Below are 66,976 nucleotides of genomic sequence, written 5' to 3' on the forward strand. Positions count from 1 at the left end.
CAGCTTTTGCTAGGTCTGGATTTTTCTATACTCTTACTTTGATTTCCCTCAGATCTTGTATGATGGAAGCTCTCCGCCCCCCCCCCCCCCAACCACCACCCGAGACTCCTGGAGGTGAAGAAACACACAGGAATGAGCTCCCTGTTTGCAATGGCAAAGAAGCGGATGCTGCTTGCAGCTGCAGCTCTGAGGACGATTCTGAATCTATGGGACACGGCTATGCTGCTGCATGCAGCAGTGACTATGACCAGTGGCTAGACATTTTAACCAGCACTTATTCTCAGTGGCAAGATGGGAGGGGTGTGTGTTGTGTAGGTGGGAGGAGGGAGAGGCACAGAATTGCACAGAAGTTCCTACACTCAATCGCCCTTAGCTGGTCTTTCTGCAGAGCTGACGACCACGCCCGGCCTCTGGCTCTGCCTCTTTCCCCATTTTTCAGTCTGATGGATATTCCTCCAAGTCAGACAGCAGGGAGAGAGGGTGCCAGCTTTGGGAGAATGCCCTCTGGGCACGGGGATGGCTACTTTCCAGACAATGGGGGTGCCATCCTTTCTCATTGCATAAATGGGGTGGGGAGACCTCTTTGGAGGTCAAATAGTGAAGGATCTGTGTTTTGAGTAAATCCTTCCAAATGGAGAGCTATATGTTGAAGTCCAGCTGTGTTCAAAACCCAGAATGGAGACTTGGCAGGGGATCAGCAGGCAGGCCCAGCAGAAGCAAGGGAAGGATGCGTTGCTGGCCCTGCTGGGTACCAGACAGGAAGCAATCATTGCTCAGCCAGCACCTCACAAGGCCTCTTCTGAGTGCAGCCAGCCACAGACAAGATGAAGGCCTTCGGAGGGGGCAGGGGAGGAGGTGGGAGGAGAGGAAATCAGGCTCCAGTGGACACAGAACACAGTTCCCCCACAGCCCCGAGGCCAACCAGCCAACACCAGTATGGACAGGAGGGTCCATTAGAAGTGATTACAAGCATGGTGGCCATATGATGACCTCCAGCACAGAGGCGCAGGGGCGCTCCCCACAATGACTGTGTGGCACAGGCAAGGAAAATGCAAGCCCTGAGGTCTTCAGGCACCACCTACTCTCCCCCACCTGCCACTCTGCTCTTGAGCAGTTTTACTGGGGCCAGCCCTCTGTTCCGTCACAGCCTCAATCTCCTCCCTTTCTCAGAACTACCCATGCATTTGTTCACTCCCTCACTTTCTGCACGCCTGCTAAGCACCTTGTAGCAGGTCAGAGCTGGGCCCCCACCACAGTAGCCAGCCCCCCAGAGGGGGACAGGAAGACTGTTCACACCCTCTGGGATAAGGGTCTTCTCTTCAGGCTGAGCTTCCTTCAGCCATTGGGTCTCCCAGACCTGCAGAAAGTCAAAGTGGAAACGGTGAAATGCAAACATGGTGCCCAGTCCCCACACACGTCATTCACCCTGTGGCCAGTCCTCAGCACCATGTCTGGCACGTTCTACTTGCTCTGCAGTGTTCCAAACAGATGCCTTTTCCCACACCTGTGCTGTCCTCATGGACTTTCAGAACCAGCTTGACCTGAATCCGCAGCTCTGCTCCCAACAGCATCCCCGCGTTGCAGGCTCTGTGTTTCTTACAGTAAGAAAATTGAGGCTGAGGGACATTCAGCGGCTTGTTCAGGGTCAATAGCCAGCAAGTGGCTGGAAAAGGATTCAACTCTGTAATTCCAGAAGTCTCACTCACAATCACCACACCACTCTGCATCCAAAGAACCCCTAAGTAAGTCTGGAAGAATGTACTGGGAGATGATCACAGTGGTGGCATTTGGGGTGATTTTTATCTTCCCTTTGCTTATCTGCATTCCCAAGGTTGCTCAAAAAGACTTGCTCATGGGCTTAAATTACCTGCGTGATTTCTTAGGCAAGGATGATACTTGCATGGTACGTAACCAGGAGCAGGTAGGTGCCTAAGAAATGGCATAATAGTGACAATTTGCTGAACTGGGGGGAAATTAAGTAAGTACATTGTGATCTGGCACAGTGCTGGCTTGTTGTGGATGCTTTCTGATTCCTTTTCATTCCATTTCCATGAAAGGAGGAGTCGACCATGTCCTCACTCAGGATTTTCTCAGCAGCAGAAAACGGAACTCCTTGGGGAAAACTTTTACAGACCCCCCCCCCCCAATCCCCATGGCCTTGGAACATAGAGGAAGACCCATTGGCTGGATCCCTTGCCACCACCCACAGGGCAGCAGACCCATCAGCAGGATCCAGAGGATGGAAGGAAGTTAGGGCCAAGCTGGGGGTCCCTGAGACCGGGCCCTGCAGGGACTGACTTCTAGGCAGGGTTTCCCTCCAAAGCTGGTCTGCAGAGCAGCAACCCCATCCACCCTACTTGTGTGCCCAGTGTGGGCCAGCTGTGATTGCACAGAGTAGGAGATGGTCTCCGTGGCCGGTGAGCCAAGGCAGGGCATCCTCCCTCAGCTAAGAGAGCATCAGAACCCTGAACTGTTGCATGAGGACCTTTGGCTTCTCAAAAACTCATTGTGTGAGGCAGAAATGTGCCGCCTCTTCCTTCCCCTTTGCCCTCTCTCAGGCTCCTACCCCAGACTGCTCGGAGATCTCTGAGGGCTGCCCACCAGGAATGGTTGCAGGGAGCTCATCTCAGTTGATTTCCACGGCAACTCTGACTTTTGCATTCTTTCCCCTGTGCAACTTGAGGCCCAGGGAGGTTGAATAATTTATGCGATGCCACACAGCTGAAGGGGCAGAGGTAGAGTTTGAACCTGGCTTTAGAGCCGGCCCTTGTAAGCTCGGCTAATAGCAGGCATTTTTCTTATGAACATCCAGTTAATGGTTGCCTAGCAATGTTGACATTGAATTTAATCCTCACATACCAGAGGCGGAGGTGAAATCATTAAGTGTTCGGATGGGGAAAATCATTTCCAGGAGATGGGGAGACTTGCCCATGATCACAGCCTCCGTGTGGGCAGAACTGGGATCCGAGCCAGGACCCCAGATTCACGATGTAGGGCTCCTTCTAGACCCGCGATGGTGCACAATTCGAATGTTGTTTTCTTTTTTGACGGTGGCGGAGTGGGGAGCATTGCAGGGGGAAGAAAGGTTTTTTGAGGTTTTGTTTGATGAAAACCTTCCTCCAGACTCCAAAATCTAGAACAGTAAAGGGGCCAGAGGCATAGCCAGGCCCTGGAGTCTCTGAGGGGTTTCCGGGGGGACATTCTGGTCCCTCCACACGTGGTCTCAGACTTGAAGAGGCAGCAAGCAGCCCCTGTCAGCTTCCAGTTGACACTCAGCGGCGCCGTGCCTGCTGCCCTGGGCCACAGGTGTTAGGCGTATGACAGTATTTAAACCTCATTAGCAATCTTGCCAGGCACGTGTTTTAGCCCATCTTCTATAAGCTTAGTTTTTCCCTTCAGGGCAAAGGGCCTCACTGAGCTAAGCAGGATGTGGACAAAAGCGAGGGGCAAGATGGGGGTGCCCCCTCTGCTGTGGCATGAACAGCTCTGAATGGAGGGCAAGCGCCACATCTCTACACAGCGGGTGCTCTGTAATTACGTGGTGATGGTGCTGCTGGGTTCTGTGCTCTGGGGTCACCTCTGGAATCTATGGAAGTGCTTGGTACCTTGATCCTGACTGTGAAGGTGGGATCTCTTGACTTCCGGACCTCTGCCCAGTGACCTCGGACCTTTTTGCTATGTGAGCCATATCAATTCACCTCTTTCAGGCTGGAAGGAGTGCATGTGTCCATAGTTATAGTATAATTTGGAGGTGACCAGAGGTCATAGAGAGGTTTTAGAAGCAGCTTGATGGAAAAGGGACACTATTGCCAGTCAGGAAGTCCCCCCGACACTGAATCTGTTGACTGCCATCCATGCTGGGCCCACAGGGAAGGGCTATGCTCATCCCTCTGTCCCTATAACATCTTTCTACAAGCAAACAGAGGTGTAGCAAGATGAGTGGGGGTGACAAGTCCAAGAGGAGAGACTGGTCCCTGGGTTTTCCTGGCATCAGGGAGGGGACATGAGCAGGGCATCCTCACAGACTTCTGCAGCGTCTGAGCCAACAAGGGCTCCTGGCGGACTCCGCCTCTGCCCTGGTGAGCAAGTATGCACACCACGCGGCCACTGAGGACCAGGCACCGGAGCCAGACAGGCCCCTCCACTTGTGGTCAGGAGGGAGCTTTAGAGTTGGGTGGTCGTAGGCTCATGGCTCACCTGTTACCTCTTCTTTGTCAGGTGACTTACCTAGAGTACTGAACGGAGTCCCTTCCTGCATAGTGTCCTTGTGAAAGTTAACATCTGCAAGCCCCGGGCTTGGTGCCCTGCAGAGACCACAGCTTCATTAATTCAGCCCCGGTTTTCATGGAGCGTGAGCTAAGCTGCTGGTACTGGAAATAGGTTCAAATGGGGCAACGAGATTCTTTTTTTTTTTTTTTTAGAAGATTTATTTATTTATTTATGATAGACATAGAGAGAGAGGCAGAGACACAGGAGGAGGGAGAAGCAGGCTTCATGCCGGGAGCCCAACGCGGGACTCGATCCCGGGATTCCAGGATTGCGCCCTGGGCCAAAGGCAGGCGCCAAACCACTGAGCCACCCAGGGATCCCCCCAACGAGATTCTAAGTGTTGGGCCCAGTGGCCTGGACCAGCAGTTCCAATACGCATGGGCTGCAGTGCGCGGTCTTCCCTGACCTGGGAGACTAACCCTCGGCTGGAAGGTGGCACATCCACAGCAGGCCTTGACTAGACAAAGCCATTCCAGTCATGTCTAGAGACTGAGGAGAAATCGAGGCAGGAGCTTCTTTCTGCCAGGGTGACCCCCACCTCAGTGCTCTTCCCAGGTACGGGAGAGAGGCTGAACCATCTCCTTGGGCAGCTGCTGGGCCTTGTGCTGGGCAGGTGTGCTGCATTCCTGCCTGACTGGCCCTCACTGAGGCCAAGTGGACTGTGCCTCAGTTTGCAAGTCTGCATTCCCTGTGCACCAGTGCAGAAGCAAAACAGGGGCCACCTGCCCTCCTGGGGCTCATTCCAGCTGGAGAGGACAGACTGAGCTGGGAACTGCCACCAGCCTGCATCTCTGCTTCTGGAACATTTTGCTATTGCTGGGGCCCAAGCAGACCATGCAGTGTCTGCCAGGGAAGCCCCGAGGGGAGGTCACATGCGAGCTGAGAGCTAAGGATGACGATGAATCAGCAGAAGGTCCAAGCCAGGACCCTCAGAGGCTTCTGCTGGTCTTGGATCAGAATGAGTGCATGGAAGCAGGGGTCCCGCTGGGTGTGAGCCACATGGGGTCTTGTCGTCCAGGCACCCAACTTGGGTTCACCCTAAGTATACAGGGAAGCAGAGGGCGGGCTTTAAACAGGCAGCCTTGCTCATCCCATTTGTTCTTGTAGTTCAGCAGCTGGAGTGCTCCTTGGGGAGTGGTTCGCTGGGCGTGCAAGGGGGTGGACAGCAGCCAGGCAGGAGGCGATCCCAGCTGTGGGTGAGCAACGTGGTCGAGATGGTGCAGTCGTGATCATTAGCGGTAATAGAGGGGTATTATAAGCTCCAGCTCCCAACACCCTGTGATTCCACAGGTCTCAGGGCTTCCTCCTCCCCAAGGACCAGGCGCCAGTAGGTGTCACCAGAGACTGAGCAAAGTTTTCACGGGGGGGGGGGGAGGGGGGGGCGATGGAGAGGGTCTTGCAGAATTCCTAGTCTAGCCCAGGCGTTTCTAGATGCTGTTAGCTCCAACACACGTGCCGAGAAAATAAAGTAGCTCTGCTATCCCAGTGACAACGAGGCTCAGAGAGGTTTTGTGAGTCACCCAGTCTCACCAGGCTCACAACCAGTGGATCCAGAACCCAAGCTGGCCTTTGGCTCATGGCCAAATACCCACCTTTCTGTACACGGAGCCCTTGTGAGAGGAGGGCTGAGTGCAATGCTCTACACCAAAGGGGGTGCAAGGAGCTGCCCCTTCTGAGAGATTAGAGTCAGACGGTCTCGGGGGGGGGGGGCAATGTAGGGTCTCTTGGCTAAGCAGGTAAGTGTGTGCAATCACAGGCCAGTAATCAGGATTTGGGGGTAACACCCTGCTGGGACTGCTAGACATCTCACGTTCATGCCTGTTCATGTTGGGGAGTGATGATCGTGAGGCTTGGCGGGAACGTCTTCCATTGCCTTCTGCCCATTCTTCACTAAGGCTGAGAACATACTCTACCTTGTTCAGGCCTCACCGGATCCCTTGGTTCACAAAACATGCATTGAGCATCCGCCATAATCGGCCATTCTCCCAGCTGCTGGGAAGAGAGCAGAGAACACAGCCACCCACTCCCTCCCCGAGGTTCACTTTCCACCTACTGGAATTAGTTTAATTTTTCAGCATTTGCCCAGATGGGTATAATCATCCTCATTTTATAGATGGGCAAACTGAGAGGTTAAGGAGCCCACCCAAGGTGCACAGCCAGGAGTGGCAGAGACACAGGGGACTCAGACACAGGTCTGGGGCTGGTGTCAACCCCCCAGTTACGATGTCCCCCACCCCAGGGGGCCAAGATGAGCCCTGGAAAGCCCAAGAGCGGGTCCACAGCAGGGCTCACGCACAGCTGGCCGTTATCCTGCTCTTCCACCTAACTGGTCTCTGGATCCACCCGGGTCAACCGTCCCTAGCTTCTCTGAGACGGTGGGGGTGGTGGAGGAGGTGGACCTCGCCCCAGTCATGTTTTAACCTGCTGAGTGCCTGTCCCTCTCCCCTTGGGACACTCCCAGCAATGGGGAGCTCCCCACGCCTGAGGGAGGCCGGCTGTCTTTCCATCGTGGTGGTGAAAAGTTTCTGCTGTTCTAAGTTTCCTGAACTGCCCCCAGTTCTGTCCATCAGGCCTGCATGGAGTTAGATCGGTCCGTGTCCCCGAGTAGGCCCTTCTGAGATGCCGTGTCCTGCACCCTCGCCCCCCAAAACTGGCAAGCAAAGCATCCTTGGTACGTACCCTTTCCCCATAGCCATGTTTTCTGATCCACTCCTGAGTTGTTCAGTACCCACCCCGACCCCCAAACCCCACCCCGCCAAGTGCTGCAGACCCCCCACTTTGGTGCTCTTGGGGTTGGGGGACGGCATTCCACGCTGGAACTAGGAAGGTGCAGACCTGAGGTAGAGACAAGGGAGGTGAGATGGGTCCAGAAGGAAGGAGCACGGCCTGGCCATTGACTGGCAAAGCTGTCCTGACCACCTGCTAGCTCAGTACTTTCGTGGTGAATCTTCTGTGAGGCATGACAGCACGTGATATGAAGGCTGTCTCACTCGTGGCCACTCCCACTGGGGGAGTGCTCCTTACCCTCCAGGGACAGTGCCGGCACTTGCCAGATCTCCAGACCATTCAAAACTCCCTTTACGTGGCACACCTTGAATCTAAAGTGTCACCAAAGCATCCTGAGTACGTGTCACTTCTCGGTACTCCACTATGATCACACAAAGTCACCGACATGGTGGACAGAACAGACTCTCCAGTGTCTTCCAAAGACTGACCACCAGGAGCAGTAAGGCAGGCTGTCTGCTTTCACGCATGGCTCTGAATCGGGGATTGAATGCCTGGTTTGTGGTCTGCTCTCTTCAGAAGCTCAGTGGCGCTTAGCTACTTAGTTCTTATCACTGCTCCACTCTGAGGGCCTCATGCCCTGGGGCTGGTGTGGACTCCAGCTCCCAAGCCTCAGCCTTCGAGGTTGCCTCCTAGCCCCCCTCTTGGTACCAATGGTCTCAGTTGGGTTTCCTTGCAGCAGAGCTGGACGCAGGGACTGTGGTGCAGGAATTCTTTCTGGGGAGAGCCCTTGAATGCCAATGAGGATACTCAGATTAAGGCATTTGCTATGGCAGTAGGATTGGGATTTCAGGGCAAAGCCCTATTGTTGGGTCCCCTGACCTCACCTCCCAGGGAAGGAAAGGCCAAAGGCACCGTGTCAAGTGTTCCTTCACTGGCACACGTGTGACTTCACCCTAGAAAGTGGGGGGCTCCAGCTCATGGGACTAGCTGCTGCCTGTGTGTCTTTGGAGCATTTAACCTGTGTGTGAAGTGGGTGCCATGAAAGCATTTGTCCAATTTCCTCTTCATGTGAATCGGCTCATGAATGACCATCCTACACAGGGAAGCTTGCTCTCCAAGCGTCGACTGAGATTTGTCATCCAGACCTACAGAGACACTGACGGCCCCACATTACTCTCGCCTTCACCCAGGCAGCGCTTCAGCCTGCCTACCTCTGTGGATGGTGTTGAAGCCTGAGATGAGGGAAGTATGGGCAGATGTGGGCTCCAAGTGATCTCATCAGCTCCTCTGATGCTCCTCCCACACCCACCTTTCCAATGGCTCATGTCAGAGGTCTAAGCAGCCTGTCTCCTAGGTGCAGTGCCCTGTCCATGCAGGCACAGTTGAGCCCTCCTTGAGGCCCAGCAGCAGGAGCTGCTTAAAGTCATCCTCACCCTCGCTGGAAGAGACAGGTGGGGATGCATACCAGCTGCAGTGGATTTTCCGACCAGAGGGCAAAGGAAAAGGAACACTCCAGATAAACGGAGCCAGAAGGCATGTGCTTGGGGTCAGTACACTGCCCCATTGGCTGGGTAACTGGGATCCACCACCTGCACGCTGGAGCTTCGGCTTCCCCACCCTTCCCGCGGCACAGAGAATTGCTGCTTGCAATTGCAAAAAATACCAAAGGGTTGCAAGCAGTTCGTGTGCCTATAAGGTACTTTAAATAATCTTGGTGTTGGCTATTCTTATAAAATTGCCTTTTTTCTTGCTACATGCAACACATGATCCATCACAGAAGAATCTGAATAAAACTGCAAGATAAAAAGTTCACCTACGTATCTGGAAATAATCAGTGTGAATATAAACCTGCATACACCTAGAAAGTTATCTGAAGCTATAGTTATTTATATAAAAAAAGTGAAGTCATCGCCTATATACCTATTCATAACCTGCTGCTTTCCCCACTTAAGAATCTATCATGACGATTTTTCTGGCTCAATAAACTCATTTTTACAATGCCATTATGGTGACTGCTGTGTTTCATTATAGGGGTGGTGAAGTTATTGAGCTAACTCCTAGCTGTTGAACATTTAAGTGGTTTCCAATTTTTCCGTTGGAGTGTGACATTATATAGCATTATATACTTCACTGCCGACACTCTCACAACAACCCTGGGGGGTGGACCTCCTCACGTTCATTTCACACGTTCTGTCCTATTGGAGAGTGTGTCATAAGTCATCAGAGTTGTGGCATCTATGGGCAGTTATGAAGAAGCCTCAGTCTTACCTTTTCCTGGGTCTTGAGCTTGATGAGCCCTATAACAGCAGCTGAAAAACCTCTGGAAACATCTCATAAAAGCTCTTACATACATGTGCACACAGGGCATACACTAGAGCAACATGGGTGACCTCTCCAGTAGTTGGCAAAGATCAAAAGTCTCATGATACTAGTGGTGCGTGAGGGTGTGAGGCCATGCAATCCAACTACTCCATCAGGAGGACGTGTGAGCGGACATGATCTTTGGGAGGGATTATAGACTTCTTCATGCAAGGAGTATATTCCCTTTGATTGAACGATTCCATGTCCTAGGATTTATCCTAAGAAGACAAAAAAGCAAATGAAAAAATGTGAGCATAAGTCTGTTCACTGCAATACTTCCAAGGACAAAAATTCAACCACAACGCAGCCTAGCTGGCCATCCTACGGGAATGAAAATACACATGGCACAGTGGAATTCCAGGCAGCTCTTAACACGGTGGCTACAAAAATTTATCTTAACATAAGCTGCTTCCAAAATATTGACTGGAAATCTTGTGGATAACTTATTAAGAAAAATGTATTTGTGTATCCGTGAGCATGTGTGTTTATGCTTGGAAGAACATGCAGGAGAAAGAATAGTGCTAATATTCTAGACAGGTAAGATTGTAAGGGATATTTCTACTTATGGTCTTTGGCATTTTCTCAAAACATTGTACAAATTTATTAACTTGCAAAAGCAGGGAAGCTCGTCCCATATAACGCACACCTGTGTATATGAATGCGCTTTCCAACGTGACTTGGAGCACTTTCCATTCTGCATTCTTCCCCATGCATACTCTTGTTTTCTTGGTTTTTTAACAGCTTTATTGTAATTTGCATCAGATAAGGTTCACTAATTGTGGCTGCACAGTATGATGGGATCTGACAAGTGCATATCATGTAGCCACTCCCATGCCATAATCTAGAACCTTTCCGTCACCATGAAAGTTTCCCTCTGATCCGCTGCTATGCGTTTACAACACTAATATGATTTGCTGAGCATCTACCATTTTACCATTTATTACCTACTTGTGCCATCTGTTTCTGCTCCTTTTTATTCTTCCTGCCTGGTTTGAGATCAATTTATGTATTTATTTCAACTAATATCTATTAGCTCTGACTTTTATAAGTGAGCACTCTGGGGTTTCAAATAAACTGCACATCACATATAATTTGAAAACCTTATGACCGCGTATTCCATTTTCCTTTCCCAGCTTCTTTATGCTACAGTTCTTTTTCTATTTTTAATTGAAGTACAATTGACATACAATATTAGTTTCAGGTGTACGACATAGCGATTCAGCAATTCTGTACATTACACAATGCTCGCCGGTGTAAATACAGTCACCATCTGTCACCACAAAAAAAAGCTGTTACGATATTATACATTTAGCATCTACATTTGGGTTAAATCCTATCCCTGAAACTGTTATTGCTTGAAAAATTCAATTATCTTTCACAGATATTAGAAATGAGAAAATCTATCTCTACCGACCTATTTACCATTTATAGTCCTTTCATAAAAACCATAAAAATCTTGATAAAATCTGGATCTTTGTATAGATATTGTTTCCTTTCAGTGTTTATGTTATTGCAATTTTGCTGATAAGTGTCTAAAGAAGTCTTTGTTTTACTTTCATTTTTGAAAGCTATTTTGCCAGTTACAGGATTCCAGGTTAACAAGATTTTCTGCTTTCTTTTTCTCCCCCTGCACTTTGAGATGCCATTCTGTTGTCTTTGGGTTTGCCTAGTTTTTGGGTTTTTTATATTTTGTTTATTTTAGTTTCTGGTTTTTTTTTTTTAAGCTAATATTATATACTAAATGCTGAGGGGCAAGGGTATCTTTTTTTCTTTGGGTGCTTTAAGGTTTTCACTTTATCGTTTTTTTTTTATGTTTTTTTTTTTCCAATGGGGTTTTGTTTTGTTTTTTAAAGATTTTATTTGACAGCAAGTGAGAACAAGCAGGGGGAGTGGCAGATGGAAGGAGAAGCAGGTTCACCACTGAGCAGGGAGCCTATGTGGGGCTTGATTCCAGGATCCTGAGATCATGACCTGAGCCCGAGGCAGATGCTTAACCAACTGAGCTACCCAGGCCCAGTTTGCTAAGCTAAGAGGTTGGAGTTTTATACTTAAAACTATGGAAAGCCATTGGAAGATTTGATGACAGGCGTATTAACATAATCAGTTGTGTGCTTTAGAAAAACTTTTCTGGCAGTGCTGATAGAAATATAATTTTGGAAGCTCTTTGACAACAAGGGCAGGAAATGACAAGGGCCTGAACTAAGGCAGGGCTGTGCATATGATGACAAGGAGACATAATGAAGAGGAGCTTTGGAGAAAACCTTTATATGACTTGATCACTAAGCAGACATGGGAAATGGTGGGAGGGAAGTACAGGATGACAATAGTTCCAAGTCTTGGGCAATTATGTCAGGGACAGGCCATTTTCTGAGATGAGGAAACCTAAGAATCCAAGGTTTAGGGGTAGGGATGATGAGCTCAGGTTTAGACCTGCTGAGTTTAAAATGTAGGATATGCAAGTGAGAAAGTAGGCATCTAGATATGAACTTGGAGCTCATACATCAAGTTCCTATTGGTCATCTCTGGACATTAGCAGAGACACACATTTTTGAGTTATGGGGTGTTAAAAAATATTTTACTCATTTATTTGAGAGAGAGGGAGAGAGGGTGAGTGAGAGAGAGCACAAGTAGGGGTAGAAGTAGAGAGAGGAAAACAGACTCCCTGCTGAGGAGGGAGCCTGACACAGGGCTCCATCCCAGGACCCTGGGATCATGACCTGACCCAAAGGCAGATACTTAACCAACTGAACCACCCAGGTGCCCCTTGAGTTATGGGTTTTTAAGTTATAGTTAACAATATGAATATGGTTAAGATTGCCCAAGAAGAAGATATAAAGAAAAAAGCAATATATAAATAAGAAGCAAAGAGGAACCAAGTCAATGTAGTGCAAGTCCCTCTTAAGGTCCCTAGAGGCAGAGTGAACAAATTAAAAGCGCCCTCCTATGGTACACCAAAGTTTAGGAAGCTTACTTAAATCCATATGTGGACTGTTTTATAGAGCAGGTTATATTGATTATGAAAGTCAAACTTTTCTGGCATTCCTCAAAACCACTAATGAGACCAAAAATAGACCCAAGTACCATATGCACAAAGGAGAGGAAAGAACTAAAGGAACTTCCAATATTTGGGGGCTAAATAACTTATGTGAATTGTATTGAATGAATTTTAACATCACAGTCATAAACAGGAATTTTCATAAGAGGTTAATATCGTGTATATGCAAGAGAGAGAGTAGGGAGGACAGACACACCTGTAATTTGCTTTGGGGTCCTGTACATATAAAAGAACATTAAAACCACCAAAATCAGATTAGAAGGCTAATTTCTATCCGTCCTCCACTGAAACAATACTGGATCAGCAATGGAGCGATTCTAGTGCTCAAACAGCCCCTACCGCAGCGTTCAATCTCTGGACTTGGAGCACACACTACAGGATATATATATATATATATAAAGAATATTGGCTTCTAAGTTAGGAATTTCTGGATTCAAAATCCAGCTCCTCTACTTATTAACTATGCAATTATGGACAAGTTAATGAATTTTTCCATGTTTCATCTTTCTAATATTCAATTAAATGTAACAATATAGCCCACTTGTAGTTTGTTGTGAATGGGGAGAAAGTGACATAAATTATAATAGCTAATATTTATTTAGCTCTTAGTATGAGCAAGGCAATGCGCTAAGCTCTTTACATGTACCATCTTTTTAATTCTCACAACAGCTCTCTGCGGAAATGTACTGAACCATTAATCAATGGGTCTCATGGGAAACAGGCATTTTCTTTTGAAGACATTTGAATTCTGAAGCAACTAAACTGCTTCCTAGATAACAGAATCTTATTTTTTTTAAGATTTTATTTTATTTATTTATCCATGATAGACACACACAGAGAGAGGCAGAGACATAGGCAGAGGGAGAAGCAGGCTCCCCACGGGGAGCCCGCTGCAGACCTCGATCTCAGGATCCTGGGATCACGTCCTGAGCTGAAGGCAGACACTCAACCACTAAGCCACCCAGATGTCCCTGAATCTTATTCTCATGTCTGCATAAGATACCGTAGCATATTCACATCTGCCCTTCTCCAAGTTTAAGTAGAAAGTGATTGAGATATAAATCCATATCTCAGAAACCATAAGAAGTATGCAACTTCTGGATCTGCTTCTTTACCTGGATGCTATAATACAACATAGACCACTTTACAAAGAAGGTTGTATGGATTTTGAAAGGAAAACTTTTTCTGGCATTCATCAAAACTTCTGAACTGCTAGAATCTCAATGTAGGCTTTATTGAGCATTAACTTAGGTACTATGGCAGGTACTCTGTTACGGATCCCTTATGCACTTAGTTTATCTTTACAATATCACTGTGCAGTTGAAGGTATAACATCACGATTTTACAAATAAATAGAGATGTTTGAGATTGCTTGACCAAAATCACAGGGCTAATACACAGAGTGGGAACATTTGTACCCTATTTAATATATCCTGGCTAATACTGATGTCATAATACTTTATCTTGGAAGTACTTTTTCAAATGTGTATTACAGCTTACTTTTTATTCTCCCATGCTTTACACTAACAGCCAAAATGAGAGCCACCATAGGGCACTAGCTTATATACTCTCGACTAGTGAGAATTTATGCACCATAGAGGAATTACTGTCAACAACCCAGCTATCTACTGGACTATTCTAGATGGGTTAATTATAGTAGGATAAACCACAAAGAAACAGAAGAATATCATGTTAGGTATTAAAACACAGATTCAAGAAAATGGTTCAGGATAGAGAGAGGATGATGAACAAGCCTTCTGACATTGTGTAGGCTGGGACAATTGATCAACAGTTCTATAATTCTTAACTGGAAAAATTTATCATCAAAGACAAGTTAGAGATTCGAGGGAAATGAACTCTTAACTGTATACTATGCCTCTACAAGAGAACTAACTATGTTATAATGATCATACACAACCCTACACAGTGCCCATTCAGTTGGCATTCCTATTTCCCAGGGTATTTGCCCCCATAACCCCCTCTAAGCTAAACTGTCTGTGCATATTTAGTGCTTCCATTGACATTCCACTGAATTTTACTCTAACTCCCATTGAGTCCATCCTCAAACCTTCATACAAATTCTAAGACCCCTTAGTAAAAGATTTCTTAACATCTAATCTAAGTTTTGCCCTTAGGTAAAACAGAAGTTTTAAAAACATTAGGAATATTAAAGTTTTGGAGAGCAAGTAGACAGCTTTCTAGAGTATTTCTATATACACAAAGGAGATTGTTTTCTCCAGGAAGATGTTATACACAATCTTTCTTTATTCCAAAAGTTCCTATAACCTGGATTCCTACATATGTGACAAAACTATGTTTTTCATAAATATCTACCAGCTAAATGAATGATTATTTTGCTATAAGTATTAGTTTCAGTTGTGCTTACTCGGCCCACTCTATGCTCAGGTAACTTCTATCACATTAATTTACCACAACTTAGGTGACCTGTGTACGTAAAGTGAGTTATCTTCAAAGCACAGAATGAAAGCCGAACGTTCCTTCTTAGAAAAGGAGTAGAGATAGGCTTCCAGGGTTGGATCCAAATACAAGCCCAGCAAGGCATTCACTGCTCTAAAGGAAGGACACGTGGGGACACAGAATCAGAAGAAAGCACCAACAGGAGAGATTAGTTCAAGGATGGAAAGCACACTCAGAAAACAAAGACCATTTTCCAGAACAGAGCACATGATCACAGACCAAAAGGGAGCAGAGTGACCAAGAAAGATTTTGGTACTAAGGATAGAGAACCCAATACTGAGAATTTAATGGACTAGGATTAAGATGTAAGGACTGGAGATGCTGCCACAGGGGACCGACATTAGGTGAGGACCAGCCAGTCCCGAGGTGAGAGGAAAGCTATCTTGGTGCTGAGGAAATGAGCATTCTTATGTGCTTCTTGCTCACAGCCCAAATCCACACCGAGGGGTTAGAAATGTCAGAGAGAATTACACATCTGAACTTATACCCTTAGACAGGATTGTAACCTTAATTATAGAAGTTGGATTTGAACTGTCGGTCTCATCAACCAGATTTCACATCGTGGGAGGTAGTGATAGTAAAACTACCTTTAGGAAAATATTTCTCAGGATAGCCATTACAAATCTATTTGTGGAGAATATATAGTTCTTAGTACAATTTTTAAACGTAATTTTTCCCCAAGAAGTAGAGATGTTAATTCAAACCATCTGTGAAATTGGAGAGAAATGGAACTCAAACCAGACTCTATCAAAAGGTCTCTGAATTTTCATGAGATAACTCAATGTTTTCATATCGCAGCTAGTAGAATACTTTTTATTTGCTTTTATTTATTTTATTTTATATTTGTGTGTGTGTATGTGTGTGTGTGTGTGTGTGTGTGTGTGTTCTGAGAGATTCTGAATGTGCTTCCAGAATCTGGCTGAATTCAGCAGTTGAAAATCCACCTTCATCATCCATTCCTTTTCTTTTTCTTTTTAAAGATTTTATTTATTTATTCATGAAAGACAGAGAGAGAGAGAGAGAGAGAGAGAGAGAGAGAGAGGCAGAGACACAGGCAGAGGAAGAAGCAGGCTCCATGCAGGAGCTGACATGGAACTCGATCCTGGGACTCCAGGATCATGCCCTGGGCTGAAGGCAGGCACTAAATCGCTGAGCCACCCAGGTATCCCTTTTCTTTTTAAAACTCTCGTTCCATATTAGCTCTCTCTCTCTCTCTCTCTCTTTTTTCCATATTAGCTCTTTTACTGTTCCTGACTATACTGGATGATTTGTGCTGGGTAGAGACTGGATCTTAAACTTTGGTGACTTAATAGAAGGGAAGCTGATATTGGTAGCTGAAATGGAGACTTTCTATTAACAGAAAATCCAAAACTGGGTAACCAGTGAAACACTTTTCAAGAAAAGCCAGTAGTTACGTAAAATGCTTTAGACTTACCCTTAATAGATAGTATAGTAAAATTACATGTTTGTCTGGCTTGATATCTAATGCAAATATAATAAACATTAGGAACTGATGTATGAATGTAAACATTAGGAATAGATTTTTTTAAGTAACAACATTAATTAATATTCATTTAGACTCTGTGTATTTTGCTATAAGATTTTTGTCATCACAAATCAGTCTAAACTTTTCAGAAATTAAGAAACATGGGGGGTATAGGCTTTCATTTTGCCTTATAACCTCCTTTTTACTCTCATTTCAATCACTTCCTTTGTAGAACTACACACTAGGAGAATACAATTGACTGTAACAGGTAAGCCGGAACTATACACATCAATCTCAGATGTTAGAACTTCATAAGTATATATGTTTTGAGAAAATATTTGGCTTTATTTGTGAAAAGCCTCCAAAATTACATGAAAAATCTAAATCACTATTTTGCAATATTACTTATTAAATATCCATAGGCCCTCAAGTTCGAATAATTAAAATATACCCCCACCTCAAGAAAATCCCCTACCGAGCACATAATAAAATCTAGCTCTGTCTTTTGTATTATGTTGCAAATGTGGACAAGAAGACAGGTGGCCAGCAATTCTTCACACTCAGCATAAATGTTAAAAATTTTGAATTATGATGACAGCTGCTATTTTTAGGACTGGCAGTTATTTCAGAGTATACCGCTTCATCTTCCACCTATTAATGCTTGTTCAGAGTGAACCATTACAGTTCTGACTGCTGTTAGCATGCCTATTTGCCCCAGACTTCCAGAAATTGAAAGCAATGCAAAAATATTTCACATTATACTTTGGCGGGTCTATTCCTGTCCATGACACTTGCAGCTTATCTTAAAGAAGCAGCTTAAGCTGAATTTCTTCTTAGCAGGCACTGAGCATCTATAATATGTCCATCAAAAGTAAAAAAATACAAGAAAGAAAATGTCAATTAGCATCTACACTGCTCTGTACTTGGCAGCACTGGCATACTCTAAAACCTCATTATTGGTAATCCTGTCTTATGTATATTTCACAGAGTGGCATAGGGAAGGGCCCCAATTTTTTGCTTCCTCCACCACAAAAGGCAGTAGCCCTCTTTATCTTTCGTCAGTTACTCACCACTAGGCCCTCCACCTCTTTGGGGGCCCCAGCTTTCCCAGCTTTCAATCAATCTAAATATATCTTGCTTTAAACTATTGCTAAATGGCGACCTGTCATCATCTCCAATCCATTCTTTAACAAGTCTGAAATATAAGCAACTGTAAAGTCTGCAAAAGGCCAGAATTACCCCTTCAAAAGAGCTCTCCACGTGTGCTCTGTGAATTTCATGACATTTCAGTCTTCTCACTAGAACAATTTCACAAGGACCAACATCACTGCATAGTAAAATAACACTTGTTCTCAACTATCCCTAGTTGTCTGCACTTCTAGACTGTTCAGATTAATCTGTTTTGTGCAGTTCATATTTATAGGAAAAGTTCTATCTAATAGCACTGAATTAAACTGTGGTAATTCACACAGCTAGTGAATGCTAATACAAAGAGAACCACAAAGGCACACAAAGGACCTCACCAAGGTAGACATCACAATCTGTGGCTATTGGATTCGCTATAAAATTATAACTGCAAATGTATAAATTCAAATGGAATTACATTCTCTAACGCTTTTTTCAAATTACTTTAAAATTATTTCACAAGTACACAAAGTTTGTAAACTAAAAATATGCAAAAGAAATGCAAACAGTCAGTAAGCAGGAAAGAAAATTCATTTGCAATAATCATCAGAGAAATGCACACTCTAATACTATCATCACCCATTAAATTGGGAAGAACTTAATGTAATAAGGGTGCAGTGAGCTTACAGATATTTTTGTTCCCTGATGATGGGAAAACAAATGGATATACTGTTCTGGAACATGATTTGGCACGGTATTTTAATAGCTTTCAAAAGATACATAACTTTGAATCTATTAATCACACATCTGGAATAACTCCTAAATGAATTAGGAATTATAATGTTCATTATAGGAATAAGTATAATAGCACATGTATAAAACCACCAAAATATCCAAAAATAGAGGAGTGTTATACAAATTTGGTGCAAATGGATTAAATATTATGCTACAGTTTAAAATTACTTCTTTATAAAGTATTTAATTTGGCCCCTAGGTGGCTCAGTCCATAAGTGTCTGCCTTTGGCTCAGGTCATGATCCCAGAGTCCTGGGATTGAGCCCCATGTCCTGGAGTCCACTTCTCCCTCTTCCTCTGTCTTTCCCCCTGGCTTATGTTCTCTCTCTCTCCGATAAATAAAATCTTTTTAAAAAGGTAATTATATGTGAAATGTTGTGATGTAAAGAATAAGAGTAGAACATAAAACTACATAGGAGATGAGACAGATCTGTACATTACATATGCGCAATACATACACACAAATACATACAACACTAGACAGAAATATATGAAACATCAACCTGGTTTATGAGGAATATTTTTAATTTATTTTTCAAATTTCCTTTTTATTTTTCACTCTTATAATCAGGGTTCTTCTTCAAAACTGTCTGTAGTATCTTTACCTTTTACCAGAGAAGATAGTCATTATGTAGTTTCTCACTTGGAAAACTATAAGTTTGTAAAGCCAAATACAATATTTGGAAATTGTAAACTCTAAGTGCCTAACTGTGCATATATTGCAGTATTCAGGATAGGGAGGGACTCCTTATGCTAGCTGAATATATTGATATTTTACTTGAAAAAATACAAGAGATACTAGAAGACATAAACAAAAAGGTATTTTAAATATAGGAAATGGAAAATTTAAAAACTTTCATCAGTGTGTTCAACCTTGGTTACACATTTGAGTCACCTGAGAACTTAAAAAAAAAACTGATATTCAGGTCAAAACCCTTAAATTTTGACTTCTGTGGTCTGAGGTGGGACATGGACTTTGAAATTTTTCTCTTGAAATTTGTAAGGATACCAATGTTAGGAATCACAGTGGTATTTCCTGACACTTTCAACACTAATTATATGGACAAGAATTCAGTAATTTTGTTGTTGTTGTCTTTTCACCTAAACCCTTACTGTAATTCCAAGGACTTCTTAGGAGTCCATTACCCTCACATATTCAGAGTATGCTTTCTTCATCGCCAGCCATATTCCATCAACCACCAGAACTATTGAATATACTGCTAAAGAAGACATCAGGGATTACCTTGCTTCAAATATGGCTACTTATAAGCTCCTTTAGTCAATTCAAAACGCATTAAGTTCTTGGTGATAGACTAGATATGGATGATGAAGAATGAAGTAGTATCAAGAAGGACTCTAAGGTTGAGGGCTTGAGCAACTAGGTCACAAGTGGAGTCACACTGAAGATAAGTCCGGAGGAGATAAAGGCTTGGAGAGAAAGCTCCTGAGTCAATCTTATGCATGTTGAGTCTGACATGCTATTATGACATACAAAATGAAGATGTTAGTGAAGTAACTAAACAATATATGTGGAGCACAGAGGCAAGAAGATAATGGATAGATGCGCTTGGCTTACAAGGGTGAAATTTTGCTAGATGGGTGAAGAAAACAAAACAAAATACACACACACACGTGCATACACACATGAGGGGCAAGAGGATTTTAAAATACTAGCAAGAATGTTATTAAAATGATGTTTTATGATTGCTAAACTAGATCTGGAGGGATGGAAAGATGAGAAGGGGCTGGTGTGTAGAAAGAAACTGGAGTCAACAGATTGGCTCAGAAGCTCCCAAAAAAGAATTTGAAGCAAAATACTACACGCAATCTGGATGAAACTAAAACAAAGCAGAGAGAGGGACTCATTATCAGCACTGCAACATCATCTGATGTTTTCACTTGCCCAAAGATGTGATATCATTTCTTCCTTGCCACCATTGCTTTGGTTTCTTATATGCTTGCCATGGTTGTGGAGATCATATATTCAGTCATGGAGAGTGTCACCACTCTCCTCTTTTTCTATACACACTTTCCAGATGTGTTCACTTAGCATCTAAATATTGTTATGTCAGTCCCATGTTCACTGACCATTGCTTATTTGAGAACTAGGCTGGGATTAGCGAGACTGGTTTTTAATCCTGGTTCTGTCACCAACTGTTGGTGGTGATCCTATCAACTGTAAAATTGCTAAATTGATATCTCAGTGGTATCCTCCAGGTTTAAGATTCCAAAACAATGACTTTATCTGATGAGCTTGTCTAATACTCTTATATTCACAGAGATTTTTTGGGGGTGGGGGTGGGGGTGGGGGAATACAAGGCTCAAAAACCTTTTCCTACTCAAGGCTTAGCGAGAGACTTTCCACATTTCTCTGACACAGTCTGGGACTTCTCCCAATGTTTTTCCATGCTCATTATGACACGTCCTTTGGCTTCATATCTCAATTCCCATTAACTGCAATTTGCTGGAGAAATCTCAAACATCTTGTAGAATTAGATGATGTGACCAAATCCTTTTATATGTTTTTCACTTTAACTGTAATTTTTGCTTTTAATTTCTGCAAAACCTGCACCTAGCTCAATTATTTCCAATTATTACTTCATTTCATATCAGTACTGGCTTTCAAAATATTTTCAAGTATTTTAACTTAAAGTTTTGTAGTAGTGAGCTTTTTAAGTCTCCAGATTTGCATACTGATCTTCATTGTGTTCATCAACATAAAATTCATAAATATCTATGAATGTGATTTGATTCTGTTTTCTCCATATTAATCTAAGTATACACAAGCTTACTATTTATACGTTTTGTTTGCTACTTTTGTTTCAAATGAATTATTTGCTGATTTTTCAAATATATTCTCTTCTTTCAACCTTCTTTCTCCCTTTTTATTGTTTTTGTCATATTTATGTTAAATACTGTATTATTCATAGTACCTTGAGAGTAGAAATTAGCTATAAGGTTTCTATTTGTCTTTCCAACACTGCTCTTAATATTTTTTTTTTTGTATTCTGGGACAAAATACTCCTTTTTTGTCTAGTTAACTTCAGTTACTTTTTCTGGTTATACAAAAGTAATTTTCAATTTGCATATCCAATACCTGTTCCTTTTAGTAAGTAAACTAATCCTACAGTTAACCCATTTTCCAAATATATTCCAGATTATATTTTTGCAAGTATATTCCAGATTATCAGCACACGCATTTAGAAAAGTATCTCTCCTAAGATTTTTCAAAATAGATTTAAGTGATTTTACTCACATGCTATTTTCTGTTCCATCCCTTGTCTGCTCACCAACCCACACTGAGTAAGTTCATTTAACTATTTACTCAAAAACTATTCAAGTATTTTTCATACCCAGCATTTGTGATATGAAGAAAACAAAATGTTGTCCATATTCTCCAGGTGCTCAGTCTAGGGTGATGGGAGATGTGTAAGCAAATAATTACAATAATGTATGGTAAAGCTTGGAAACAGGAGTGTGCTCAAACCACCAGACGAGTTTCTCAACTGGTATCCTTAGGAGCTTTAGAAGTTTTAGAAGCTCATTTGACCTTTTAGTTTTTTAAAGTTCCCAGGTGATTTAAATGTGCAGCTTAATTTGCTTATTTTTTGCAATAGGGAAACAGAATAAAGAGCACTTAACTTTTCCTAGGATGGGGAGAATGTGAAGTAAAGCTATTTGCAGGTGCCATTAGCAAAAGTGAGTATAGTACACCAGGCTCGGAGGCCAGGGATGAGGCATATCAGGCAAGTGGAGGAACAAATTCACACTCAAGGCAGGAAAGAATGTAGTAAGTAGGTCAGAGTGGCTGGAAAAGTGTATGAAGGTGGTAGGAAGAAGGAGACAATCTAACAAAGATAGGACTTCACCAGGTTGTGAAAGGTTTAAAAAATGTTCACATCCTATAGAGATGAAAACCATTGTAGAATCTCCCCTAATGCATAGTTTACCAAACTTGGCTGCCATAAGGCTGCCCCAGGAGAAACTGAGTAGAGTTAGAAGCAGCATAGTTAGCACTACTTTAGCAAGCAACCTAGGCCACCTGCTGATCCTGTGAGTTTGGGAAACACTGACTGAAATAATACAGTATCTCAGGAATAGGAAGGTAGTTCTAGGACCATTAACGTCTGCCTAGAAGTTAAGGAACTTGGAAGTTTAGATTTTGTGTTAATCATATTATCTTGTGAAACTATTAATATAATATATTCTTTTGTTTGCACTAAATCTTCAAAATCTGGTGTGTACAGCACATCCCAATTTGAGACTCATAGTATTTCAAGTATTTGGTAACCACATGAGGCTAATGGCTACTGCAATAGCACTGATCTAGACGACAGCTACAGGGTTTTTGCCCCATGACTTTAGAAAACAAAATGATGAGCTATGGTGGTGATTCTCACAATGACAGAGAAAAATGTACTTCTCTCCAGGTTTACTCATTTGTCTATAGACAATGGAATGGACTGCCTCATAGGGCCAGTGGGTTCATTTTCACTGGACAATGCAAGGCAGCGATTAGACAACCACCTGGGTGAAATGTTGAGGAGAGGTCCACGGATCATGACACAAAAAGTTGGGTGAGATGACCTCTAAAGTTAATCCCAGTTGAGACACTCCAGAGCTAACATACTGTATTTGTAACCACACATTAGGCTTAAAATTATTTCTTGACATACATATGTTCTCTGTCACTTGCACATGTACACACACATGCACATAACATATACACACGTATATTTGCACATGTGTATATACGTGTTATAATTTAATCAACCAGAATATAATCTCTAGTCTCTTATTCCTATTGGTCTGTCACAATCATCACAAAATAGTTTAAAAATTTCTTTGGATCTTTGCTGTATTTGTAAAGGCCACACAGTCTTTTATTCTGGTCTTCTTACCATGATCCCTAAATGTCCCCCCCCAACCCCCACTGCTCTGTCTCAGAATCCTCTCACCTTTATATTTTCTCTAGCATAAAGAACATTTCTCCGTAATTTGAAGCTAGTGGAGTGTACTACCTAATTGAGATTTAAACTCATCAGTTATGTCTTTTATGATCACCACTGCTATGTAATTATGAGAGTCCACTACACAGATCTTCTTTAGGTAATTATTCATATAACTTTTCACTGTTGCATCTAAATCATCTTTCTCAAGGCAGTTCTCCCCCATGATTCTACCCAAGCATTGCTCTCCATCATTACTGTAGTTTTCCCTCCTTTCCCTGTGGGCCTCTTCCAAACTCCTCCTGCACTCATTTTCCTCTATGTCACAAATTTGATACTAATCTTTATAGCTCAAAAAATTCACATGCTTTTCAGGTACTGGTGCTGTTTATGGCTTTTTCTTCCATGTTCTTCAACACACCTTTAATAGCAAATGTTCATCACTGCTTACATCTCTTACCTCTTTCTAAGAGGCACCTTTCTGAGCTGCAAAAATGCATTCAAATCCTCTTCATAAGGAACAGTCATCTTTCTTCTTTTCTCAAATTGTGCCTCTCACACAGGTGAGGGGCCCTCCAAAGCCAAACTCAACAGACAGTGCAAAGTACTAGTTGGTTCAATAGCTACAGAAAGGAAATTGTATTATAATATGTTTTATATATATAATATATATAATATATATATATATATAGTGATGTTGGTGATATTGTCATGGTGTGTGGATAATAAGTATAATTACATGAACATTTTTAATTTATTTTTTTTCTTGCATTAACAATTTTTTAAAACATTTTTCAGTGACTTTATTTTTTTTTCACGCCTGACACTTTTATTTTTCCCCCAGGTTCATTGAGGTAAATTGACAAATATAATTATAATATATTTTAAGTATACAAAGTGATGATTTAATATACATATACATTATAAAAGGATTTCCGTAATTAAGGTAATTAATAAATTCATCACCTCACATAGTCACTTTTTTTTGGTGAGAATGTTTAAGAACTATTCTTTTGGCAAATTTCAATCATATAATATGGTATTATCAACTATAATCATCATATTGTACATTAGATCCTTAGAACTTATTAATCTTATTACTGAAAGTTCGAACCCTTCTAGCAACCCCTTTCCATTTCCCTCAACCTTCAACCCCTGGCAACCACCAAATTATTCTGTTCCTATGGGGTTTAATTTTTTCAATTTGATGCACATATAAGTGATACCATGTTTTTCTGCCTGACTTATTTCATTTAGCATAATGCCCTCCAGTTTCATTCATGGTATCACAAATGGAAAAATTTCCTTCTTTATTTAGGCTCATTACTATTGTGGGGTATGTGTGTCACATTTTCTTTATTCATTCATCTATCAATAGACACTTAGGTTGTTTCCATATTTTGGCAATCAAGGTGCCATGAATATGGAAGTACAGATATCTTCCTAAGACAATGATTTCCTTTCTTTTGGATATATGTCCAGAAGTGGGATTTCTGAGTCATATGATAGTTTCACTTTTAATTTTTGAGAAATTTCCATACTGTTTTCTACAGTGGCTGTACAAATTTACATTTCTACCAACAGTGTACAAGGATTCCCTTTTTGCCACATCTTCACCAGCATGTGTTTATCCCTTCTCTTTTTAATAATAGCCATTCTAAAAGCTATGATGTAATATCTCATTGTGGTTTTGATTTTGCATTTCTCTGATGATTAGTGATGTTGAGCACTTTTCATGTACCTCTTGGCCACATGTATGTCTTCATTGGAAAAATATCTATTTGGATACTCTGCCCATTTTTTAATTAGGTTACTTTCAAAATTAATTTACTACTATTTTTTTTTGCTATTGAGTTGTACAAATTTATTGTATATTTTGCATATTAAACCCTTATTGGATATGTCATTTGCAAATATTTTCACTCATTCCATAGGCTAATGGTTTCTTTTGCTGTGAAGAGTTGCTTAGTTTGATGTAATCCCACTTGTTTATTTTTATTTTTATTTATTTTGCTTTAGGTGTCAGATAAAAAAAAGTCACTGCCAAGACCAATGTCAAGAAGCTTATTCCTTATGTTTTTTCTCTAAGTGTTTTATGGTCTCAGGTCTTATGTTCAAGTTTCTAATCTATTGTGAGCTTATGTGTATAGCATAAGATAGGTTTTAATTCCATTTTAATTCCTTTGTATATGAATATCCAATTTTCCACACACCATTTATTAAAGAGACAATCCTTTTCCCATTGTGTGTTTTTGGTATCCTTGTCAAAAATTAATTGACCATATATATTTGTAGATTTATCAGGGCCCTCTATTCTGTTTCATTGATCTATTGATCAATCTCTCTTTTTATGCCAATACTACACTGTTTTGGTTATTATAGCTCTGTAAAATAGTTTTAAATCAGAGTGTGTGATGTCTGTAGCTTTGTTCTGCTTCATATTGCTTTGGCTATTTGGGGTCTTGTGTGTTTCCTTATAAATTTGAGGATTGTCTTTTATGTTTTGATGAAAAATGCCATTGGAATTTTGATAGGGATTATATTGAATCTGCAGATTGCTTTGAGTGATATGGACATTTAAAAAATATTAATTCATGGGGCACCTGGGTGGCTCAGTGGTTGAGCATCTGTCTTTGGCTCAGGTCAGGATCCCAGGATACTGGGATCAAGCCCTGTATTGGGCTCCCTGTGGGGAGCCTGCTTCTCTTTCTGCCTATGTCTCTGCCTCTCTCTGTGTCTGTCATGGATAAATAAATAAAATCTTTAAAAAAAATAAAAGATATTAAATCTTCCGATCCATGAACACAAACTATCTTCCTTTGTGTCTTTTTAAATTTCTTTAATCGATGTTTTAAAGTTTTCAGTGTGCAGATCTTTCACTTCCTCAGTTAAATTTATTCCTAAGTGTTTCACTATTTTTGATGCTACTATAAATGTTATGTTTTCTTAATTTCTTATTCTGATAGTACAGTGTTAGTATATAGAATATATAACTATAAAATACTAAATAAATATAAAAATACTATATCTGTATTTTTGTATACAGATTTTGTATCCTGGGCAGCCCTGGTGGTGCAGCAGTTTAGCGCCACCTGCAGCCCAGGGCGTGATCCTGGAGACCCTGGATCTAGTCCCACATCGGGCTCTCTGCATGGAGCCTGCTTCTCCCTCTGCCTGTGTCTCTGCCTCTCTCTCTGTGTCTCTATGAATAAATAAATAAAATCTTTAAAAAAAAGATTTTTGTATCCTGCAACTTTAATAAATTATTACTTCTAACCATCTTTGGTAGTCTTTTGTCATCTGTAAACAGAGTTCTATTTCTTCCTTGCAATTTGGCCACCTTTTAATTCTTTTTCTTGCCTAATTGCTTTAGCTAGGATTTCCAGTACTATGTTGAATACAAGTGGAAAAGTGGGCATTCTTTGTCTTTTTCCCGATCTTAGGGGAAAAGTTTTCAGGTTTTCATAATTGAGTATGATGTCAGCTGTGGGTTTGTTATATACGGCTTTTATGTTTGAGGTGCATCCCATCTATATCTAATTTGTTGAGAGTTTTTATCATGAAAGGATGTATTTTGTCAAAGACTTTTTATTTATCTATTGAGATAATATGATTTTTATTAATTTTGTTAATGTGGTAGATCACATTTATTGATTTGCAGATGTTTAACCATCCATGTATTCAAAAATAAATTCCAGTTGATCATCATGTATGATCCTTTCAATGTACTGTTAAATTTGGTTTCCTAATATTTTGTTGAAGATTTTTTTTATATATGTTCAACAGTGATACTGGCCTATAATTTTCTTTCCTTATACTTTCTTCATTTGGCCTTAGTATTTTGATACCTCATAAAATAAGTTTGCAAGTGTTCCCATCTTTTCAATTCTTAGAAAGAGTTTGAGAAGAATTGGTATTAACTCTATAAATGTTTGGCAGAGTTTACTTGTGAAGGCATCTGGTCCTGCACTTTTCTTTGCTAAGAGGTTTTTGATTCCCAGTTCAATCTCCTTACTTATAATTGCTCTATTCAGATGTTTTCTATTTATTCATGATTCTGCCTTGGTAGGTTGTATGTTGCCAAGAATTTGTCCATCTCTTCTAGATTATCCAATTTGTTGCTATATAATTGTTCATTATAGTCCCTTATGATCCTTTTTTGTTTCTGATTTTATTTATTTGCAATAAAACTGTAATGGCTCGTCTTGCATCTTTTATTTATTTGAATTTCCTCTCTCAGACCAGCTGATCTTTTCTTCTGTTTGATCTAGTCTGCTATTGAAACCTTCTATTGAATTTTTCAGTTTAATTATTGCATTCTTCACTTCTATAATTTTCATCTGGTTGGTTCTTTCTCTCTATCTTTCTCTGTATTTTCTTTTTCTTTGTTGAAATTTTCACTTTGGGGCCACCTGGGTGACTTGATCCTGGGGTCCTGGGATCAAGTCCTGATCAGGCTCTGCATTGGAAGCCTGTTTCTGCCTCTGCCTCTCTCTGCGTCTCTCATGAATAAATAAAAACTTTAAAAATGTTTTCACTTTGTTCATGCATTACTCTCTTGACTTTGGCGAGCATCTTTACAAACATGCTTTGTACTCTGTGATGAATAAAACATTTACTTTGTTTCATTAAGGTTTCTGGAGATGTCTTTTTCCTTCGTTTGGGACATATTCCTCTGTTTCTTCATTTTTCTTCTTTTTTTTAATTGATTGCTGCACATTAGATAAAACAGCTACCTTTCTCAGTTTTAAAAGACTGGCCTCATTTAGGAGTTGAACCTCATCAGTCTGCCTAGCCCAAGCTCCTGGTTGACTATTAAACTTTTGTGATTGTCCAAGTTGCTGCTTCAGTTAAGGATGCATAAAGACCTGTCAGTGTCCCAGAGGTGTGGAAAATGCCCCTATGTCAGGTAAGGCTCCCAGATGTCTACCTATTGCCTCCCTTCAGCTACCTAATGCAAGCCAGTTGGAAGCCCAAACATCAGACAGCAGCTTAGGAAAGTCAGGATGGTAGATATATAGTCTAGTCCCTAACACGAAGAAACTGGGAGTTGGGTATTTTTGCCTACACACTGTGTGCTGAGTCAGAGGGAATAGCCAGTCTCTGAGAGTACTTTTATACCCAATTAGAGCTGCTTCTGTTTTATGTGGGCCAGAGGCCTTATGAATGCTGTGACCTGCCAGCATCCTGGCCTAGATGATTTTGGGGACAGGCCCTTGGGGTATAGCTATAATGTAACAGTTTGGGTGGTAGATATGTAGACAAGCCTCTTCCAGGGAGACTATGGAGACTTAATTTAACTGTTGGGGTGAACCCAGGAGAAATGGCAAGGAACATGCCCACCAGCCCTCTCAGTCTTCCGAGAGGATCCATCAGTTCTTATATGCAAACTGATTAGAGCTTGCAACCTCAGGCAGCAGCTGGAAAATTATGCAGTCCAATCCTCTCCATGGAGAAACTAGGAGATAGGATTGATTGATTGATTGATCGATTGATTATCTGCTCTCTCTTTGCTAAGCCCAGGAGGCATAGCTGTTGAATGTGCTTGTGTGCCCACTTAAAAATTGATTTTCTTTGTTTAACACGGTCCTGTGGGACTCATAAATGCCCAGCCTCACTGGCTATCAGCGCTAAGTGATCTGGGGACCTGCCCTTCAGGTGGCAGCCTTACAAGTTGGGGCACTAGATGTACAGTCCAAACTTTTTGCTCCTTAGGGAGAAATTGAGAGTTAAAAGTTCTCTCCTGATTATAAGGCGCTGTGCCAGGGGTGGGGTCTATGGTGAGAATTTATCTCGGCCTTTCCCACCAAGAAAGGCCTTTCCCACCCATTTGGATGTGGGTATTTTTGTCACTTGATGTGTAGGAGTCACTCAGCCAGTTTCTGGATAATTCTCAGAGTGAATTGACTTGTGTGTAGCTGTATACTTGGTACATGTGTGGGAGAGGAGAAAGTCAAGAACCACCTATCTCACCATCTTGGTAAAATCCTTAGAAACTCCAAAATAACAATTCTTTATCATAGCATTTTTATTTGTTTAGTTATGGTTGCAGTGTAACTTATTGATATAATTTGAGGTTTCTGTCTTTACTTGTTTTTTTATGAAATAAAGATAGCATAAAAATACAAATTATAACATGCAATCATTGTTCTTTTAAATACAATATTAGTATGCATTCTATTTCCACTATGTATCAAATATTATAAGCTTTATATTTAAACTTATTTTCAGACTCAATCTTCTACAAGTGTACTTGCTAAGATCATTGCCATCACATTTCTGAACTTCAATATCTGTTTTCAAATATAGGATCACAACTTCCTTCTGAGCAACAAAGGATCACTTCTTACTTAGCTTTTTATTTTTTTAATTTTATTTATTTATTCATGAGAGACATAGAGAGAGAGGCAGAGACATAGGTAGAGGCAGAAGCAGACTCCTCATGGGGAACCCAATGTGGGACACAACCCCAGGACCCCAGGATCAAACCCTGAGCTGAAGGCAGACGCTCAACCACTGAGCCACTCAGGTGTCCCTTTTACTTAGTTTTTTAAAATATTTACTAATGTTTCTCAAAAAATAAATAAATAAAATAAAATATTTACTAATGTTTCTCATTGTACAATTTATATGAAGGACCCATATATAGCTTTAAGGAAACTTGAAATGATAAAGCAGAACCTTATTCATATTGTAAAAATAACTTATGCCTAAATTTAACATTTTTCTGATAAATGATACTTTATTACTGCATACTTTGTTCAGAAAGGATTGAACACAACAGATAAACTATGTTACTATTAAAGCTCTATTTATTACCTCCATAAAATTATATTTAGAGTGCAGAGGCTGTTGATAATATCAAAGTAAATGAATAGAGTAGAAACCCCTTTATAAAATACAAACTAGACTGGTAAAACTGGCCACATAATCAAGAGTTAGTTAAAAGGAAATTTATTTTTATTTTTATTTTTTTAAAGATTCTATTTATTTATTTGAGAAAGAGAGAGAGTAGGAGCCTGGGGCAGGGGATGGGGGAGGCAGAGGGAGGGGGAAAAGCAGGTTCCCAACTGAGGAGGGAGCCCAACACAGGGCTCCACCCCAGAACTGAGATCATGACTTGAGCCTAAGGCAGATGCCCAACCATCTGAGCGACCTAGGAGCCCCAGATATATATATATTTTTAATGTACAAGCATACTCAAAATATTTAGTTTTTATTTAAAATAGAAAAACTTACATTGGAAATGAAACTAAGTTCCTTTCTTTGCAGACTATAATTCAAACTCAATTCTTATTCCTTTTGCTCATTTGTTTTGTTTCTACAGAATCTTAGTTTCTCTGAAAAGATTCTTTAAAAAGAGAAACTGTTTGTTAAGTCTTAATGTAACCAATAATTGTATTCAAAAACTCCTAATTTAAAGGTAAATTCATAATTTTAATCATTATACAGTCAAATAAATATTTGAGTCTCAACAACTGTATGTAAAGCACTCTCCCTATTTCATTCAGAAAATAAAAAATAATTTTAATTTATTCTTTGAGACATAATGTTTTTCAAAGTTTCTACTGGAGATGACCTACATCTATTTTATTTTCTTAAATGTAAATTGTAAAGTTCCTACAATGTTATAGAGAATTTATGAATATGGCAAAGGTAGCTGATTTTCCAGAACCAAATGAAAGAAAATTCGATGATTTTACCTACTAAGCATTTTTATGTGCTCTTCTATATAGTAATGCATAAGTTGTATATCTTGCTTTATGTTTTTACCTAACATTAAATCACAAATGTTCGCATATTTTTATGTGGTCTTTATACTTTTATGTGTCATTGCTGCAAAAGAAATGAATGAAAGGAAATAGCTCCAGTTTATCTAACTGCTTCCCTATTCCACATTTAGCTTATTTCAACTTTTAGAAAACATAAATAATGCTACAATGAAAACATTTACCATATAACTTTACTCCTTTTTAGGAAAAACCTCCACATATCTCTAAGATAAATTCCCAAAAGTGAAATTAATAGTGCAAGGATATGAAGTTTTTATGGTTTTTAATATTTATTTCCAAATTGCTTTTTGTCAGAGTAGATTTATATCTGTAAAATATAGTACCACATATAGGGCTTTATGTATTAAACTTTGTAAGAAAGTAGATAAATTTTATAACGTGCAAGGAAAGCAATAAATACAAAAAATATGATTATGTATTTTTGATAACATAAGAGAGATGGAAAAATATAAGGACATATGGAGATTAGTTGTAGTACTGTTTAACATAATACTGTTTAACATTATACTGTCAGCATAATAAGTTTCAATTTGTTCAAATCTTTACCAGCATTGGATATTAATTTTATATTTTGTTAGTTTAAAAAGTTAAAAATATATTTAACCACATGGTTAATTTAATTTATGTTTATAGGTTTATTCATAAAGTGTAAAACATAGGAAAAGCAACACGATATTTTACATAAAATCAGGAATACATTTCCTCTTGGGAAACAGATTGTAGAGATGACATGTCATCAGGGAGGGGTAATCTAAGGTACTGCTAGAGTTCCATTTCTTTGCCTTGTATATTCAGCTTCAAAATTGTTTTTATTATTCCTTAAACAGTATAGATATATTTTATGTATGCTTTTGCATATACAATTTTTCCCCAATAAAAATAAAAATGAGGTGCACAGGTAATAGCACACCATTCTTACCTTGGGTTTGCTTTGCCAATGCATATTGGTGGTGATAGTTAATTATGAGAATCCATAATGAATAATGGCTCACCCAGCCCCTGTGGGTGAGCATCATGCAGCCCTTCCTGCAGACAGGACTTCTCATCAGCACCTCTATCCACACCTTCTTTCACAAGATATCCTCAGGCCAGAAGCACTAGTTGTCCCTGTATCCCCCACCCTCAGCAGCATAATCTCAGGAACTTTCTTTTCTTTTCTAAATGTGAGCGATTCAGTCTTTATTAAGAAAAAGTCACATTACTCCCTCACCCATTAAAAGTGAAAGAAAAAGAAACATAATTTTACATCAGTAAGAGGTATGAATTAGAAAGAAGGAGGCAGTAGCAGAGAAAAAGTGTGCAACCCTGCAGATCTCCACTGCAAAGCATTCCCAGCCAATCATCAAGTTATAAGAATCATACTGTTAACATTAAAGTCTTGTTGCTTGCTGATGTATAAGAGGCCAGACTCTTTTGTGAATGTTTCTTGCTAACCCATTCTTGTAAATCAGACCATTTATTCTGATGAACATACCAGCTTTATTTCCACTTTTTGGTTAAAATTTTTATTGTGCATGTCCTTCCACTATGACTGCACCATTGGCACTCCTGTGTTATGTTTAATTTCACTGATGTCATTTATTGCATTGTGTTGAGATGCTTAGGCAGTGAGAAAAAAAAATATTCACTAATATTCAGTTTCCTTAAAGGAGATAAGAATTCTTTATTTTAGGCTCAGAAACTCACTATTAGAAAAGCAGGGATAGTGATGTCACGAATATGGTAACATAGCTTGTTTCTGACTTCACCCCTCATCACAAGAACAGTGAACATCTATTCAAGAGCAGCACACTACTGAGAGAAACTTAGAACATGGGGGTGAAGCTGAAGCAACACCTGTACCACAGAGACCAAGACAGACTGCATTAGAAGGGTAAGAGAAATGGCTACATATGAACTACATTGCTCCTGCCTCAGTCCAGCACAGTACCATGTAGAGTGGTTTCCTTTGTCTTTTTTTTTTTTTTTTTTTTTATTCATGAGAGAGAGAGAGAGAGGCAGGGACACAGGCAGCGGGAGAAGGAGGCTCCATGCAGGGAGCCTGATGTGGGACTCGATCCGAGGACTCCAGGATCACACCCTGGGCTTGAAAGGCAAGAGCTCAACCGCTGAGCCACCTGGGCGTCCCGAGTGGTTTCCTTTGAACCTCCAGTTCCTCTAGTGGAAAAGAGAAAGGCTGGGGGAAAGAACCAGCTCCTACCCCCAGGACTGTGGGTCACTCTGTGGGGTCTCCTACTCTGATCTTATACTACAGGCAATGTAGGGGAATCTGTGCAGCTCAACCGCTGGGAATCTGACTATGATGGAGAAGAGGAGAGGGACTTCCAAAAACCAGCACTTGGATCTTGGCAGCCCACGTTCATACCTACAAGGCCCAATAGTAATCCCAATCAGCAGTTTTGTTCATCAGCAGAACTAAGTCAGGGGTACATTCTGACCAGAGAACTCAGCAGGGTAAAGATCTGCCTGATTCAGGGATCCCTGGGTGGCGCAGTGGTTTGGCGCTTGCCTTTGGCCCAGGGCGCGATCCTGGAGATCTGGGATCGAGTCCCACGTCGGGCTCCCGGTGCATGGAGCCTGTTTCTCCCTCTGCCTGTGTCTCTGCCTCTCTCTCTGTCTCTCTGTGACTATCGTAGATAAATAAAAAAAATTAAAAAAAAAAAAAAAAGATCTGCCTGATTCAGATCCTCAACTGAGGAGTTTCGCTGGCTGTAGAGCCCAGTTTGCCCATACCCAGGCAAAGAGCTAAATCACAGCCTTACTGAATATGGAATATGACTTCTGGTTTCATTTTAACAGAAGGACTGGTGACAATTCCTGGAAGCAGTGTGACCCACCAGTGCTTGAACTGAGAGATGGGGGCAACAGAGCTGATAGCCCCCAGAACAAGGCTAGTACTGTGCATGGAGTATTCCCATGCTATAAACAAGTACAAGTACAAGTTTTAATTCATAGCCAAGACTGAGGCTACCTGGAGGTTTCCATCCAGAGACCTTATTTGGGAAATTGAGAGTAGCCTGGAGTGCCCCCCCCACCAAGGGAGCTGAGACACAGCTCCACCCACTGTGGAGAGTGCCTTGTGGCTCCGTCTGCTCAGAACTGCTGACAACAACTCCTGAAAGCTGTGTGGCTCAGTGGCATTCAAGCTGAAGATAGGCAGAACCAACAGAGTGCAGAGCAAAGCCAGTGTCCCTGTTCAGTGAGGGAAATTTGAGCAAAGGTCAACTTGAGTTAAGACAATAAATAAGAAGCTTCCCCCACTTCACTTTTTAATTTAAATTTAATTAATTAATATATAATACATTATTAGTTTCAAAGGTAGAGTTCAGTGATTCATCAGTTTCATTACACTTTCTCCACTTTAGAGCTGCTTCTCCCACTATACCTGGGTGGGGAATCTAATTAGTAGCCCTCCTCATCACTGATTACAGCCTTCAGGCTGTCCAAAAAGGAAACCTAACCAGAGCATGTAGAAAGCTGAATAGTCCATTTAACTGCCCTTGAAAAGAGAAAACTGTGACTTCTGTCATCTGCAGAGCAAACCTGGTGGATTCACCTGACCAGGAAATTCAGTGCATACTCTGGACTGACTCAGGTCCCCAAACAATGAGCTATATAGGCCATCGGTCTCATCCTGTTGTCCCTCAGGGTAGGGAAACTAACTCATAATCCCATCTATCATTGAATATAGTACCCAATGCTGAACATCTAGGAGTTTGATCTGAAATCCAGGCAGTCACAAAGCTCATCCTATAGCCTAGTGGTAGAGAACCAAGCCAGTAGTCCTATCTAACTATTCTCAGATAGAGGCAAAATCCCCATTCTCATCCTCAGAGCCCAACTAGTTGATTCACCCCAAAACAGGCTATAATTGCAGGCCCCATGTACATAAGGACAATAGCAGACATCAAAAAGGCCAAACAGGTGACTGGTGAAAAAACTGCCTCTGATAAAGCAAACCTGTAAAATCTAGAAGGGACGTCTAATTACTTAAATGGACAGATACCAATATAAAGAATTAAAAAGCATGAAAAATCAGGTAAATATGACATGAGAAAATGAATCTTGTAAGACTCTAATAACTGACCCTAAAGAAATGGAAGTCTGTGAAGTGTCAAAGACTTCAAAATAACCCTCTTAAGGAAGATTAGTGAACTACAAGAAAATACAGACAACTAAACTAAATTAGGAAAACGATGCATGAACAAAATGAGAAGTTTGATAAGGAAATAGCAACCATCCAAAAACAACAACAACAAAAAAAAACAAATAGAAATCCTAGGGTTGGGATCCCTGGGTGGCGCAGCGGTTTGGCGCCTTCCGTTGGCCCAGGGCGCGATCCTGGAGACCCGGGATCGAGTCCCGCATCGGGCTCCCGGTGCATGGAGCCTGCTTCTCCTCCCTCTGCCTGTGTCTCTGCCTCTCTCTCTCTGTGACTATCATAAATAAAATAAAATTCTTAAAAAAAAAAAAAGATTAAAAAAAAAAAAGAAATCCTAGGGTTGAAAAATATAATAATTTAACTGAAGAATTCAATAGTTTCAAAAAATATCTTTGACCATGCAGAAGAAACAGTCAGCAACTGGAAGAAAGGACATTAGAAATTACCCAGTCAGAGAAGTAAAAAGAATGAAAAAAGCCTATGGGAATTATGGGACACAGTGAAATGAAACAATATTCCCATTATGGGAATTTAAAAAGAGAGAGAGAGAAAGCGAAAGAAATAGAAAGCATATTTAAAGCAACAATGGCTGAACACTTCCAAAACCTGGAGAGAGAAATGTACATACAAATCTATGAGCCCCAAAGATGCCAGATATGTTGAACCCAAATAGGACTATACTGAGAAAAATTATAATTAAGTTGCCAAAAGTCAAAGACAAATAATTTTAAGAGTACCAGAAGGAAAGAGAGAACTTACATACAAAGAAATCTCCATAAGGTTATTGCTGGATTTCTCAACAGAAACTTTTTAGGCCAAGAGAGAATGGGATGACATATAACATACTCAAAATAATGAAAGAAAATACTGTCTACCAAAAATTCTATACATGGCAAAGCTATCTTTCAGAAACAAAAGAAAAATAAAGACTTTCCAAAGCAAACAAAAGCTGAAGGAATTCATTACCCCTAGACCTGCCTTACAAGAAATGCTACAGGGAGTTCTTTGAGTGGAAGTAAAATAACGTAGATGAACATCATAAAAACATAAAAACCTAGTGTGAATCTCGCTGGTAAAGGAAATACATAGTTACAGTTAGATTCTGCAATATGGTAGTAATGATACATAATTCACTGTAACTCTAGTTTAAAAGCAAAAAGGTGAACGTAATAAAAAATAACCATAATCTGTTATTAGTTACACAATATAAAAATCATGTAAATTGTAACAGCAATAACCTAAAATGTGAGATGGAGGAGAAGTAAAGTGTAAAGTTTATATATTCTATTGAAGTTAAGTTTTTATCAGTTTAAAATAGTGTATTATAAGGTTAAGATACTTTATGTAAGCTTCATGGTAACCAGAAAGGAATATCTTATAGAATTACACAAAAGAACATGATAAAGAGGTCAAAGCATATTGATATAAAAAGACATCAAAACACACAAAAAAAGATAGCACAATTAGAAAGAAGGAGCAGTGGATCTAGGAAACAACCAGAAAATAACAAACAAATGGCAATAGTAAGTTCTTACCCATCATTAATCATTTTAAGCATAAACAGATTAAATTCTCCAATTAAAAGGGACAGAATAGCTGAATGGACAAAAACAAAAAAACTCAACCATATGTTTCTGCCTATAAATGACTCACTTTAGCCTTAAAGACACACATAACCTGAGAGTGAAGGGATGGGAAAAGACATTTCAAGCAAATGATAAGCAGAAACAGTAGGAGTAGCTATACTTATATCAGATAATATAGACTTTAATCTTAAAAGTGGTGAAGACACAGATGTCATTCTGTAATGATAAAGGGGTCAATACATCAAGAAGATAAAATAACTGTAGATTGTTTATGCATCCAACATTGGAGTACCTAAATATATAAAGCAAAACGTAACAAAACTAAAGAGAGAAAAACAGTACACATTACACATACAAACATTTCCTAACAATAATAGTTAGGAATTTTAATATCCCACTCTTAATAATGGATAAATCATTCAGAGAGTCAAAAAGGAAACAGTGATTTGAATATTATTGATGAAATGGACCTAACATACATATACAGAACATTCTTTTTTTTTTTAAGATTTTATTTATTTATTCATGAGAGACACAAAGAGAGAGAGAGAGAGAGGCAGAGGGAGAAGCAGGCTCCATGCAGGGAGCCTGACACGGGTCTCAATCCTGGGACCCCAGGATCATGCCCTGGGCCGAAGGCTGCACTAAAACACTGAGCCACTCAGGCTGTCCCTATCCAACAACAGCAGAACACACATTCTCCTAAAGCACACATGAAACATTTTCTACGATAGATTATATGTTAGGCCACAAAACAAGTCTTAAAAATTCAAGAAGACTAACTTCTCTGACCACAATGGTGTGAAACTAGAAAACAATAACAAGCAGACAACTGGAAAACTCACGAATACATAGAAATTAAACCGCACTCTCCTGAAGAACCATTGGATCAAAGAAAATATTAAAGGGAAAATGAAAAGTTTCCTGAGACAAATGAAAATAAAAGTTCTAAAAGGGAAATTTATGGCAATAAAAATGTACATTAAGAAGCAAGAAAAATTCCAAATAAATAACCTAACTCTCTACCTTAAGGAACTGGAAAAAGAAGAGCAAACTGAGCCAAAGTTAGCAGAAGAAAAGAAATGATAAAGATTAGAGCAGAAAAGACCTACAATATAGTATGTAACAGCTTTTTTCATAAAACCAAAAATCCCCTTTGGATTTCTTTTGATTAGTAAAAAATCAGATACTAATATATGTCTTTCATAAAAGGAAAGTGGTATAATGCAAGCTTTCAAAAGGTAAGGGATACCTGTATTAGTAAGGAGTACAGGTATTGAATCTGTAATAAAAAAAATATAACAAAGAGAGGGCCAGCATCACATGGCTTCACTGGTCAATATTACCAAAGATTTAAAGAAGAATTCATATAAATCCTTTTCAAATTCTTCCAAAAACTAGAAGAAGAGGAAACATTCCCAAACTCATTTTATAATGTCAGTATTCCTGATACCAAAACCAGAAAAATACACTAGAAAAGAAAACTACAGGTCAATATCCGATGAATACAGATGTAAAAATTCTCAATATAATACTAGTAAATTAACTCAGCACCACCTAAAAATTTTATTCACCATGATGATCATGATAAGTCAGATCAGACTTAGCTCTGAGATGCAAGGATGGCTCAATATATGCAAATCAATCAATGTGATACATCACATTAATAGAATTAAAGAAAAGAATCATATGCTTATCTTAGTTATTTGACAAAATTCAACATCCATTCACGGTTTTTTTAAAAAAAGCTCTTAACAAATTAGGCATAGAAAGCATAAGAAAACTCAACAATTCTCAACATAGTAAAAGCCATATATGACAAACCCAAATTTGATGTCCTACTCAAATGGTGAAAGATTGAAAGCTTTTCCTCTAAGATCAGAAACAAGACAAGGGTGTCCATTCTTACCATTCCTATTCAGTATAGTATTAGAAGTACTAGCTAGAGCAATAAACAAGTAAAAGAAATAAAAACTTTCAGAACTGGAAAGGAAAAAGTACAATAGTCTTTATTTGCAGATGACATGATCTTATAGACAGAAAATCCTAAAGACTCAAAAAAATGTCTAGATTTAATCGATTAAATACATTCAAGTTACAGAATACAAAATTAACATACAAATATCAGTACTGTTTCTATACTACTAAAAATGAATTATCTGAAAAAAGAAATAAAGAAACTGATACCATTTACAATAGCATCAAATACAATGAAATGATTAGGAATAAGCTTAACTTAGGAGGTAAAAGATCTCTACTCTGAAAACTATAAGACATTCATGAGATAAATCAAAGATATAAATAAATGGAAATGTATCCCATGTTTATGGATTGGAAGAACTCATATTGTTAAAATGTCAATACTACCAAAAGTCATCTATAGATTCAATACAATCCCTATCAATATTCCAATGACACGTTTTATTTTTTATTTATTTTTTAATGATTTTATTTAAATTTATTTATTTGACAGAGAAAGAGAACACAAGCAAGGGAAGCTGCAGAGGGAGAGGGAGAAGCAGGTTCCTCACTGAGCAGGGAGTGGACATGGGGCTCAGACTCTTAACTGACTGAGCCACCCCGGGGCCCCTAATGGCATGTTTTAGAGAAATAGAAAAAACACTCCTAAAATTTATATTTAAAAAACCCTGAAGAGTCAAAGAATTTCTGAGAAAAAGGGATAAAACAGGTGACATGGAACTTCCTGATTTCAAGCTATGCTATAAAGCTATAGTCCTCAATAGACATCTCTTTTGTTCAGTGGAAGATGATGGAGTAGGAGGATACTGGGCTTACCTCATCTCATGGATACAACTTGATAACACTCACATCAGTATAAACAACCCAGAAAACCATCCAAATATTGGCAGGATACATTCCACAACTAAATGCAGAGAAGAGGCCACATCTAAAAGGGTAAGAAGGGCAGAGACCCACTTGGGAATGGAATGGAGTCTCAGGACTGTTCACAGGAAGGAGGGACACTGCAGGCACAGAAAAGGGAGAGAAACATACCCCTACACCAGGGAGCCTGCATGAGGATAAATCAACTTAATATGGACTGCTATATTCTGAAGATATTACATATAAGCCAAATGGTAACCACAAATCGAAAACCAGCAATAGATTTGCAAAAAAGAGAGAAAGTAATCCAAGTATATCATTAAAGAAATCCAACTTATTTTGAGAGAAGAGAGCCAAGGAAGAAAGGAACAGAGATGAACTACAAAAACAATCACAAAATAAATAACAAAATGACTATAATAAATATTTGCCTATCAATGATACTTTGAAAGTAAATGGATCAAATACTCCAATCAAAAGACATAGGGTGACAGAATGATTAAAAAAACAAGACTCACCTATATGCTGTTTATAAGAGCTAAAGATACATGCAGATTGAAAGTAATAGGATGGGAAGCATTTATCATGCAAATGAAAGTGAAAAGAAAACCAGGGTACCAATACTTAAATCAGACAAAAGAGATTTTCAAATAAATTTTGTAACAAGAGACAAAGGATACTATATAACCATCCAGGAGACAACCCAACAAGAAGATATAACAATTGTAAATATTTATGCACTCAACATAGGAGCACCCAAATACTGAAACCAGTTAATAACAAACATAAAGGAAATAATCAATAATAATACAATACTAGTAGGAAACTTTCACACCCCACTTACATCAGTGGACAGATTACTCAAACAGAAAATCAGAGTAACCGTGGTTTTGAATGACATACTGGACCAGATGGATTAAACAGATATATTCAGAACATTCCATCTTAAAACAGCAGAACACAGGTGCACACACCTGCACATGGAACATTCTCCAGACTAGAACACATTTGGGGACACAAAACAAGTCTTAGAAAATTAAAAAAGGATCAAAGTCATTCCATGCATCTTTTCTGACCACAATGCTATGAAACTAGAAATCAACTACCAGAAAAAAATCTGGAAAGAGCAAAAATACATGGAGGTTAAATAACGTGGTACAAAACAGTGAATAGGTCAACCAAGAAATCAAAGAGGAATTTAAAAAATACATAGAGAAAGATGAAAATGAAAACATAACAGTCTAAAATCTGTAGGATGTGGCAAAAAACTGTTCTTAGAGGTAAATTTATAGTAATACAAGCCTACCCCAAGAAGCAAGAAAAATCTCAAATAAACAACCTCACCTAACACTTAAGAGAGCAGTAAAAAAAAGAACAAACAAAACCAAAAACTAGTAGAAGGAAGGAAATAATAAAAATTAGAGCAGAAATAAATGAAATATAAACTAAAAAATTAATAGAACATATCAATGAAAGGAGCTGGTTCTTTGAAAAGTTTAACAAAATTGATGAATCCTTAGCTTTACTCATTTAAAAAAAAAAGTAAGGACTCAAATAAATGAAGTTCTTACTTTGAAAGTGGAAAAATAACAACCAAATACCACAGAAATACAATAGATTATAAAAGAGTATCATGAAACATTATTTGCTAACAAATGGGACAACCTAGAAGAAATTAATAAATGGAAACATATAACTTGCCAAAGTTGAATCAAGAAGAAATAGATGATTCAAACAAACCAATTACTAGCAATAAAATTGAATCAATTATCAAAAAACTCCCAACAAATATAAGTCCAGGACTATGCGGCTTCACAGGGGAATTCTACTCAACGTTTAAAGAATTAATATATATTTTTCTCAAACTATTCCAAAAAATAGAAGAAAAAGGAAAACTACTAAATTCATATTACAAGGCCTGTGTTACTATGATGCCAAAACCAGATAAAGACACCACAAGGAGAACTACAGGCCAATATCTCTGATGAACATATACGTAAAAATCCTTAACAAAGTATTAGTAAACTAAATCCAACAATACATTAAAAAGATAATTCACCATGATGAAGTGGGATTTATTCCCAGGATGCAAGGATTCAATATTTGTCAATCAATCAATACGATACATAACATCAATAAGAGAAAGATAAAAACCATATGATCATTTAAACAGATGCAGGAAAAGCATTTGACAAAGTACAATATCCATTCATTATAAAAACTCTCCACAAAGTGAACATAAAGAGAACATACCTCAACATAATAAAGGCCTTATATGAAAAACCCACAGTGAACATCATACTCAATGAGGAAGAACTGAGATCTTCCCCCTTAAGATCAGGAGCAAGACAAGTATGTCTATTCTTACCACTTGTATTCAACAAAATACTAGAAGTTCTAGCTACAGCAATCAGATGACAAAAAGAAATAAAAGGCATTCAAATTGGTAAGGAAGAAGTAATACTTTCAGTATTTGCAAATGACATAATACTCTATATAGAAAACCCTGGGGACTCTACCAAAAAACTACTGGCACTGATAAATAAATGCAGTAAGGTCACAGGATACAAAATCAATGTACAGAAATCTTTTGTATTTCTATACACTAATAACAGAGCAACAGGAAGAGAAATTAAGAAAATCCCATTTACAACCATAGCAAAAATAATAAAATACCTAGGAATAAACTTAACCAAGGAAGTGAAACAGCTGTACTCTATAAAAAAATTGATGAGAGAAATTGAAGATAACACAAATGGAAAGATAGCCCATGCTCATGAATTGGAAGAACAGATATTGTTAAAATGTCCCTACTACCTAAATCAATCTACAGAATTAATGCAATCCCTACCAAAATACCAACAGCATTTTTCACAGAACTAGAACAAACAATCCTAAAATTTATATGGAACCACAAAAGACACTGCATCAGGAATCACAATTCCTGATTTCAAGTTATACTAAAAAAAATATAGTAATCAAAAGCAGTATGATTCTGGCACAAAAATAACACATAGGTCAATAGAACAGAATAGAGAGCCAAGAAATAAATCCACAAGTATATATGGTCAGTTAATCTTTGACAAAGGAGGCCAGAATACCTAATGATAAAAAGACAGTCTCTTCATCAAATGGTGTTGAAAAAATCGGACAACTACATGCGAAAGAATGAAACCGGACCACTTTCTTACACCATACACAAAAATAAACTAAAAATGTATTAGAAACCTAAATGTGAGACCTAAAGTTATAAAAATCCTAGAAGAGGGCACAGGTAGTAATTCTCTGATATCAGCTGTAGCAACATTTTTCTAGCTATGTCTCCTGAGGCAAGGGAAATAAAAGCAAAAATGACCTATTGGGACTACATCAAAATAAAAAGCTTCTGCAGAGTGAAGGAAAAAAAAATCAACAAAAAGACAACCCATTAAATGGGAGAAGACATTTGCAAATGAAGGATTAGCATCCAAATATCCAATAAAGACTTAGTATCCAAAATATATAAAGATCTGATACAACTCAACACCTAAAAAAACAAATAATCTAATTTAAAAATGGGCAGAAGACATGAACAGACATTTCTCCAAAGAAAACATCCAGGTGGCCAACAGACATATGAAAAGGTGTTCAACATCACTCATTATCAAGAAAATGCAAATCAAAACTACAATGACATACCACTTCACAGCTGTCAGAACAGCTAAAATCAAAAACTCAAGAAACAAGTGTTGGTGAGGATGTGGAAAAAAAAGAATCCTCATGCACTACTGGTGGGAATGTAAACTGGTGCAGACATTGTGGAAAACAGTATGGAGTTTCCTCAAAAAATTCAAAATAGAACTACTCTACAACCCAGTAATCACACTAGTATTTACCCAAATAATACAAAAACTCTAATTTGGAAAGATATATGTACCCCTATGTTTATTGCAGTGTTATTTATAATAGCCATTGGAAGTAGCCAAGTGTCCATCCATAGACTGGATAAAGAATGGAGACAGAGACACATATATACTTACCCAACACACAGACATATAATGGAATATTATTCAGCCATAAAAAGAATGAAATCTTGCCTGTTACAACAACCTGGATGGAGCTAGAGAGTATAGTACTAAGTGAAATAAGTCAGTCAGAGAAAGACAAATACCATATGCTTGCACTCATATGCAATTTAAGAAAGAAAACAAATGAGCAAAGGGAAAATAAAAAGAAAGAGAGAAACCAAGAAACAGACTCTTAACTACAGAGTACAAATTGATGGCTACCAGAGGGGAGGTGGGTGGGAGGATGGATGAATTAGCTAATAGGTATTAAAGAGTATACTTAGAACAGCTGGGTGGCTCAGTGGTTGAGCATCTGCCTTTGGCTCAGGGTGTGATCCTGGAATCCCAGATAGAGTCCTGCATCAGGCGCCCCACAGGGAACCTGCTTCTCCCCTCTGCCTATGTCTCTGACTCTTTCTCTGTGCCTCTCATGAACAAATGAATAAAGTCTTTAAAAAGAGAGAGAGAGTACACTTATCATGATGAGCATGAGTATACATAAAATTGTTAAGTCACTGTATTGTATGCTTGAAACTAATATATAATAATGTATATTAACTACTGGAATTAAAACAAAAAATTTAGAAAAATCTATAGTCATCAAAAACAGTATAGTTCTAGCATAAAAGGAGAGAAACCATCAATGGAACAAAATGAAGAGCCCAGAAGTAACCCCAAGAGTTTACATGGTCAACTAATATTTGACAAGGGAGCTAAAAATACTAAATAGAGAAAAGACAATCTCTTTAATAAATGGTGTTGTCATAATTGGATATTCACATGTAAAGAATGAAACTGGACCCATATCTTACACTAGTCACAGAAATTAACTCAAAATGGGGAGAGAATATTGAAGGATAGCGAAAAGTTACAAATTTCCAGTTGTAAGATAAGTAAGGACTAGGAATGTAATGTAAAATACGATGACTATAGGTAACACTGCTTTATGGTATAGGAAAGTTGCTAAGAGAGTAAATCCTAAAAAGTTATTACAAGAAAGATTTTTTTCCCATTTCTTCCTTTCTTTTCTTTTTATTGTATGTGTATGAGAAGAAGAGTGTTAGCTAAACCTTTTGTGGTAATCATTCTATAATATATGTAAGTCAAACCATCATGCCTTACACCTGAAACTTAAACAGTGATATATATTCAATTATTTCTCAATAAAACTGTGGGGTGAGGAATCTTTCCCAAATCTGCTGGAGATTAAAGATGCTATTTATAAATTGAGAAAAATATTCATGAATATATCTGAAGTCAGAACAGGCAAGGCAAAATTTTTCACAAACTTAAACATAATTGTATTATCCTATTTGTTCATCTATTTATTTGAGTATTCACTGATCACCTATTATTTCCAAAGTGATGAAAGGACATAAATTCTACAAAACAGAAGATCACTTTCATACTTTACAGAAGAAAAAAAATTTACCGATGAAAAATGGTATGCCAAAACATCCCGCTGTAGATGAGTAGCTGAAGTCTTTTGCTCTGAAAAGTTAGGCCTTTCTTCAGTGAAATATTTTTTTTCATTTTGTTAAAATGCCAATAAAAATATTTTAGGATGGAGATAGCAATATGTCCACAATGATGTAGAGTTTAGGACTGAAAAGCTCTGGTGGCCTCAGAATGAAAATGGAAATATCCAAGCAACAATTTCTTGGCAACATGGTATTTATGTCAGAGCACTTACAGTAGAATAAAACTTTTATGCATATATAGGCAAGCAGAAAACATACCAAAAGCAGCTCTTCTTCAGTGCAACTCTTTTAAAACACTGGTATTAGGAGAAAAATACATAATAAAAATGACATTTTCCACTGAATGATGTAATTAATATGCACTATTACGTATACATACAGTAACTTGATTAATTATACTGAAACACAAAACATTCAAAATGAGAATAAAAACTTTCAGTGACTGCAAAATATCAACAAGAATGCATATAATTTTATGTAAGCAGGTGTAGAGATATATTCTTAATCAATATTAAGGCAGCTGCACACACTATAAATTTATGACCACAGACTTATACTTCTTGACAAAAATGTTTCCCAGTGGAGCACCTTAAAAGTCATTTTCTGAATTAAACATGTTGTTGTTCTTCTAATAAAAGGGAGTAAAAGTAATAGAGCAAGGAAAAGACATTAGTATATATTTAGAAACAGAATCTCTGGGGGAAAGAAGAACCCTTGGAAGTGAAGAGGCAGGAAATAGTCTCACATTGCTGGTGTTCAGAAATCTTCCATCTATCCTTCTTAGCCCTGAGATAAGGGCCATTAAGATCCAGGGGTTTAAAAAAGACTGTTTAAGAACTTTGATGTCTACTTGTGAGGGGATTCCTATGTGTACTTTATTTTTTTTAAAGATTTTATTCATTTATGCATTAGAGACAGAGAGAGAGAGACAAAGACATAGGCAGAGGGAGAAACAGGCTCCCTGCAAGGGAGCCCAATTTGGGATTCAATCCCAGGACCACTGAGCCACCCAGGCATCCCTCCTCTATGTACTTTAGAGCATTTGTTTGCATTATCAAAAGAAGCATCAGTTGGGAATAAATAGGTACAAAGTCATATTCTAAACTATTTCAAGGTTTTTAGGCTAAAGTTGTAAACATATTTCATTCTAACGACTGGAACTCAGTTCTTGTCTCAACAACACTAAGTAGCTAAATGGGGGGAGATAGAATTATATCTATATTAAAAAATATATCATGATTTTTAAAATAACTTTAAATATCCATTTTTAAAGATACCCAAAGTTAATGTGCTTTTCAGAGTCCAGTATTTTTTAACATCCCTTGTTTTTAACAGTGTCTAATAAATTAGGTATTAGAATCATCTTAGCTATTTGCCAACTAGCATACCTATTGCAGAGTATTTATAAATGTCTTATAAATCATTATCATTCCTTTGTGGCATATTTCCTTCTGAAAAGGCACAACTATAAAAAAAATTACCAATACCTAAGAAAAGGAGGCAAATTTATTTTTCTTGCTGTATGTTTTAATTGTCTGTATGTTTTATTTACTATGTTAAATAAGTTATAAGCTATTTCCTGCTTCCAAGGAAGTTTGGTACCTTTGGGATCCTCAAAGGTCTGTTGCATCTCCCAGGTACCATTTAAAACTCACTATTTTGTAATTAATTTTGAGAGTTTCCTAATAAATGGTTCTAAATGCCTAAGGGCCTCTTCCGATTAGTCATCGACTCAAGAAGAAAGCATATAAAAATATAGAATGTATGAAGTGGTCATTGGTTTGTATGGATACCAGCATAAATGATATATTATTATATATAATCTACAAGCACCGTTATCTGAAATATTAATAGTCCCAAAATAATGATAATGATTTTGTACCTTAGAATATCCATAGTATGAGTTTCACTAATATTTTTGTAATGCTTCATTATATTAAGTCTTGAAAAGTTGGAATTTTCCTCCTCTTTGGCTAGATGATTTACTAAGTCTCAACAAATAGATACCAAACTGAAGTGAACATTAGTAGGAAAGTAGCCTGTAGCCTTGACTTTGAAATTAGAATTGCTCAAAGGCAAAGTCTTGGTAGCATAACCGAGTCAAAGGCAGCACACAGCTGAGCTAGATAACTATTTTGACCTCTGCATTTAGTCCAAAGACTGAATGACTCCCCATTTTCAGAGAAAACACAGAGCATTCTTTTACAAGCCATTTTAAATATTTGGAGTCATGAGGTTTGCCATTGGTAAGGGATCTTAGGGATGTAAATAACTGGCCTAAGTTTATCCCTATAAGCAACAGAACACAGTCATTAATAGAGCTATTGTTAAAAATTCTGGTCTCTGGTCTTCTATTCAGCAGGGTTTTCATTGCTCTCTCATCTGGTATGGTTTATCTTACATATGTTGACTTCATTGTTCCTAAGCACACCCATTCTGCAATTCCAGGTATGAAAATCATGATGTAACTTTTCATACAATAAGCTGGAGTTGGGGGTTTGGGGAAAATGATGGCATATAATCAAAATTTTCATGAGTCTAAAGAGAATTTCCAGCAAGTAATTGGTTGGAACTTGTCAGATTATTGTTTTCCAAAAATATCGCAAACATACACTATGAATGTTCATAATGCCACTGAACTATATACTTTAATATGGTTAAAATGGGAATTTTATAACATGTATATTTTACAACAATAAAAAATTAATGCCACAAAAGTTTCTTAAGAGTGTGCTGCTGCCAGTGCTGTTCCTCACCTAAAATGTCTTCTGTCCAGTTGTCCAATATTTTCAATGCCCACATGAGTTCCATGTCCCCATGACACTTTTCCCAATACCCCTAGTTTCTGATATAACATGCTCCCCTAAACCCCTAAATTATTTATGTACACCTAATGGTATTACAGTTTTAATACTTAACAAATATTTTCATTTGTTTTTATGAATTTTATTACTGAATAATTATAAGCCCTCTGACAGGAGACAATATGTGTTACATTTCTTTGAATATTCACATACACTCACTAGGACTATCTGTCTTAAAGATAGTAAGGACTAAACAAATGATTCCTTAAAAAAAAAAAGAAGATTTATTTATTTATTTGAGAGAGTGCAAGAAAGCAGGGAAAGGGGCAGAGGGAGAAGGAGAATCCTGAAGCAGACTCCTCACTGAGCATGGAGCCCTCAGAGGGGTTCCATCCTAGGACTCTAAGATCATGATCCAAGCTGAAATCAAGAGTCAGCCACTCAACTGATGAAGCCACCCAGGAGGCCCTAAACAAATGATTCTTGAAATCGACATGTCATCTAGCAATAAAGTTTAGCTAATTCTACTGTGAGAATTATTAGAATAGAACTTAATATCTGGTTGGGTCAAATGTTAAACTCAGTTATTCTTTTATTCATTCACACTAATTACAACACCTAATTTATATCAGGCACTCTGCTAGGTGTTAAATATAGACATAAATAAGACAATCTGTCCTCAAGTTGCTTAAATCTTAGGAAAAGAGAAAAGCTGTAAACAACTATATTTCAGTGTGGTACGCATCTAGTGTGGGTTTTTTTTTTCAGTTGGAGAAATGTCAGTGACTCCCTAAAATTGTGGGCTCTGTAGTCAAAGATGGATACAGATACTCCTCCCACTTAGTTAATTCTGATTTGAAGATATACAACTTCTCTAACATTTCAGCTTCTTCTATAAAATGGGCATGAAAACATTACCCACCTCAGTGGTACTGTGAGGATCAAATGAAATGATGTATGTGTCATGCTTAGCACTATGCTTAGCACGTTGTAAACACCCAATAAATATTAGCTCCTTTTTTTGCCTTAGCATACGATCCTGAACCAAAACTATGCTCTGTTTTCTGCAATCTGGAATCAGGTGTGTATGGGCATGCATGAGAATGTGTGTGTGTGTATGTGTGTGTGCACTACACAGTCAGTTGTTTTTTCATGATCTTTAAGCACATTTGAGATATTGCACATGACAAGTGGTGCATCTCCAGCTCACAGGGATTTCTCTTTCCCAAGGGATAGCCAAATATGCAAATACGGGCTTTGAGTCTATATCATATGAGTGCCTTGACCTTCCTCCTGGTTATAACTAATTGATGTGAGGGTAAATGCATGATCTAGTTTGTATCAATCAGATTCTTTCTCTGGAGCATTTGATCATTAACATGAAGACACAGAAAAATAGACTTTGAAACTGAAAATCTCTAATGGCAAAACCTTAGAGTGCCAGTCGCTGAACTGCTTGCTCCAAGTGCTACCCTTCTAGAGGTTTGGGCGTTTAGCAAGTCTTTTGATTCTATTCGCTATGACAGCATTGTTTCAATAAACCCCCCTCTTCACTTCAGTTACCAGAGTCAGTAACTGTTACTTGAAAACAAGCAAACCAACAAAAAACTTAATACTGGAAAGCATTATCCTCTTGCTAGTATTGGCCAGATGGTTTCTTTTCCCACCAAAACCTGTGAGACTCTTCCTGAATATGATCTAATCAATTATTCTATGCAATTGCTCTCAAACAAAATTTTAAAGAATAGGGGATCCCTGGGTGGCGCAGCGGTTTGGCGCCTGCCTTTGGCCCGGGGCGCGATCCTGGAGACCCGGGATCGAATCCCACATCAGGCTCCCGGTGCATGGAGCCTGCTTCTCCCTCTGCCTGTGTCTCTGCCTCTCTCTCTTTCTCTCTGTATGACTATCATAAATAAATAAAAAATTAAAAAAAAATAAACTTGAATACTTATATTTAAAAAAAAATTTAAAGAATAGATGAAAAAACAGTGTATTTTATTTCACATTATTTGCCTTCAACCATGGTTTTACTCCAACATCTGAGACTTAAAGTCACTTACTTCTCCATCCTTTCTCTCTTAACCATCAGCCAGTAGAAACAATGATATTCCTCTGACTTAACTCATAACCCACATATGAATCTCATAAGAAAAAGGGAACCAACTCTGAATTTACTGGGAGAGACTATTTCCTTCTGTAGAAGGTGAGGTGTTTGGACTATATAGTCTCTAGGGTGCCTATATCAGCTAACTCATTCTGTCACACTGATCAACAGAACACAGATTGAAGAAATATTAACAGGAGATAGAAAAGGTTAATCATGTGAGAAATGCAAAGACATTTCACTTTTTTAATGTCCTAAATATTCAAAGACAAAGGAGAAAAACATCAGCGTAATAATACAGACTTAATACCATATGACTAAAAGATATATGCAGCAATTTTTTAAGTCCTATCTACTTAATACTGTATGATGAAACAATGTTTAATTTACCTTTAACTTCTGACTGGAGCAGTTGCTGTGGTTGCTCCAAATGTTGTAACATATTAAACAGCAATGCCAACAAACTTTTTTTAGAAGGAAAGGAGACAGATCTTACTCTTAAGTCATTTATGCTCATTTTCCCACATCTTTTAAAAGTTTACTGCTCTTACTTAACTCATCTTGAGACGTTAGAGGTTCTCAAATATGTGTGGTTCAGATTTTTGCATTTGGTGGTCCTAGTTAAGCCCCAGAGAAAAGAATTCCCTATAATAAAACTGATATTTCATAAGACTCACAGGACTCAATTAGCATAGAATCTGAATTGCCTCTTACTCTGGGGAAAGGGTCAGAATTCCAATCATTTAGATGATGTGAACACAAATAAAAAAAAAAACAATTGTTATACAATTAGGTTTTTTAGTTAATTTCAGGAATGACAGATGGACATGATCCTTATTTTCTGAAAATATAGAGTTTGTTATTACAAATTCTATGTAAAACAAACTATAACCTAATAAGCTAATATATATTGACCTACACACATACAAAGTTTTAACATAATGATTGTATGTGTGCATATAAAGATTGTATATGTTAAGAGTTTCTTTATATATGTGCGTGTATATATGTATATCTATATATATATAGATATATATAGATATACATATATATATAAATTAAATCTGGAAAAGTACCTGTTTTCTCATAAATAAGACACATTTATTATCTAGTACTGAACTTATGTTCTTACCCTGAGTAATATATTATAAAATTTTTAATTACTTCAAATTATTTGATTATGGATAAATCTCCCATAGAAAGGAGCTTCCAACTTGCCCAAATATAAATGGGATTTTGTTTTGTTTTGTTTTGTTTCTTGCTGTGCTGTGGTTGATGGGATGCAGGGGCAGGATGGGAGAAAAGGATGTTATCATATAATGGAAACTAAGTTTCTGGAGTTGTGGCATACTTGTGGTTATCAAACAGCCAAACTTTGTTTTTCATTTCAAATCATGAAAATCTCTTTTATAGCCCACTATCTTCTCCATTATAAATTGATCACTTAAATTGGCAAATGCAAAATCACCCTTTGTATGCTTATGATAAGGCTTGCAAGACTCCTCTAAGTACTCATGCAGTTCTGAAGAAGGATCTGTTGCTCTTTCCTAGGAACTGAGAATCCTGTTTGTCCCAGGAGAATCAATAGAAACAAGGATCATTTGGAGCCTAATATATGTCTTATATTCAACCATAAAAACGTTTACCCTGTTTTGCAACTGCATTTCTTTTTTTTTTTTTTTTTTTTGTGAAATTATTCTGTACGGCTGTGCTAGCCTGGTGTTTACAGTTTGGTTTCTTTTTTCACTTTAAAACAAGGCAGTCAGCCAACTTTAAACACTGCCTACTTCTAGCCAATTGTCCTTTTCTCTCTGTCAACATTTTTGTTAAAGGAAAAGAACATGAGTAAATGCAATGTTTCCAACACCTTTAAAAAGAATCTGTGAGACTCAGTCAAGTCAAGCAGCAGAGAAATTCTATTGAGATGGTGGTGATGTCAGTAGGTAATCACTATAGGTCATTTCCTGGAATGGTGCCCCTTCTCCTGAATTCTTACTTTTTTTTTTTTTTTTTTTTTGCTATATTTTCGATTGTTGACTTACCCCGTATGCAGCTTTGAACTGAAAATAGGTCAAGGCCAATTATTACCTTAGATAAGAATTACTAAACACCCCCAAAACAGCCATTATTATGATAGGCACTAAGTCCAACTCATAATCACATTTAATTCTCACAGCAACCCATTCAGGGTAATACTATTATTTTTCTTTTACAATGAAGAAATTGGGGCTCTGGGAGACTAAGTATCTTGCCTAAGGTAACTGCTAGCCATTGAGTGGCATCATTGCCAAAGTATAACTCAGGCTGCCTAATGATGATGCACTTAATCAACACACCATGTATATATTGAATATATGTATTTCAGATGCAGCTTTGGAAATATATATGTGTGTATATATATGTATATATATATATATAGCTATTTATGCATAGATGCATGCATGCATCTATGCATATATTTTATATTTATTTGTATTACCAGTTTATAATCTAGATGGAAAAGGAGTAGAACACTATATAATTGGGGGAGTACATAATTGTCAAATTAATAGTATAAAGCAGTGTTTTAAAAATATCTTTCCAGCAAGATGTATCTGTAAAACATACTCTCAACCAACAGACTTTGGCTTAGATAAAAATGAGCCAAAATAATATCTAATTCTAGTTTGGTGTATTAATTCATCCCCTTCTTTCTTACTTAAGAAAACAAAGGAAGGCAAGTACAAAAAATGGCATTATAATATGAATTAATTAATTCATTTATCTATTCAACAAATATTTTTCCAAGAGACATAATGAAGAAAAAAAAATAGTCAAGGCTTCTATCTTCATGGAGTTTACCATTTAGTGGAAGAGACAGACATTAATCAAATAACCTATATGTAAAATTTTAGCCAAAGCCACTGCTATAAAGGAAATGCTATGAGGACATAAACTAGGGGCATTTGTCAGGAATACCAATCAAGTTTCCCTTGTAATAGGGGAACTACTATAGTAAATTGTAAAAATGAGGAGGAAAAGGTGATGGGATAGTGCTCCAGAGAGAGACCATAGGTTGTTCAAAGCCTTTGGTGGAAAGGAGCAAAACTGAGAAGCACAGATCAATGTGGCTGAGAGGGGGCCAGGTTTAAGTGGGACACTTAGGGACAGAGTGGTAAAGAACACAGTGTGAGATAAGGCAAGATATAGGTGGGGTAGCTACTAATCTGTTCTAATCCATAAAGATATCAATAAAACTTACTGGAAATAGCTCTTACATTGCAAACATCATGTAACTGATTTTATGGCAACATGCAAGTTGGGAACTGTTACTATAAATAATGGTTTCCTCAGAATGCAGAGAAAGGCAGTGCATCGAGGATCTCAGTGGTGGGGACATTTTCATGAAGAAGACGGGACTTCATTAGGTTTAAAATGGTGGCTATCCATTAGACAGATGAAGAAGAAGAGAAAAGTAGGAGGCCAAAAATGGAGCAAGACATAGGAGAAGTCATTGGCCTAATGGAATCCCGACAGCTCGTTGCCTTTAACTCAAAGTGGACCTGTGCTTTCTCATTCTGGCAGATGCCTATTTGAATGCTGTTGAAACCCTAGTCTACAGTTCCCTTTGTTCATGCTTCATCTTTTGGATAATTTGCTTCAGCTCATTATATTTGTTCTAGACAAAATCCTAGATGCTAGCTCCATCTACCAAACAGGTCCATTAGTCTATGTGTATGTGTGTGTGTGTGTTGGGACAGAGGGGCTCAGGAAAAGAAAAGCTTAAACTCAAGTGATCTTCTCCCTGTACCTATCAGTAGGGTACCACTTTCCAGCTGGGGGCACAAAACAGATGGGCTCCAGGGGTGAGGATGAAGGGAACAACAAACAAGAGCAACAATAGAGGACTACGTATTTTAAGCCACTCTGCTCAGCATCAGTGCCATACAGACATCCATCTATCCCAAAACAGTGTGTTTTTTTGTAGTATAATGGAATAAAGCTTCTATCTAGAGAGCTGTGCTACCAAGTTCACAACTATCATACATACTCTCGACCTTACAAAAATACAAAATCCCATGCATAATCAGCCTTAAGAAGCTAGTTATTAAATAATGATATTTTATGTATAATTAAGAAAATGACAATGTACAAAAACACTTTATGCTAAAAAGCCAGAATAAAGCCAATGAAAAGAAAAATGGTATCTTTTTAATCTCACTCTCCTACATCAAAGATAAGTAATAATCATTTGTAATTAAAAAGAAAAATAAAATCTATGTTTAGCAATGGGGACTGGTTGAAAAAACTATAGTTCATTCATACAATGGAATATTTTGTAATGGCTACAAAGAATAAAGTACACACTTATGTGTTGACTTGGAACTAGCAAAACAGAGTGTTTAGTTAAAAAAATCAAAGTCCATAATAATTTGTGTAGTTAGGGCCAAACAATGTTAGGTATACGTATATGCATAAAAATGTTCTGAAAAGGTAAAGAAGAAGCAGTTGAGGGGTTATGTCTGGGGAGCAGGACTAGCAAAAGGAAGATTTGCTTTTCATTGATATATTGTTTTGTTTGAATATTTTTAAATCATGTGCATATGCTTTTTTATAATAATAAAAAATAAACGAAGCTTAGTTCTAAATGTTAACCTAGGCAAAAAAATAATGTAAAACCAGAAGGATCTAGGCAGGAAACCATAGTGAACTTTCTTTTATTACATTTTACTTCCTTTCCTCATCTGTCTCAAAGTCTAATGCTATAGACTCAAAATAAGTACAAGAATATAACTATTGGCAGGCAAGATAAAAGCTTTGGTTCCTCCTCCAATTTCTTTCCATGGCCATTAAATTCCTCCTCTCTAGTTTACATAGCTGAGCAAATGGTTAGGGATTGGAGATTTTTTTATAAACAAAAATTTCTGCTGGCTACAATTTTCATTTGCTTATTTTATTACTCAGTCTATCCTGAAATAGAACCTCAAATTATTATCCATTTTGCTGTTGATATAACTAAAAGCAAATTTCAAACTGATACAGAAATCCTTGAGGACTTTTTTAGTCTTCACTAGATACGTTTCTAAGAGTCATAGAACATTTTAAAATGATTTCTCAATATTAAATAGCCATTCAATAGAAAGCCTACATCAAATTAATCTTAGTCTTTCCAAGTCACGATTCACCTGAAACTCTCATCTGAAACTCCATGGATAGTAAAGTGGTATTGGCTCAGCTGATTTTATAAACAACTCTGAATTTTTTTAAATCTGAATTTCTTTTTTTTTAAGATTTTATGTATTTATTCATGAGAGACACAGAGAGAGGCAGACACAGGCAGAGAGAGAAGCAGACTCCATGCAGGAAGCCCAATGTGGGACTTGATCCCAGAACTCCAGGATCACGCCCTGAAACCAAAGGCAGATGCCCAACTGCTGAGCTACCCAGGCATCTCTAAATCTGAATTTCTGTTCATTTCCTACTCCCAATCCCAATAACTCATGCCCATTTTAACCATGTGATATTCTTACAAGTCACAACATTATCTGTTGGTCTTAAAGAGTACAGAGCCTATAGAAAAATTTTACAAAATGCAATTCTGGAACAGCCATGACAAAAATCCAAAAGTGTTTTTTCCTTTAAATCACTAAAGTCTTCCTATAATCTAGATAAGTTCTTTTTAAAATATTTTATTTCTTTACTTGAGAGAGAGCAAGAATAAGAGAGAGAGAGAGAGACAGAGACAGAGACAGAGACAGAGAGAGAAAGAGCAAATATGGAGAGGGAGAAGCAGACTATTTGCTGAGCAGACAGCCCATCATGGGGCTCTATCTCAGGATTCTGAGATTATGACCTGAGCCAAAGGCAGACACTTAAGCAACTGAGTCTCCTAGGCACCCTGATCTAAATAAATACATTCTAATGAAGAGTGAACAGAACCTGATTCTCTAGCTATATTATCAAAGAACAGTAACATAGGTGTATTCATTTTTCAAAATTGGTTGAACTATACACTTAACATTTACACATATTCTGAAAATGAAATTAAGAAACTAATTACATGTACAATAGCATTAAGAAAGAATAAAATATCTAGAAATAAATTTAACCAAGGAAGGCAAATCTTGTTGCTGAAAAATACAAAAGATTGTTGGAAGAAATTAAAGAGCTAAATATATGTAAAGATATTCCATGTTAATAGGTTGGAAGACTTATTATTGTTAAAATGGTTATACTCCCCAAATTGATCTTCAGATTCAATGAATTCCCTGCTAAAATTTTAATTGCCTTTTTTACAGAAATGGACAAGCTGATCCTAAAATCATATGGAAATGTTAAGTGATCCAGAGGAGCCAAAGCTGTCTTGGAAGAGAAGAACAAAATTGGAGGACTCATAGGTCCTGATTTAAAAACTCTTTACAAAGCTACAGTAATTGAAACAATGTGGCACTAGCAAAGAGTATGCTTATAGATCAGTGCAACAGAACTGAGAGCCCAGAAATAAACCCAACCATCTATGATCAAATGATTTCCAAAGAATGCCAAGAAAATTCAGTGAGAAAAGAACAGAACAGTCTTTTCAACAAATTGTGCTGAGACCATGGAATATTCACATGCAAAAGAATGAAATTAGAGAATTACATCATAACTGAAAATTCACTTCAAATGAATCAAAGAGCTAAATGTAAAAACTAAAACTACAAAACTCAAAAAAATAGGGGTAAATCTTCATGATCTTGGGTTAGTCAAAGATTTCTTAGATACAGTATCAAAAACACGAATAACAGAAATAATGAATTGGACTTACCAAATTAAAAGCTTTTATATTTTAAAGTGTATCACAAAGAAATCGAAAAGACAACCTACAGAAGAGGAGAAAATATTTGCAAGTCATATATCTGACAAGGAACTTGTACCTAGGCTATATAAAAAAACTGCTATAATGCAATATAAAAGACAATCCAATTCAAAAGGGGCCATGAATCTGAGTAGACACTTCTCCAAGAAAATATAGGAATGGCCGATAAACTCATGAAAAGATTATCAACATCATTAGCCACTAGGGAAATGTAAATCAAAATGATGATAAGATACCACTTCACTAGCACTAGTGTGGCTATAATAAATAAGAGAAAGAAAGGAAAGGAACAAGGGTTGATAAGGATGTGGAGAAATTGGAACTCCCACATATTGCTGGTGGGAATATAAAATAGTGCAGCTGCTGTGGAATACAGTTTGGTCCTTCTTCAAAAAATTAAAGACAAAAATATAAACATATACCTAGGAGCATTTCCACTCCTAGGTATATAGCCAAGACAAATGAAAAAATGTTTACATAAACACTTGTAAGAGAATGTTCATAGCAGCATTATAGTAGCCAAAAAACTAAAAGCAATACGAATGTCCACCAAGTGATGAATGAATAAGTAAGAGATAGTATATCCATATACTGGAGTATAATTAGGCCATGGAAAGGAGGGAGTACACATACATGCCACAACATGTATGTACCTTGAAGATGTTATGCTAAATGAACACAAAAAGTCACATTCTGGAGAAGACCCTGAGTGGAGATCCTGGTGGGGGTCAGGGTCGAGGAGGGGGCGGGGGAAGGGTGAAAAGCCCATTGGGAAAACCAAAGAGGACCACATGTCCACGAGGAAACCTGAAGGGAATATGTGAAAACCCATGTTCATGGTGGGTCCATTGACATGAAAGTTCTACAGTCGTCAACCCATCAAAGGAAGTGATCCACCTTGACTTGCTCTCTGTGCCCCGAGATCCAGCTGGTGGCCTTACAGAAGGAGGACTCTTGCTGGGAATCTCGGCCCAGTCCAGGGTTTCCCTCCTCCTGCAGCCTTATGCAAGCCCCACTCCTGCCCCTTCACCCAGACACCAGGGGAGCCCAGCCATCCCATGAGCGTCCCACCCATTAAGGCAGTCACTTCTCCTTTCCTGAAGCCCGGTAGAAAAAAAAAATTTTTTTTTGAAACTGTATGTATGTATATACATGTATGTATGAAACTGTATTTTCATATTTATATGAAATGCCCAGAATAGGTAAGTCCATAGAAACAAAAGATAGACGATTAGTAGTTGCCAAGGACTGGAGGAAGGAGGAATGGGTGTGACTGCTAATGGTTCCGTGGTTCTTTTTGGGTGACATAATGCTTTAGTATTAGATAGTGGTGACGGTTGCACACATCGTGAACATACTCAAAAACACTGAATTGTACACTTAAGCACAGTTAAAATAGAGGAGAAAGTAATTTGTGGATTTCACTCCATATAAATTATATTTACCTATGAACAGCCACCCAACCAGAGAAGGAGCTAGCAAGAGAAATCCTGCCCACATGCTGTGGACACCAGACATAAAGACAGTAATACCTTCAAAGATCCTTCTCAGGTTTTTGTGCACCAATATAGAGGACACAGCTGCTGAACCCTTAGCATGTTCACAGTGGGTGAGAGGAGGCACATGAGGACTTCCACGGAAAACCTACAGCTTAGTCATAGAGTCCTGGGCAGAGAAAACACAACAATCCCACAATGAGGCACTTTATCATCAGACTGATCAAAAACCTGGGCATGGGTGTGTCGCTAGTTTTCATTCATCCATTTAACAAATATTTACTGAGCAACTACCATGCACAGGTATCAGGGATTACAGGAGAATAGTTATTTTTGCATTACATTCTTTTGTGGTTATCAAGAAGAATGTAAAATGACAGGATCTACTTACAGCCTTGCAAAGACTCTCCATTTTCCAAACAAAAGCCAAACTTTACAATGGCCTATGAGACTCTATATGACATGCCCCCCCCCCCACTCCCAGGGTACCCACCTTACCTCTCTGGCCTCACCTCTAACTTTTCTCACTTCACTTCTCTACAATAGTCACTGGCCTCTTAGCTGACTCTCCAACACACAAGGATGTTCCTTCACTCAGGCCTCTGTAGATGTTCCATCTACCCGGAATGATCACCCTGCTTTCTTCATAACTCACCTTCCTTACTTCCTTTGGTATCTTGATCAAATTATAATTTATCAGCGAGGCCTACCTACTCGGCCTATCTTACCAAAAATTACAACCCACTTGTCCCTATAATTTCCTATCCCCTGTACCCTGCTCTAACTTTCTTTCTCTTTCCCTGTTCCATTTTAACACATTGTGTAATTTCCTTATTTATTATGTTTATTGTCATTGCTCTATCCCGTACTGCAAGCTCCATGAGGGTAGGGATTTATTGTTTTTGTCTATATTTTTCATTACTGTCCCTCTAGCATTTTCCATAAATATTTGTTGAATGAAGAGAAGTAACCAATACCAATACCTTTAGAATAACTTCCTTACAAGAAAGTCCGCTTGTACTGGCTCTTTGGGGACACTATTTTAGAGCAACTAAAATCACAGCTGGAATCCCATGGCACCAGCAACTATGCCCAGCCTCTGAGAAGTGAGGGGAAGATACCCTATCACTCAACAGTGGATAGCATTTCCTGAGATACCTGAACACCACTCAGCTGTGCTTCCGTCTCTGCTCTTCCATTAATACCTGTCAGTGAGCTATGTGGGTGCACAAAAATTATTTCCACGTAAAATGTTTATTGTGTAATGGTCTGAATTTTCCACAGTTTGAAGAGACAAGAAACAATGAACTGGAAGAGAATTAATTTTACTCTATTTTTCTAAATCTTTTCTGATTCTTTATAATCTCTGGCATTTCAAGAAATGCATGCAGTCACTTAAATTTTTCATTTCCTCATCTTGTTCTCATTTCTTTCATTCTTGAAAGAAAAAAGAAAGAAAGAAAGAAAGAAAGAAAGAAAGAAAGAAAGAAAGAAAGAAAGAAAAAGGAAGAAAGATGAAAAAGAAAAAATCCATGTGCTTTACTCCTAAGTAAAGTTTATCCATAAGGTATTTTTAAAGTTTCCTTAATTTTGTTTATAATTCCTGTCTAATCTTGTACATTCCCAGGCTAAGAAAACCCAAAGCCATTTAATCATGACCATTCTAATCAACAGAAAAGACATCATTATTAAAATGTTCATTTACAGATGTGTGAAAAATGTAAATGGAGATTATCTGTATATGACATGAGATTATCAGGATACAAAATGGGGCCAAACAAGGAACTTTTGTTTGCTTTTAGACAGCAGTACAAAAGCAATAACTTGTCTGAGAGCAGATGCTGTTTTCTATTCTCTTCACATGTTAAGTCACTTGTACACACACATTGTCTAGAACCATTTCAACTAAATCCCATTGATTTGTCTGTAAAATTGAGAGATTAAGATTAGCATCTAAGCAATTTATTTACCTTCTAAAGTTAAAAAAAAAAATTCAGGTACCTTTAGCCAAAAAAGTAAAAATCCCATGAATGCCTTTCTTGTTTTCAAACCTGAGCTTAATTTCTCAGTCTTGTGGAGTCCAAAATAATGTATGTCAACGGATTTAGCACCAAGGAATTGAAACATTATACCCGATGCACCAAAAAAACATCAGTAGAAGGGACAGTTTAAGTTTCAGTTTTAAATAGATCTTTAAGCAAATATCCACCTGTTTCAAATATTCTAAAACAAATATCAGTTATGTATATCTACTCCATACAAGTGATAAGATTTTGCTTTTTTGTGTATATTAGCTTTAGAAAGTCTGAGGAAATTTCTTTGAGGTAAAAACGGCTTCTTTCAGTGGGCAAGACAATTAAATTTTTTTCCGATGAATGGACTTTCAAAAGCTAATGTCGGAAAAGTTCCTGAAGTTCTAGTATTAAAACTAGTTTTAAATAAATATTAGTCAACAAGTTATATGTCTACTGTAATGTTTTAAGACATTAAATGGATATTTTAGCTACAAGAACATACAAAAGGAAATTATACAAAAATGAACAAAGAAAACACATAGATTTTACTCTGTTCCTTTGGAAAAGCAAAAAAAAAAAAAAAAACCTTCATAGAACTTATTAGAATATACAAAGTAAAGAACATAATAAAACAGCTGGGTATTAAAAGTTTTTTAATTTAAACTCTGTAAGTATATGAGGTGGCAAAGTACAAAATATATATCTGCATTTACATAAAGTTTTTTTTATTAAAAAAAGGAAACATAGGCTAGCCAAAGTTGCCATGAATTTTCAAGATAAAACTCACTCAATTGACCAGAAGAGCATATATGACACCATCTCCTATATGATACTGGGAATAATGATAACTTGTAGGGTGTTACATTGGCTGCAGAAGATAATTCTTGATGTTTTTTCAGAATCAATCCACTAATCCTTAGAAAAAAATATTTTCTGAGTACTTACTATGTGCTGGGACTCTGCAAAAAGTCATATATGATATGGAATAAAAATGATACTGCCTTTGCCTTGTGGTTTCTATACTTGGTTTCTACAAAACTAGGCTAATTCCCTTGACAGGATGAGCCTAATATACAATTGCAAAGCAAGCGGATCAACTAGAGTGCTCTGTTATATTTTGTCCCCTACTTTTCCTTAATCCAGCTGGGCAGGCCTGCAAATGGCCTGCAAATGATCAGCAGCATCAGTAGCTGCTACAGGGGAAAATGGAGCCAGGATAAATACAGTGGGATGGAATTTACCTTCTGATGGAGAACACCAAAGGAGGAGAAGGAAGAAGAAGGGAGGAGGAGTAGGAGAAGAAAAAGAAGAAAGAAGAAGAGGAGAGGAGACAAGATATTTTAGTGGGTGGTTTAGTCTCAGGTCTTCCTGAAAACCAGTTAAATCAAAGTTGCTTTGATTTCTCTAACTTTGCTGTTTAGGAAGATAGTTAAGAGAAGAGCAATACTTTCTTTATCATGGCAAAGAAAGCATCCATAAAGTAAAATATTAGTAAGTTAAATCTTCATTAAAACTTATAATTCTATTTCTCAGAAAACACTACTAAGAATGTGAAAAGGAAAGTGAGATTAGGAAAAGGTATTCACAAAACATGTATCTAACAAAGGACTTCTACTCAGGATATATAAAGAACTCCTATAAATCAATATCAAAAAAGATTGATAATTCAAAATTTAAAAATGGGCAAAATACCTGAACAAGCAGTTCATAAAAGGCTATCCAAATAGCCAATAAGTATGACAAGGTGCCCAACATCATTATTAATCAGGAAAATGCAAATTAAACTACAATAATATACCACTGCTGATATGGGTAGTTAGGGTAGTTAAAGGGTAAAGTTAAAGGACTAATAATATCAAGAGTTGTTAAGGATGTAGAATAACTGAAATCCTCACACATTGCTGGTGGGAATTTAAATTGGTTCAACTACATTGGAAACTGTTTGGCAGTACTTTCCAAAATTAGACGTCTGCCTCACCCATCACCCACTAATTCCATTCCTAGATACAAACTCAAGAAAACTAATACATACGTTCAACAAATTATATGTACCAGTATGTTCAGAGTAACTTCATTCATAAAAAAAACAAACATTGAAAACCAACAAATAAATGTCCATCAACAAGAGGGTGGATAAACTGTGGCATGTGAACATAATGGAATATTGGAGAGCAATGAAAAGAAGAAACTACTGACATATGCAATAACATGGACAAAACTCACAGACAAAATATTGAGCAATAGAGACCAGGTACAAGAGTATGTACTATTTGATTTCCATTTATATGGAATTAAAAAGAAGCAAAACCAATCTATCAGAGTAATGGTTACATTTGTGCACGAGTATCAACTGAAAGAGGGGAGACAGTGGAGGTGCTGGGAGTATTTTATTCCTTCTTAGTGGTGGTTATAGGGGTATATGTGTAATAAAAAGTCACGCTCCTACTGTGATTACACTTCCTAACTGGCCAAGCTGGTTCTCTGAAGACATAAGGCAAGTCATGATGTTCCCCTGCTCAAAACCCATTGGTGGCTCCCATTTTACCCAGGGTAAAAGTCAAACTCTTTATTATGATCCACAGTTAACGGCACCATTTGGCCCCTCCTATTCTTCACATTTATTCTCCTTGCTTTTGCTAAAGCGTGCCTTGAATATTCCTGTCTCAGGGCTTTTGTCCTGGCTGTCCCCTTTTCCTGGAATGCTCTTCTCCCAGATAGCCACAAAGCTCACTCTCCCATCTTCTTCAAGACTTTGTTCAAATGCCATCTCCTCACTCAAGCCCTACCCTGATCTCATTCTGTTTAAAACCTCGAAGTCCTCTGTTTGTGTGTATGCCTGTGTGTGTGTGTCTGTGTGCCTGTGTGTGTGTATCTGTGTGTGTGTTTACTTGTCTTCCTGAGCCTGTGTGGGTTTTTTAGAGGGGTGGTAGAAAGAATTTGATTGGAATCAATCACAAGCAGATTGACAACACTGGAGAAGAAATAAAAGAAACCAAGCTTCTGTGAATTATCAAAAGACAGAAAAATACTTAGACTGTTTCTAATGTTTAGCAGTTTTTTTAATATGCAAAATTCACTCACATTCTTTCCCCTTTAGTCTTCAGCAAATATTTAGAATAGACAGAAAGACTTTTTATGTGGCCTCTGGGGAAGCTGGGGGAAACCAGCAGGATGTGGGAAGAATATGACCATATCCCCAGTAGTGTCCATGGTGTATGTGTGTGTGCATTTTCCTGGGTATGCAAACATACAGGATAGAAAGCAAGAACTGAAAGTGGTGATGTAATGCATAAAAATGGGCCCAAATACAAAGTTAACAGGAGCTTTTCCTTCATTGTGGCCTTACATTGACCCCCAAATACAACAGGAAGATTGCTTCTTCTTTCTCCTTCAAGCTGAGGAAATGAGTTTGGCTAAGCAAAGATGAGGTACTAGACTGGAGTTGAGGAACAAAGGATGGATAAAGAACAAAATGAGAGGATAAATTGTTTTCTTGTGTCATGACATATAAGTTTAACAAAAAAGAGAAGAATGACTTAGCCACGGACTCCCCAAATTCCTGTGACTTCCACAGAGTCTTTGAAAGACATGTAGGGACAGCTACTGAATTATACTTGGCCACATTCACCAGTCAGATAGTTGACTCCACTGGTCCAGGAAGGCAATGGGGCAGGTAAACTCTGCTATGCTGACCCAATGACCCACAGCCACCCATCCTCGATGGGGGAAAAGGCAAAGACTTTTCCCAGGTAACCACATAACAGTCTAGTTTGCCCATTGACAAGAAGACCCTTACAAGAGCTACATGCTTTGTTGCCCAGTAGTATTCATTGCCACCTTATTGAAGATGCCTGGGAAATCATTATACCTCCCAGGTATGTATTATATCTTTGAGCGCCAGGCATCATCCTGCTGCCCACTGCCACGCCAACCCTGAGAAGCTTATCTCACCACAACCCCCTTTTCATTTGCTGGCTGACAGCACAGGCCTTGGCTCCAGACTGACCTGTCCCAGGGGCAGTAGAGGGTAGGGAACAGGTGCTGGGTTGGGAGCCATGCCTGTGAAATTCTTCATAGGCCACATGTAAGCAATACGCAAAGCTCTGTGCACCTTTCAGCAGTCTTCAACTGAGTCTGCCAAACCCCTTAAACAGCCTCATGGCCATTTACAAGTGGGACTGCATTCCAAAGATAAAAATTGGGGGAGGAGCTGACTAATTGACACAGATTTCAATTCCAAACTGCTGTTGGTATATACTAAATTTTGAGAATTTATTTCTGTGAATAAAAGTAGATGGAAAAACACTTTTCAAATTTACACTTAGCAATATTACATAAAGCCAAATTGAAATAAGATGTTTCTATCCAAAGAACCATGTAAATTTTTTAAGTGATCAAATATTTCACATTGAGAGAAACCATGATTTTTCATATGTGTGCAACTAATAAAAATGTTGTTTTCATATTTCAAACATTTCCCTTTAGAGCATCAAAAGTAAATCTGTATAAATACGAATAATGTGTTCATTCTAAAAGAGCTAGGCAATGAAGAGAAGTCATAGTCAAAGTCAAAGAATTTCAAATCCCATGTCCATCTAGTTTTCTCATTTCTCTGAGTCATGTAGGAAGAATTTTTAATCAGGAAAAGAACAGATTTTACAGAATAAAAGTACAAATGAATAGAAGAGTAAGCCAATGGGGGTGGAAGAAGAATTTACTGGTTTTAGAAGAAGCCATCCCAAGTTCTTAATTAGCCCCGGCTAAATGGATTATGGGTTTTGTTTTTCTTTATATTGTATTTAAAAGTGTACTGGGTTTTAAATTAAAACCTGCAGAGTTATTCTCCTAATCCAATTACAGGGGTTTTTCACTGATGTCCAAAGTTATCCTAAGGGCTCTGTGGATGGGTTTAGGGCTTTTATGAGTCTCGGGGAACAGTATAGAAAATTGTGTTTGATGTGTCTTTTATAGAAAGAAGAGTCCACAGCTTTTGCCAACTTTTAAAGAGACCTGTGAAGTCCCTGCCCTCCCTCCAAAGAAAATAGGATCTCAGAAATGGAGTTTAATTAGTACGAATGGTTTTGGGAGAATCGTGGTAGTATGGGGTTTCCTGGTTTGAGGGGTGGGGCCGATTTATCACAGCAAGTACCTAACGCCTACTGCTCTCTTTAAGACTTCCTACCACGTGGAGGGCTATCAGACCTGGTATAGAGGCAGTGCCTGACTCGGAGAAATTCCCATTGCAATCATGGAGGCAGAATCAGAGCTCTCTAAAAGGGGAAAAAGTGCTATGCAAACACAGGCCTGGCTCTCAGAGGTCTGGAGGCTTGGCTCTCCTTCTCTCCTATCCCTAAAGGAAGAGGGTGGGGTTCTGGGTATGCATACCCAAACTCTCCCTCATGGGGGCTGTCTCAAGGTCATGCCAGGGGAAAGGGGAGAAAGACTATAAATATTAGAGACTCCAAGTGTGGCAAGTCACTCAGGCTTTCCAATTCAGCCTTATTGGTAATAAAGGTGCTATTTAATATCTCCATCTGTGTGACCCCATGTGGCCTCTCAGGTAGTTCCAAGCTCAGGAGTGGGAAATGTCCCTGAAATTCCCAGCAACAGTTTCCTAGAAGCTAAATGATTTCATCACAATCACACACAGAGTAGGTGCTTTGCCAGTGGTAACCACATTTTCCCACTTCACTCCTTTCCAAAAACAAAACAAAACAAAACAAACATAAAAACTAGTTCCAGGAAATAATCTTAGAAATTCAAATGTATTATTAGGAAAATATGACGATTATTTGAAGTGAAGATGAATACAGAAAATTTTCCCAGGTGTAGTTCACATATTCTTTAAGAAGCAGCTCCAATTTCACTTTCTACATCAAGTCTAATTTAATTACTGCACATTATTTAACATTCTTAGGCTTAATTTTCATCTGTAAAATGAGGAGTTCAGGCAGATGATCTCCATAAACCTTCCCAGTGAACATTCTCTAAGTCTTTGAGGCCAAACCATCTACAAAGATCTGGATTTTTCTTGTTTTATCTACCATACAATTATTATGTTATTCTCCGCGGTCTTATTTTCTACCTGTACCTATAATTTAAACATTTTACTACAACATTATGCTGTCCTATAGGTTCTTACCAGAGAATATCATTTGCAACCCTCTCTTTTCTACCCAACCTCTTTCAAAAGCTTGGGATCTTTTGTTCTTCTAAAAACATCATTAACATAGTAAAAAGGCTACAGTAGTCTGAGCCAAAGTACTTCTAATGCATAAGCCCAACAAAGAACTCATATTCAGAATATATAAAGAATTCCTAAAAAAGATTAAGAAAAAGACAATTCAATTATAAAAACTAGACAAAAGGGATCCCTGGGTGGCGCAGCGCTTTGGCGCCTGCCTTTGGCCCAGGGCGCGATCCTGGAGACCCGGGATCGAATCCCATATCAGGCTCCCGGTGCATGGAGCCCTGCTTCTCCCTCGCCTGTGTCTCTGCCTCTCTCTCTCTCTCTCTGTGACTATCATAAAAAAATAAATAAATATTAAAAAAAAAAAAATAGG

General features: G+C 38.3%; 1 long non-coding RNA gene across 1 annotated transcript; it reads right to left on the reverse strand.

Moving 5' to 3' along the window:
- Positions 1-4,472: 4,472 nt before the first annotated feature.
- LOC121483809 lies at positions 4,473-50,489 on the reverse strand. Its single transcript, XR_005985864.1, has 3 exons — positions 50,455-50,489; positions 45,415-45,452; positions 4,473-9,575 (listed from the first exon to the last, which is right to left on the reverse strand). It is a non-coding gene; the product is annotated as an uncharacterized LOC121483809 (long non-coding RNA).
- Between the last annotated feature and the right edge of the window lie 16,487 nt (positions 50,490-66,976).

The sequence above is a fragment of the Vulpes lagopus genome, unplaced genomic scaffold (genome assembly GCF_018345385.1).
Source record: "Vulpes lagopus strain Blue_001 unplaced genomic scaffold, ASM1834538v1 ctg141, whole genome shotgun sequence".
Classification (NCBI taxonomy): domain Eukaryota; kingdom Metazoa; phylum Chordata; class Mammalia; order Carnivora; family Canidae; genus Vulpes; species Vulpes lagopus.